The sequence below is a fragment of the Electrophorus electricus genome, chromosome 14, assembly GCF_013358815.1.
Source record: "Electrophorus electricus isolate fEleEle1 chromosome 14, fEleEle1.pri, whole genome shotgun sequence".
Lineage (NCBI taxonomy): Eukaryota > Metazoa > Chordata > Actinopteri > Gymnotiformes > Gymnotidae > Electrophorus > Electrophorus electricus.
Window position 1 is genome coordinate 7,704,018 of NC_049548.1, and position 52,825 is coordinate 7,756,842.

A 52,825-nucleotide genomic window follows, 5' to 3' on the forward strand; every position below is an offset into this window, starting at 1 on the left:
CCTGAAACAGTTTATTTACATTATATTTAGGTCATTGGTCCGTGACGATGCCTGTTGTTTTCTATAGTGCACAGGTTAGAAGAGAGAAGAATGAATTGAAATGGCTTGCTCTCCTCAGAGGCATACACTCTGCACCACCCACACTTCCACTAAAGCTCTGTAAGTCTTTGCTGATGGATGGCTGGTTTTGGCAGGCACAGTTCCTTGGTGCTACTTGGTGCCCACAGCAGTGAACCTGCTCTGTCCAGGAGAGCTGGAGAACATTACATCGCACATTAGTTCAGAACAATAGGTCATTTTTATGTGAACTCTCTTAAGTACACACAAACGCACATCTTCAGTTGCTACCTCCCTGGCCTTAGACTTGGTGTAGCTTCAAATTTCAGAAAATTCAGTTGCACCACTGTGAAGTCAATCCTCTTTTGTTGTGAATAATTGTTGTTGTTGTTGTTGTTTCTTTTCATAGACAAATGTCAGTTGCAGAGAGTGAGGTCAACATCTTTTAATACACCAAACTCTAGAGATTCTGAGGTGTGATGCATGCACATTTGACACTTGTAAGTAATTTTTGCCCATGCCATGCACTTCAACAGGACAGCACACATCTGCTAATTTGTGTGCATGCAGTAAACAATTTTAAAGGCTAGGCTACATTTTATGCTGCCTGATGGACAGGAAGGGCCATTGCAACCAATTAGATACCACTGCACCCCATTCCGAACAGTTCCAAATAGCATACAATTCTGGTTACCAGATGTTCTTTTGTTAAATGGAAGCCATCTGGTATGAGATTCCATGACCGTTGATCTGAGATGACAAGCCACCCATGAGTTTATCCATGATACACTCTGATTTAGTTCTTCTAATGTAAGTCAGCATCTGTATAGAAGTAGCAGGAGTTTCAGTTTAACACACTTAATGGTATTGAAACTGAAAATCACACCAATTTATATTGGGACAGGTCAGTTTTAAGTCTACTTCTTGAGATTGAAGGGATGCCATTGAATTATACTGATTAATAGTGTATTTCCCACACTGGCAACTGTTGAATTTTAGTTTTATTTTTGTTCAATTATTTATTTATTTTTTGTTCTCATGTTTATGATTTATATGTACTCAGCTGTTTTGACAAACTGAATTGTGTATTCACCTGCGAGCTTGACATCTTTTCTGCTAACACCTAAACTTGTTTTATTGTTTCTTCACTAGGCCTTGGGGGAGCTCTCTCAATAGTATCGAGTGCTTCAAAATTCCCTGATGGCCATGAGGGTGGACATGCTTGGATCAAGTCCGTTTTGCAGTAGTGCCTCTGGGAAGCGTTTTCAAAACATTTACTCCATCATACTGCATATTTCACTTTCAGACATTTTATATTGGGCTGGCAATCAAATGGCACTGCCATTATGATAATTTTTTTTTTTCCTTGCTCTGGTTAATCATGTCAGAAAATGCCAGACAGTATTACTAGCAGGTTGCCTCCATATTTTAAAATCAGTTAATTCCAACTGTGTGGTCATTTTTTGTTACTTCTGAGTCACATTAGAACAGATCTGACTCTTCTTCCAGTCTACTATGTGCCTTTCCTAACCCCCCCACCTGGGACAGAGCTTTAGTGATGCTCCCCTGCTCAGCTGTGCTCCCCCCACTCCCCATATATTATTAGTGCTGCCCACCCTCACACCCCCACACCTCTTCCCAATCTCCATTCATTTCCTCTTCATCAGCATGGATTTGTCACTTTTCCTGCCTCCCTCTACATGCAGTGCAAAGGAAGAGCATTTCTCCTAAAGCTTTGACGGGATGACTGGGGGAGATGCCAAGCCTGAAAAAAAGTGACTCATTGAAACGAGAGGAGAGAGAGAAATAAATGAGTGTAATTGATTCTGACTGCTGAAGTGGGATCTAGCTCTGCCTGAAGGAGCACTGTTGTCATGGCCTAGCTAGAGCACTCCTGTCTGCGGAAAGGGCTCAGGAGAGAGAGAGAGACGAGATGTATACAAGGGTGATCATGATGAAATGGCTCTTTTAATTCTCTTACCTGTAGACTCTCATTAGTCTTAGAGACTGGAGAAAACAGAGGTGAGGATAAATGGAATGCAGGATGGATGAATCCTAATTGCCACTGTTTGACCATAATCCATTCTTATTTCATATTGATGAAGAGCAATGGGGATAAAAGATTGGTAGGTGAGATGACTGAGGACCATTGTCAGGAGAACAACACTGGCTCCTTTCTGAGCTCCTCTCTCATGCAGTCACCATTTGATGCAAGTTTAATACCGTACCCACCAGTATTAGCAGAACCCATGTAAATATAAGCAAAAATGTTTATCTTGATATCAGACTGAAGATCCAACCATGACTCTAGCTGAACTGTTTGACAGAGGCAGGCAGATTTTTACACACACATCACACATATATCACCAATCATAGTTATCGTCAGGGTCACATTTAGCATATTCTTCATCCTTAACATCATGAACAGTTACTCAGTATGTGGATAATGTAGAATTAGGAGTGGAAGTTCTAGTTCTGGAAGCAGCTGAGAAACTTTTAAGGTCTCTTAAGTTAGGAGCCTTAAAAAAAAGACTTGAAAACACTTGGATTTTGGTTTAGCTATGCCTTGTACACACTTTGTATGTATCCCAATGAAAAGGGGAAAGTGAGAATACACTTTGGGTTTACAAGTGTAAACATGTCCTGTCTCACTCAGTATACACATCTACACACTGGCAAGTCAGGTTACCAACTCCTACAGGTTTCTCTATACCCAGCCATCGGTAGAACTGAAGGGTTGGGCGTTTACAGAGTTCTCTATGCCCAGCTATAGGTGAAACCAATGAGGTAAAATATTTAAACCTGCTTCTGGTCTTCACTACCAAAAAGCTCTATTTTTGTTTCAGTGGTGCTTATGTTTGTGGTTTGATGGCAGCCTAGACTTTCTACTTGCAAGCATTCCAATTAGTTTGCTTCAAACTAATAATAGGATAGATGAAACAGCCAACTCCCAGACTTTCCTTCATTTATATATTTACATTTATGGCAATTAGCTGATGCACTCAGTAATAATTGTAAAAAAAGCAACTTGAGCAATTGAGGGTTAAGAGCCTTGTTCAGGGGCCCAACAGTGGCAGCCGTGGGGCTTGAACCAGCAAACTTCCAATTATAAGTCAAGTACCTTAACCACAGAGCTACCACTGTTGTAGGGGAAAAATGCTTCTTTCTTGTGTCCTCTTCAATGCTGGTTCACCAGTTCGAGAAATTTACACTTGATTGTTGCTCTAATATTGGATAGAGGCAGTACGACTCGTTTTGCTGGATTTATGGAGATAAATTTGTTTGATCCTTCTCATGAAGGATAATGAGTAAGTTAATGAGTAAGTGTTTCACCTGCATACTATTGAATCTCGTCATGGACTAGGAGGTGTTCCCAAGGCTTCAGGTGTGCTTGAAAACATAAAATGGGAATACACAATGATTTGTTGATGAGGATTTCTAGGGTACTAACTGTGATGGGTTTTTGAGAATTTTTCTTCAGTGATTTTGTCTTTCACATAATTTCACATAATTTTACTCACTTAGATGTCTTATAATTTCAGTGAATGATGAACCTTAAACACCAAAGCCATTTTCCCCTTTTTGCTCCTCACCAAGAATGGTAATAATTCCAGAGAGCACTGTGCTATTACTGGAGCTTTAGAAAATTTAAATGCATATTCGGTAATTAACATATTTGTGTGTGTGTGTGTGTGTGTGTGTGCGCGCACGCTTGCATGGACTAACAGAATAAAAAGTGCCAGTTCTAGGCCCCATGACTAATCATAATTTTAAATATTAAAATAAATGAATAAATAAAGATTAAATTGCTTAAACAAACAATAAGTGAATAATTTTCAAAATGAACTTTCCCTATGCTTCCCTATGTCAGCATGCCTGTATAAGTGCATATAATCAGAAATCATTAGCTCTTTGCTGGAGTTAATGGAGTGCTGTGTTCTGTGCTCTTTTTTTGTGGCTTAATACTTGTGCTGCTGTGTGCATGCAGGAACACAAGCGTATGTATGGATGTAGACAGTACATACTACACATAATAAGAGAATCATCAGTTCTCCTGAAGGCCTGAAGAATGTCACAAGCTTTATTTGTGAGAAGACAGAGGAGATGATTGGCTGGAGAATGCAAGTTGCCACTAAGGCAAGTCTAATTCTCCAGAGACCCATGTTAGCACACTAAGGTCCAGTGCTTGCCCAGAACAGAGGCTCCGAGGATGGTAGGCAGTTGCCCAGGGTGGAAACGATGTTCCAGATCCCTGTCCCACTCAGTGAAGAGGCCCTTCAGTGCTTCTGGGTAATACTGAAACACTCACTGCTGTCCAGACTAGGTTTGTACACTAAACACACTCTTTCAAATAAAGCAAGACATCATGGTAAAACACAGTGGGTTGTTCTTCATAGGCTACAGGCTTTAGTCCAGGTTTGTCTAACTCCAGCTAAAGACATCTACAGTTTAGCACTAACACACATGGTTCTAATATTTAGATGTTATTGAACACCTTGAGTTAGAGCTGATGTGTGAACATTTGCGTTGGAACTAAACCCTGCTGAACCAGAGTAGAGCATCACCCTGTGAGCTGTTGGGTAAGAAGAGTCTCCTTGTGGGTTATTTTCTGCACTGGTGTCATTTGGTGTATCTCACTGTTACACCACTCCTAACCCAAACAAAATGAACCTACAAAAAATGTTTTTGATGACCTTTAGGATGCAGAAATGACCATTTTTATTTTATTTATTTTATCTTTGCATGTCAATTCAACATAAAGGTACAGATAATACCCACTGTTGCTAATCATGCAGGTAGCACATTGGCCTGCCTGTTAGCTTGAGTTAGCTAATCCTGACTACACTGAATACCCAGTGAAACTGTAATTCTTAGAACAGTGGAGCTGCAGAGGATGTTCTAGGTCAGTGGTCTCTGCTGTCTGCAGCTTGTTTCAAGTCAGAGGTGTGTGTGTGTTGAAGTTGTACTGGGCAGATGGTTGCTGACCCTTTGGGCTCTCTATAGAAGACCCAGAGGAGCACAGTGAGTCTATGCCATCTGGACCACTGAGCTCACAGGAAAAGGCAGAAAGAGGCAAAGGCAGTGACATTGAAGCTCAAAGTGCACGCACACACACACACACACACACATTTACAGGTCATATTCTAAAGAGGCACATGAGTTCCTCATGACTCTCCCTCCAAGTCTGAATAAGCATTGTTGAACCTGATTGTATAAGAGAAGAAACAAAACAGATGACTGAGATCACACTGAGCTGCACTGTCTCGACAGGCAGGATGCATAAATGGACCAAATCATACCAACATCGTTTGTGAGAGCGTAAATGGTACACTGACTGGCCAAAAAAAAAAGGTCTTTCACACTAATATTTCGTTGGACCGCCTTTAGCTTTGATTACAATATCATTTTGATTGTGGCATTGTTTCCACAAGCTTCTGCAATGTCACAACATTTATTTCTGTCCAGAGCTGCATTAATTCCCCCCCCCAAGATCTTATATTGATGATGGGAGATTTGGACCACTTTGCAAAGTCTTCTCCAGCACATCCCAAAGATTTTCAATGGAGTTCAGGTCTGGAGTCTGTGGTGACCAATCCATGTGTGAAAATGATGTCTCATGCTCCCTGAACCACTCTTTCACAATTTGAGCCTGATCAATCCTAGCATTGTTGTCTTGGAATATGCCCGTGCCATCAGGGAAGAAAAAATACATTGATGGAATAACCTGGTCGTTCAGTATATTCAGGTGGTCAGCTGAACTCATTCTTTGGGCACATAACGTTGCTGAACCTAGACCTGACCAACTACAGCAACCCCAGATCATAGCACTGCCCCCACAGGCTTGTACGGTAGGCACTAGGCATGATGAGTGCATCACTTCAGCCGCTTCTCTTCTTACCCTGATGTGCCCATCACTCTGGAACAGTGTAAATCTGGACTCATCAGACCACATGACCTTCTTCCATTGCTCCAGAGTCCAATCTTTATGCTTCCTAGCAAATTGAAGCCGTTTTTGTCAGTTAGCCTCACTGACAAGTGGTTTTCTTAAGGCTACACTGCTGTTTAGTCCCAATGCCTTGAGTTCCCTTCGCATTGTTTGTGTGGCAATGCTCTTACTTTCACTATTAAACATATCCCTGAGTTCTACTGTTGTTTTTCTACGATTTGATTTGACCACACGTTTAAGTGCTCTCCGATCACAATCATTCAAGATTTTTTCTGACCACATTCCTTCCTCGAAGATGATGTTTCCCCACTGTCCTTCCACTTTTTAATAATGTGTTGGACAGTTCTTAACCCGATTTTAGTAGTTTCAGTAATCTCCTTAGATGCATGCCAATAATTTGACCCTTCTGAAACAGATTAACATATTTTCCACGACCACAGGATGTCTCTTTCAACGGTTGTTTAACAAATGAGAAGCTACTCACTGCATCAGTTAGGGTTAAATCACTTGTTGCCAGCTGAAACATAATCACCCATGCAGTAATTATCCAATGGGAGGCTCTTACCTATTTGCTTAGTTAAATCCAGGTGGTGACCTTTTTTTTTGGCCAGGCAGTGTATATACAGAGCACACCTCTAAAAACACTTTTAGTTTGGCATACCTCATCTTTCATCATTTCTCCACTCTTCTGTGCAGAATCCTTCTAGATCAGCTCCTGTGCATCACCCACTTCAGGTTAACTCACCAATTTTTAGTTGGATTCAGGCCTGTGCTCCGACTACGACATTCCAAAACTGATCTTTTGTTGAGGACATTCCTTTGTTTATTTGAATTTAAGATTTGGGACTTTATCATGCTATTCCTTAGGGTACTCTATAGAAGACCCAGTGGAGCACAGTGACTTTCTAGCAGACACATTAAAATCGACTGCTCTTTGGAGTACTCCATATTTCCCTCCACCTTCATTAAAACGCCAGAAAAGCAGCTCGAGAACAGTATTCTGTCACTATCATGCTGCATTGTGAGGGTGATGTGCTGTGTTTATCTTTTTATTTTACTTTTTTGTGCCAAACAAAACATTTGGGAATTGTGATCTAGAAATTCAGCCTTAGTCTCATCACACATTGTTCTGCTTGGTTTTGGAATACATCTTTGAGCAAATTTAGCCAGCCTTGGATTTTTATTTATATATTTGTCATCAGGAAAAGCATTTATCTTGCCACCCTACCTCATAGTGCAGACATATGAAAAATACAGGAGATAGTTGTCATCAGTCTTCTCCTTGTCTTATCATTTTTTGAGGGATGTCCTGTTCATTAGGTATGCCACTGTTCTACCGTATTTGCTTCACTTGTTTATGGTGGTCTTCACTGTGTTCAATGGTATATCTTATGCCTTGGAAATTCTATTTTAATCAAGACCTTTCAACAGTGAAATTCCAGTCATGCTTGATGAGCACATTGTAGACCATAGGATTGCAGTAGTATGCAACCAAGTAGTTGGCAAGAAAATCTTACAGGAACAGTTGAACTTTATTTGGGGTTAATCAGTCATTTAAATTGTTGGAAGTGTGCTAATTGCTATTTAGCATGAGTTTGGATGTACTTGGTTGATTCTAAACAGCCACATTTGCCAATAATAAAAACATGTGTTATGCACTTATACAAACAGGTTAATTGTGGGAGTTTTTTTGTTTGCTTTTTAAATTTTTTTTAAATACAATAAAATGTTCTGCCATGATTTTTTTTTTTTTACATAAAAACTGCTATTTTCACAAGGCTGTGAATTACTTTTTCTATTTAAAAAATACCTGTCATGAAGTAATGCTAGTGTTTAAAATGAGTTTTCACTGAGGTTTCTAGCTCTCTGCTCTATCTTTTCATAAATTAAATTTCAAATCACACTTTCAGTTTGTGTATATAAAATAACCTTTTTACATTTCCTTAATTTCTAGATGTTGTTCGCTTGACCCTAGGAATCAGGGGTGTTCCACTCACTATGCTGTTTTATCCATAATATTTAATCATTTCTGGCACTTCTATGTTATCAATGTCCATAATCTTGTGTTTTCTGACCACGTTAATTAGAGGCATGAACTAAGAAAACTTTGTCTTAGAAGCAATACTCTGTTATCTGCCAGCTGTGGAACACAGTGTAGCCAGCTTCAACCCCATGATGAGCAAAGTCAGGCCACTGAGCATGATGAAGCAACCTTATACTTCAGCAAGGCCAAGCTTCGGCTTATGGTATAGTCCTGGTCCACATTACCCTGTCGGTGTTTTGAGTAGGTGTATTTTAAAAGGTCAGGACTCTGATCTTATGTACAGTGAAATACCACATCAAAAGCCAGACACATGCCATCAAGTTGTGCAAGTATGAGGGTATGTGTGGAGGAGTTCAGAACTGTCTAAACTCAGGAGTACTATTTGACTGGCCACCACTCAAACAGCATTCATGAAGAGATCAGTGTCTGTCATCGTTCCCTCTTCTCTTTCTTTGGGCAGTTCTTAGTTGTGAGAGTTTGAAGTTGAAGTTGAATGTGTATCTGCTCATGATGACATGCATTCTGTACCCTCTTTTCTTCCCACCCTCATGTTGATGGCTTTGCTTCATTCTCCTTACCTACTTGTTTTCATTTCTGCATCACCCCCTCTGCCCTCCCGATTGTCTCTCTGCCCTTCGGCATCTCATGCACACTCCTCTAAAACAGGTACTCTCCTCCTTCTCCTCCTTCTCTCCTGCCATCCTCTAATCCTGTTAGAGAGGTGGGCTTTGATCTCCTGTGAGTGATCATGTATCTGGTGTGAAGAGAAAGGGCGAGCACGAGAATGAAAGAACGAGTGTCTCGATGATTAAAGAGAAATATGCATCGGCCTTCACCTCGGATCGCACACTGCCTTTGTGCGTGCGCTCTCTCTGGGGTGTCCGCACCATGTACAGAAAGGCTGCAAAACTGTACATGGCCTTTAAAACTAAAGCCTGCCTGATAGGTTAGGCACTGTGAAATTCAATAAAAAGAGAATTTGTGGGAGAATGGGTGACTATTACACCAGTGTGGCTATCAAAATGAATACTTCGGTAATATTATTTTATTATCTCCATAAACTGAAACAATTTTTTAAAATTAATGTTTAGATTTTATTGCGTTATTTGGTTCTTCCTATCTGTTCAAGGGAGGACTGGGATTAACACATAGATATCAAAACTTTGTATCAGTGGTCTCAACAGTATATAAGATATAAAATATATTTGGAGTGCACAGTGAAGTCTAATTAGTATGCATGAACACATACATTAGCCATTTGCCAAAATAGGCAGTTTATTACTTATTTAAATTCCTCATTTTCTTACTATGTAATGTAGGTCTCATCTGTTTCTCCATGGTAGAAACTTCAAAAAAAAAAAAAAAAAGGAGGCTAATGAATGACTAATAAAATTACTGTAATGTTAATTTTGGTCTCATTCTAATGTCTTAATGCAAGACATACTTATAACATACTGTAGTTTTTTTTTTTTTTCATGAATGTCAGTTGCAACTCATTAGATATATTGTGTAAAAACCAACTTATTCCCCATGTGTTAGCATATTAAATTGAACTGTGGAAATTTACATGCATTATTTAACTAATTAGGAGTAAGAATATTGTATAAAATGGAATAACAGTTGAATATGAATTTGTATCTTATTTGGTGTTCATTTATCCACATTAAAAATAAGATTGGTATACAAACACACACACACACACACACACACACACACACACACACACACACAGACACTCTCACAAAATGCCAGCCACTTATGACTAAGGCTATTCTTTTGTTATATGACTTGTGTTGAAACAATTTGGGACCAAAATTAAAGCCTTCCAAGCTTTCAGAAGCCCCCGCACCTCTAGAATTCCCTGGCACCAGTTCTATCTGGAGGGACAGTCCTATCAGGTAACATGGAGAGGATCCACATCCAATCCACTGGTGTCCCCCAGGGCTCAGTATTAGGTCCTCTTCTCTTTGTATACTCGTTCTCTTGGTGATGTAATATTCTCATCACTTCTTCTACTAATGCTATGCTGATGACGCCCAATTAATTTTTTCTTTCCCACCCTTGGACATGCAGGTTTCCAGACATATCTTGGCATGCTTGATTGACATTGCATCATGGATTACAGTGCACCACTTGAAGCTCAACCCCAGTAAAACCGAGCTTCTGTACATCGCAGGAACTCCCAGCCTTTACCATGACCCCACTGCTCATAGTCTGGGCATAACTTTGGACAACAAGTCTTAAATCTGATCCTGTCTTGCAGATTTCTCCTTTGTGACAATCAAAGGAATTGGCCCTTTCTTTCGCAGGAAGCTGCCCAGGTGCTTGTGCAGTCTCTTGTAATCTCAAACATAGACTTGCTACTTGCTGGTCTTCTTCTAATAGCCATCAGACCTCTACACTTGTCCAGAATGCAACAGCACAACTAGTCTTCAATCTTCCAAAGTTCACACGTCTCTCCGCTTCTGCCTTCCCTTCATTGGCTTCCAGTAACTGCAAGCATCAGATTTAAAACGTTGATGCTTGCCTAGAAAGCCAAAAATGGACCAACCCCTCCATTCATGGTGTCAGTGGTCAAAGCCTGATCTGTACCTCAAGTACTTCATAGGACTCAACTTGAAACACCATGCTAGCTGTCCAGACAGCAGCGACCCTTGCAGTTTTTAAACAGATTGAAGACCCACCTATTTGTGGAATATTTAAATGACCTCTGATCCTACACTTATGTTGAGTAACTGAAACTCTAGTAATTAGAGTATTGTTTCTTGCACTTATCATCTGTTATAGAGCTAATGTGTTTTGTGCTTTTAGGTGTCAGTACTGATCCCTGTACTTCAACAGTGTTCTAATATCAATGTTAACTCTAACCTACTGTACTGGCTAGGATACAGTCTATGAGTAAAAGACAAAGCACTTTTGTAAGTCGCTCTGGATAAGAGCATCTGCCAAATGATGTAAATGTAAAATCTACACAAGTTGCTTAAGCTTGACTGCATTACCCTTACTTTGTGAAAAAGATGCTGCCTGTCCCTGCCTCTCTTGGGCGATCTCAAGTTTGCTATTCATATCTCTCCTGGGCCTATTCGACCGCAGCAATTCAATTCTCGTGATATAACAGAGCCACTTCTTTATACCTCAGTACTGTCTCTCTTGGCTCATGGATCTTCATTTTTGGCTCATTTTCCAGGACTGAACTGTCATCTTGGTTTTTCCTGTCAAGATACTGTGCCTGCTGAAGAGTTACAGTCCAGATATTGCCTTTCTCATTGCCTGTGGAGCCCTTCCCACAAAACTATGGCTGGTCCCCCTCTACTTGGCCTGCTGAAGCTGCTTTCCTGCCCCCGAGTGCATCAACTCCTGTGGGAGCCATATTTATTGTAGTTGCTTTCCTCCTCTGGGGACACGAATAGAACGTAAACCTTCTTATTTGGAGATCTTAGAAAGAGTGGGCACCAATGCACAATGCACAATGCACATTCGACTCCCTCCATGAATAAATGCACTGCTTCCCCCTCTGCCTGTCTTTCCTAAACTCACTTCATTTGATCTTCTATTTTGAGGGATTGTCTAACCAGGTGTAACTTCTTTACTAATCTCAACATTGGCCGAAGCAACATTTGGCAAATTGATCCAATCATTCTTGCGTGATTCTCATCCTAAAAGAAATGCAGAAAAACATTTTCTACCTTATTGACATCCCATAACCTACGACCCTGCTGCCAACAAACATTCTCTTCCAGTTCTATCTCATCAGAATTTTTCATAACTCTTTATGCCACCCTGTTTAGTTTGCATTCATGAGATGTTTGATGTTTTTTTAAAAATCATTAATTGCAAAAGACATACCAACTTAGGAAGACTGTACCTGTCCTCTCAGCCCATGAGAAGCCTTAATGTACCAGCTCAGACACTAGCAAAACCTGTAAATGTCCCCCCTTACCAGTTTCATTATCTACACTGAGGTTTTCTTAAGTTCTCATCAAATTCCTTTAGAATGCTGCAAAGCCTTCTCAATCTTAGCAAAGACTGATCAACTGCTCAACTTTCTGGCTGTTGGTCATCACTGACACACCACTATTGTATCTCGACTCAAATTCAAGACATCAGCAACAGTTCCACAGCAGTTTTTATGTTTAAACATTTCTGAGTTTGCCTCCAAGTGCAAAGCAGGAACCATCAAGGAATGCAGTCAGAGTTCTTTCTCCCTTCTACAGTCTTTCACTCATTATTTGCTGATATTTTCTGCACTCACAAATGGAGTAATGCAAAAATCTAAGGTTGGGAAAACACCATGGCTGTAACCCCTCCCTAGATTCATCCTCTTGTACATTCCCCCGAATTTGTACAGAACAGTATAGAAATTAACTTAGGAGAAGCCTAATTAGATTTAGACACTGCTTTTTTATTGAGGCACTAGTTATGTGGATTTCCCTTTACAAAATAAAACAAAAAAAAAGGAGCAAGTCCAATGAGGCCAAAGCCACATACAACAGGCTTAAATCTTTATCACAGTGGAAAAATGAACACGATCTTTAGTAATGGACAAGCAAATTATAATGTGAGACCTCACTTTTAGAGACACTCAACAGTTTTTATATATAATATTCACACAATTCTAACACAGTGAGTCATTTAAAAATAGCAATTCTAAACATAAAAGGGTAAAATGTTGATTTTAGTGTAGCTTGGTTGTGTGTGGGGAAATCCACCACAGATGAGAACCATTGGACAAAGGAGTGCTAATTAAGATGAACATTACATCTTAATAGTCTTTGCTAACTGCAGTCAGGATTCTCTTGCTCCAACACTTTCACTAAACTCCAGATTGTCAGACAAACAGTCTGCAAGGCAGCATTCATGCATTTGTTCCACCCATTCAAAAATGAAAATGCTGGTGAAAGATCTAGAAGTTTTTGGTGCCTTGGTGAACACCACAGGTCAGTTTCTAGATATAGTTAATAAGCCTGGACAACAACATCGTTGGTGGGTTTGACTTAATAATAATAATAATAATAATAGAAGTAAAATGTGCCCCACAGTTTTCTCAAGAAGCGAACAGGTGTTTTCAGTACACTGCAAAAGCTGGAACTTATGCTAATGACATTTAAAATGCCACATATTAGATTTCAAATCTTTAACATTTTCTGTAATGAGATACAACAGCAGCATGATCACTATGTTGTCTTATATGTAAATATATATATAAAAAGTGTGTGTTTGTGTGTCTGTGTGTATATATGTGTATGCATATGTTTAATGTACTTAAATTTGTACATTACAGATATATAATCTATTTCACATATATAACATTTGGTAGGGTTTTGAAACATTCAAGATACATTCTTTTACCCTGTGGAACTTTAAGAAGTGAAAAAACAAATTACTAAATAAATATATTTTTTAAATTGGGAAAGGTTTTCTAATCTAACACAACAATGAATAACGACATGTTTGCACACTTGCAAAGAGAATGTTGTGTTGCCTTAGATTGTAAAATTTATATAAAATTCTTTTTTTTTTTTTTTAAGATCTCAGTATGGAATTCTTAACTGAGATAAGCACCTCAGAATTAGCTGCAATGCATTAACGTGTAGAATCAGGACAAGGACCACAGGTATACCAAGCTGTGGGTAGTGGCAAATAAGTCTTATATCAGCACCATTTTACAGTCACTACTGTGCAACATAAAGGAAAATTCCAACTTCTAAAACATTCTCTGCATGTTTCATGGAGTTTTACACAATCTGGTTGGGATTTTTGAATAAGAGCTATGTGTAATAGGTGTGTCAGTGGAAAATATGATCTTCCATAGGCTACTGCAGGACACAGGATGAGAGAGTACATTTGCTTTTACTTTTGTCGTACCACAAATGAAGCAATGTCAACTTCTCCAACACTTGCCTTGTTACTTTGGTTTAACAATAAGACCTGATAAAGAACAGGAGGCATTTAAACAATTTCCAATTTAAACATGATTAAAAGTGATTTTCTCCATGTCACTTCTTACTGCTTTTGTTTATAAACAAGTCTATAATGAAGTTCAGTCATAAGGTTCAGAATTTCTGAATTATAAATCATGTCAACGGGCACTGCATTTATAATTTGTAAATTGCTAAATATGCAGTGCATCAAGGCACGTGGACTGTGGAGGAGCCCGCCTACCTCAAACTTCCGCCTCTCTTACAGTAACTGAAGTTACAGCTGGCACACTACTACTCAAGCTAATGTAGGCTTATCTTATTTTACTAATATGTTTGTGACTGTACAAGAGCATTTTAAAATAATCATTCCCCTTTTTGGGGGCTAGTTTTTGTGGCTCTTCCACACAACCAAAGAAGGCTTGCACCATCATGAAACATGCAAATTGACTGATAGAAGCGGGAGTTTTCATTTTGAGACTAATTTATGTAAGTGGGATCCTATTCCTGGATTAAAGTAGTTGAAGAAACAGTTCAGTTAATAGCTGCCAATTAGTAGTATCATGCAAATGAGACCATGCTGGAACAGGAATTTGCTCCCTGGTGGCCACGTTAGCAGGTTTGGCTGAGCTGTTCCTTTAATGTTGATGCATTGCTGAAAATACAACACAGACCAGAAAAGTGACTCCTCTATGTATGCTACATAGCACCATGCAATGACTTGGCATAGCAATGATGATTCACATTTGGTGCATTTTCTATTAATAAAGCATTTGTCAGACATGCCTGAGCCATTCAAAAAGTGGTTTAGCTACCATTCAATGCATATGACCATATGACTCACAAAAACAATTGTTTTAACACATGTGCTCACTGGCATTCATAAGGACATTGAATATTAATTGTGATTGAATTACTTGAAAATTGTTGCTAACAATGCTCAGTAACTAAAGAACTAATACTTAAAACACTGTAAATACTGTTCAAACTGCCCAATCAGAATCTTCAAACTGCCCAAAAAGAATTAAACTTGACAAAAAAAAGTCAATGTATAAAAAAAGTTATAAATTAAACCAATATAAAAAAACTGTCAAAACAATATTAAAACAGTGCAAAACAATATGAAAGTAAAGGGGGTGGTGTCTACTGATGGTTTTTTCTGTGTGTTTTTTTGTGCTTTAACTTATATAAATGGTATATTTGTCAAACTACCTAGCATAAGATGCTATTTTGGGCTAGGAGCAGGTGTGTCATCTTCTCTGGAATCCAGGAACTTCCACAGCACGGCTGGTTTCTCACAGTTGTGACGCCCCCTCCAGTGCTCCAGAACGTCCTGCTTCCTATCCAAAACCTCACTGCACAGGATGCAATTAAAGTGCACCCCTGCCCTAAGGCTCACAGCCTTAGCCGACTGCCCAGAGATGTGCTCTCTCTCTCCTTTCTCTTCTTCCTCCTGTTCCTCTCGACTCTCCGTGGCCCCCTGGTGGTGTGCGTGCAGGTGGCGCTTGAGCTTGGAGAAGGAGAAGAACTCCTCGTCGCAGCTGCCGCAGCGCACCAGGTTGCGCCGCTCATTGAGCTGCCTCCAGTAGTGGGCGGCATGCTTCACCAGCTCGTCCTCGGCTTCACGGCCGCCGTGTACAGCCCCTTCCCGCAGACGCACCTGCACCTCCTCCCCGTGCACGTACAGCAGGTGCAGCTTCATGTCGGCGAACGTGGGCGTGATGGCCTGGCAGCGGCCGCACTTGATCTGCAGCTCTACGGGGTCCACGCGTTGCTCCGGAGCCTGGTCCTCCGCGTCTGCACACCTGAACACCAGAAGAGGGAAATGTCCACATATTCTGCCACCCATTATGCTTTTTCTAAAACTAAAACACAGGTAGCTGCTCACATTCACTTGAAATGTGAGAATGGTCTGAAAATAATTATTAGCCTTATTAGTAAAATCTCATCTATCCTAAGAAATAAGCAAGGTATTTATCTTCTCCTTTCCAATAGGTGTGCGTCCTATACCCTTCTATAGGTGTGTTCTCCTCGTGCTGGCTGATTGATGGTTCTACGGTGAGTATGACTCTGTGCACTTCTCTCAGGTGACTGAAGTAGACCCCGACGTAGCCGAACGCCTTCTCACAGAACTCGCAGCGCAGGCTCTTGCGAGGCCTCCCCTCGGCATGGTGCAGCTTCATGTGTGTGCTCAGGCTGCCTGAGTGAGCGTAGGCCTTCCTGCACACGGGGCAACCGTACGGCCTCAGGTTACTGTGGCTGTTCATGTGGCTCTGCAGGTGATGTTTGAACTGGAAGCACCTGCTACAGGTGGGGCAGCGGTGCAGCTGGCGACTGCCCACGTACAAGAACCCGCCTCTGCCGTCAGCCACAGGCTGTTGGCCGGGGGCTTGGATGGACACTATGCCAGGTCGGGTGGTGGACAAGGATTTCCCCGTCATCGGCTGCCCCAGGATGAGCTCCTGGTCGAGGTTCTCCGAGGCTGAGATTGAAGGTAGAGGTATGAGTTGGGGAACAGTGGTTTCCATCACTAAAATAGGCTTTGGGCGAATACTCCGATACTTCTTTGAAATGTCCACCACAGAAGATTGGGTACCGGAGGGAGGTTTCTCTGGGACTCTCCTGCGAAAGAATGACAGAGATCTCTTCTTTTTCGCCTCAAAGGCCAGTATGTCCTCCATGGTTTTCCTCTTCCTCCCCCGCCTCTTGCCAGGGGATTTCTTGGAGTGAGTGGCATCTCCAACTTGGACGAGGCAGTTGCTCCTGGCACTGTCATCTATGGTCTTGAGTTTGATGTCTGCAGGGCTTTTCAGGCTGGTTTTGGCCAGAATGGAGCCCCTCCCTGGTGACTGGCTGCTGTCAAGGCCAGAGGACGGCAGGAGGGAGTTCTTCACCTTGGCATAAGGAAGGATGGGGAGCTTGCCTTTGGGGGGAGTGGGAATGATCTGAACAGCTTTGCTGAAGATGGTGGGGGAGAGGACGGTAATAGCACTCCCTGTGGAGGTTGCTCCTTCTGCTGGGGCTTTGATGGGTGAGCTGTTACCGACAGGAGCAACAAGTGTGGCTGTAGAGGCTCCAGTGGGGTAGCTGAGGGTGTGGAGGGAATCCATGCTTTTTTCCAAGGCTGGCTCCGTCTCTGACCCTGGATACAAGGCAGCATTGTCGGGAAGCAAGACTTCAGATGAAGTAGCCGAGCCCGCCCTGACTGTCTGATCAGATGATGTTTCTTGACTCTCACCCAAACCAGACAGAGCAGAGTTCACTTGTACTTCAGCTGATTTTGTCTGTGAAGCTGGACCAGCCTTAGCTGGGCTCTGTGTCCTGATACTGGCTTTTTCTGGGCCTCTCTTGCTTCTCATTGGCTGGTACCTGGGAATCGGAAGCTTCAAGTTCTTTTGGATTTGATGATGTGGTGGCGTTTGAGGTAAGGCCACCAATGAGAAGGTACCCTCTTGTCCAGCCACCTGCATGAGGGCGTAGTTCTGTGCAGGTACTAGGATGGATTTAGGGCTCACAGCTGTAGAAGCCTCTGGGAGGACGGAGGAGGGCTGGCAGGAGGACAGCACTGCAGCGGATGAGCCCACTGCTGGCGCTTTAGGCGCAATGCTGCGGAACTGAAGAGCCTTCATCTGGGCCATGGGGCGGCCCTCACCTGTCAAAAGATCATCAGGAAACATGTCGATTGCTTAAGAATTGCAGAACAAAATAATAATAATAATAATAATAAAAAAGAGAAACTGTTAAATTTATTTAACCATTCTTTCTTTCTCTCACCCACGCACGCATGCACGCACGCACACACTCCTGGGCTACAGACTGAGACCTCTTTGATTTGAACTCAGTGTGGAGGTCTTGTTCATGCTGTTGCCCAGTAAGGGCAAACTTCCCTGTGTTCACAGTCACACATTTTCCATTAAAGGGCCATCAGAGCACGAAATCAGCCCAAAGGTAGAAGCTTTACAACATGAATAGTAGTCAGCCTAACAGGTTTGCAGATACACACACACACACACACACACACACACACACACACACACACACACACACAGGAAAAAAAAATCTGCCTAAAAATATGGCATAATGGGTGACAAAGTAGCAATCTGGGTCATCCTAACTGTCTAAAGAGAGAGAGAAAAAACAAAGTACAGGACCCATTTTTAGCAGGGGCCAAGCAAGCCTCTTTTGGAGAGTGTATGAAAGGCCACTTGATTTTCTTGCCTTTCTACGTGGTGAATCTCAGTTACACCAGCTGTGAAAGCATGACACTTTTCAAAATTTTTAAAAATTATTTCACTGTCCAAAAAACAGAAATTGAGGAACATGTGGGTGCACAACATTTGTGGCTGTTTCTAGATTAACACCTGGAAGAGCTTGGTTAGGAAGGCTTATTTTGAGAGTGCATGCCCTTGGATACCTTTCTTCTCACATATGCTATGAAATACTCGAACTCTATTTGGTCAGTTAAATCCAGCTCAGCTGTGACTTCGGTCAGAGCAGAGAAGAACTTAACAGTCAACGTGGAGGTGTGGTTTTGGCATAAACTGAAAAACCAGAGGCTTATGCCTGAGATCAATTCTAGGTTACTCCAAGAAGAAAGCATTGGCATAGATTAAAGTGGCATAGATTAAGGGGAACCAGTCATGCAGTCGATTTAGCCCTGTGTTCAATTGTTCACCAAAAAATTTTTTGTCTTTTGCCAATCATGCCAATTATGTGGTACACTAGAAATTTAAAATAAGTTTGAACGTCTAGGCACCAAATCTGGAATGGCATTATCTGCATGTTATGTTGCCACATTGATTCTTGGCAGTTGACTCCACCCTCTACACCAGACAGCCATCAAGTCCAATTTATTTATATAGTGCTTTTTACACCACAAATTGTCACAACACAGCTTTACAAATGTTTGGGTTCACATCCCTAATGATTAAGCCAGTGGTGGCGCATGCTTGTTTTTGATGGTAAACTCTGATGATGTTCATAGCTCTGGCATGATAAAATCCTTTCCCCTACTAAAATAACCTAACAACTATTCCTGTATAAGTTTCTAGAAGATGAGAACTAAAATGAGATGCAGGCATCAGAAGAGAGTAGCTTGGAATCGGCTCACTGTAGGATTTCACTGCTAGGTTGAAGGGAAAAAAACATAGCAGCAATAGATTTTTTTAAAGGGAAAGATATAAAGATTTATTTTTAGCCACAACCAGATACACAATGAGACAGAACAGCTAGACAGATTAGCAGGTGAGAGGTGAGAAGTTCAAAGGTGATAGTCTGGTGTTTATGTTAGTGGAGGATTTATGATCAGGCTACGCATGTGCATGAATGTGTGTGTTTTGTAAATTTGTGTGTGTGTGCCTCACCCATGCGTAAAAGAATGTGCTGAGATGGCCATTTGCTGGTCACTGGGTCAGGAGAGCTTCACCAATCTGAAAATCTGTCCACAACTCTGAGAAGAGCTCACTAACTCTTACTTTCTGCTTTATATAACTGTGACAAACTACATCATTTTGTCACATGATACTGAATTATGACCTGAACTGTGCAAGGGCAGTCTTAAGGCCACTGGAAACCTTTTTTAAACAGAAAAACCAAGTAATTTGTAATACATATGTAAGAACACATTTAATAGGACCTTGCTTTCCTTTAGTTAATTCAAATCTGTTTTCCATTTGCATTGCCTTAGAAAGCATATAGTTTTAGACATCAATAAGCGAATCACAGTTCATTTATGATAATCTTAATTTTCATATGTATATCCTGTTCTGTTATTGCATTCTAACTCAAACACAACGTACAATTAACAGTCCATTTAATAAGGCTGAGAGTGTGCAGATGTGCAATTCGACTCCTCTCAGCTATAATTTCCTGCTGCAGTAGAGAGTGCATACATAAGGGTTATAATCTTCATACTTACTTTGCATGTGTGATTTTAGTGGACTGACTCGCTGTTCGTGGGGTTTCATTGCTGTCGTCTCTGCAATTCAAAGCACAACAAAAGAACTTGGTGTCTAATGTATAATTAAAACACATACTTTGAATCACAATAGTTAGTTGCGCCTGTTTGTGTTACTAGTTTTTTGTCTTCCTTTTTGTCACACACACACACACACACACACACACACACACACACACACACACACACACACACAATCTCTGTTAAAATTAGAGGACATTCCAGATGCCATGGGGGTGAAGATTAGCATGGACTGAGAAGTAGAAAAACAACAGCAGGGGGAAGATTAGGATAAAAGGGAAAAAGAAGGGATGAGGCAAGATTGGGGATGGAGAAACAGACATTGTGTGTGTCTGTGTGTGTGTGTATGCGTGCACACTCAGTTCTATGAGATCTCTGGCCTGTAGGTGAGGGCCCTCATCTGTGGCTGTGTGATAGCAGATTTGGAGTGTGTGTGTGTATGTGCTTGTGCATGGGGCAGTGTTTTGGTGCAGGCTACTCCAGTGCCCCTGCAGGTCTGGGGGTGGGGTGGGGTGGGATGGGGGAGATGAAAGGAGTGGATCTGTTGGAGATAAGAGAGGTGGACACATAGGGAGTCTGGCAAGAGAGTCTGTTTCCACTGATCCTGCCAAAGCCCATCTTCCTCCTCAAGCTCTGAATCTTTTAACGAGCTTATTTCTGCTATTCTTAAGTCACATTCACCATTGGCAAAAAGAAAAAGCAATCAAGTCAATACAAGATGAGATTTATACCTTGGTCACCAGTGGGAGAAGGAATATTAGTTTGGTTGGTTCCTCCTGTGTCTTTCCCCTCAAAAATATATTTTGCACTTCTAGATGGTCAATCTATTGTACCTGAGGTTCTCTGAGTAGAATAGCATTCTGTAGTGTGTGTGTGAGAGAGAGAGAGAGAGAGAGAGAGTGTGTGTGTGTGTGTGTGTGTGTGTGTGTGTGTGTATGTGCGTGTGTGTGTGTGTGTGTGTGTGTGTGTGTGTGTGTGTGTGTGTGTGTGTGTGTGTGTGTGTGTGTGAGCGAGCGAGCAAGAGAGCACTCTGTTGCCTCTCTTGGAAGCAAGGAGAAAGAAAGAAAACATTATTAATTGCTTTGCTGAGAGAGATGGGTGGTGGCAGCATGTGAACTTAAACCAGTGAAGTGGAACCAGTGACACATCACACCCTACAACTGCACACTCATAGACCAACAGTGGACCACATACAAATTGTCCCAGTGGACTGCTGAAATATGGTCAGATACTAAAGCACTCAACCTGACAGGTCTTTCAGTTCAACTACTGTAACACAATGGGAGCAAACACTACCCAATCTCCACCTCAGTCGCCATCCTCACTGCTAAGTACTCACATGCGCATGCACATCCACACAGACGGACTCTGGCCATTAGCTGTCACCTGAGCTAATCAATGTAAAAAGGGAAAATCTATTCCAATTTCAAAACTACAGGCTTGCCTGGGCATGCAGGATGTGAACTAATCAATAAGTAAATCTCGGTACATCTGAACACGGAGAGAAACGGAGCAAAAATATCAGCATTGACTGCCTCAATCAAGTTTGATTTAATGTACTTCAGTGTAGATGTGATTGATTTGAATACTGTATTCAGTTGGGCTGGAACTGCAAAGTGTCTATTTTTTTCATTATAATTTCCCAGTCTGTTCAAACTGCATTACATTTTGTTTGTATATTTATTTATTTTTTGGATGGTAAGATATTTGCATGACTGCTGAGTATAAGAGATAATGTTCAAAAACTCCTCAAGGCGGTGATTTTTAATTTTTTTTTCCCCCAGGAGGATTATTTTGTGAGGAGCTTAATTTCCACACTGCAGCCCAACAGGATGCTATAAATCTAAGTGTTAAACTTTGACCCCTTGAATGCGGTCACTGGGAGCGACCTGGTGTGTGCCACCTATAAGCAGTGAAGGCCAAGAGTTCCAGTGCGTCAGCCTGATGCACCAAGAGCACAAATACTTCTGGGTCAGCAGTAGGCCTGGCCATTCTCACACTACTTATCCAATTCTCCATCCCAGACCAATTCTCTATACGGTTGCATCCAAAACAAGAAGTATATTCACCCTTTTAAATGGAGGTCAATGGGAAAAGACTAATGGGTCTAGTGGTTTTACTCTACAGCTTGTTATCCATGTATGGTGGGGGGAAAACAATGTCTGAAAGCTAACCGTCTTTACACTGGAACATGCTGAGTGAAGGAAAAACAAAATAAAACAAAAACAATCCTGACAAGCAAAACGTTCTATTGATATTCTGGTGATTAAATACAAGTGACGACAGTTAGTTAGATGTGCCCTTCACTGTAAAGAAACACACTTTTTTTTTTTTTTTTTTTTACATAGTACAGTCCTCTCATGTTTCAACTAATGTAAATATAGCTGTAAATTTAAATTACAAGTGAATAAACACAAGAGCAAGTCAATATCTAATAAACAAGTCCACTTTCAGACCATATTAGCCAAGGATTCCATCTGTCTTTTGTAAACTGAATTTTTTATTATTTTCAAAACATTTTTTTACTAACAAGTAGAGGTGTACTTGTTAAACCAGTTTCATCTCACCATTCTTTATAGTGGAACTACATTTCATGTTTTCCTGGTCAAAAATTATTTGGTAGAGTAATTCTGTTTGTAAATGAAATTTCTATTGCAAATTGTATTACCAAAATCTAGTCAGGAAATCTAGACAGTATGCTATTAATTCTGATTTAAGAAATTAAGTAATTCTATATTTTCTGCTCTTTGCAGGCTAAACACGTGTGTTTTGGTTTGAGGCAAGGAGGTAGGTGTGACTGTGAGTCACCTTCCTGAACCTTTAGGTGACCTTTTTCAGTACTGTGTGACATTTAGTATTCATTAAGTGGGTCACGCGACGGTGGGTACAAGTATGGTAGGACACCCTCTTTGTCTTTTCTGTTTCTTTCTCCATCTTGACTTGCTTTTTCATCTCTGTGCCTTCTTTCATCTACCTATGCCTAGTGTCGCAGAGCCAGAGATGACATCATCATGAGGAACTTAAATGTTGGTAATTGATACAGGAAGTTGGTGAATTTGCCAGGTTGTATGTAGCGGGTTGGTAAACTAAATTCACATCTTGCTGACAAACAACTCAAAACATGTCTTTACTCACTCACTCACTGAGCACCTCAGTATTTGAGGAGATTTCGTAGACTCGATTTTGTATATCAAACTCACCTCTCACAGAACTAAATCAAATGTTTTTCATGAAATATCAGTTTTGAAGAATTTATACCTTTACAGGTTTTTAAAGTATCACATAAGCTCCAGGGTTCAAGAAATTTGGAGGTTTTAGAAAGAAAGCCTGTACCTTCGCTTATGACCATTTTAACATGCATGTCTCCACACATCTACTCTCATTACAAGGTCACGTATGTATGCACATGACTAGCCTATGCTATGTTTTAGCCCATGTCCCCATTGCTCAGACTTCCACTGCCTGCATGTTTTATGGACCAAATGCTGATTGGACCTGATTGGGCAACAAACAAAAAACAAAGAAAATGATTGATAAATTCAGACATCCATTCAAGCTCCTTCATGTTTCCTTGCAAAGGTATCTTAAATGATAGGATTATCGATACGAAGCGGCCTAATCACAAGAAAGAAGGTCTCATTCCTCTTGCCAAAACACTGGGCCTCCATTCCACATATCGGAACAACAAGGCACAAGAAAAACAGCCTGCTATCATATGCACATTCTTAATGTTGGAGAGACTACTAGAACCAACATCAAAGTATCTGCCTCTGTCCTTATTCAGGATTGGGGACTTCGGGGATTTAAGAGGGAATTCGCATACCAGTATCTGTAGAGCATCTTTTAAAACAACCTGAGACAATCTTGAGGAAAGAGTCTATGCTTACACATTTTGAGCAGTGCAGCCTTTTGTGTCTGTCTGTGTACCACATGAGCTCAGCAGCACACATTCCTCTGCACACACTGCCAGAAGCAAAGTTACCCTTTTTGCAGAGGTAGTACATGTTAGATTGAGACTAGTAGATGAGCAACACAGATTAATCGATGCAGTGGGCCAAAACTTAGACTTCAAATGAGATGTCAGAGGCAGGAAGTCAAGGCTTTACCTCATACGTTCTACTAACAGTAACAATCCTGCAAATTAAAGAGCAAATTGAGCTGGGTTTATTATACTGATGGAGAGGTGGCTGGGACCTCAGTAAAATAATCCAACATCAAGAGTGTCCAACCAAACATCCATTTCCCAAGTAATCTCTCAACATTTTCCAACAGTCTTGCCTTTGAAGAAAGAAAAAGAGAGAAAGAAGAGAGGGACGGGAGGAGAGAGAGAAGGGGTTAGGAAAAAAGTGAGTGAGTGAGAAGTCCCTCTCTAATTTGGCAGCTGTTCTTCCATTTCTGAGGAGTTGGAGAATCTGGGAAACATTGTCTGGAAAGATCAAAGGGAAACCATGCTGTAATTGCTCTGGTAACCAACAGTAAAGTTGTTAAATGAGCCAGACTCAGCCCTGGGTCTTTAATGAGGATGTTCTCAGCATCTTTCGCTTTACGAGCTATTTAAAAGACTAGTACGATCCACAGTTTGGGCTTTCAGATGGCAAGTATCGATTGAGAGCACTTATTATGTTCTACTGCTGTTTTGATCATTCTCAAATTATCACTAAATGAACAGGTTGCAAGAACAAAAACACATCTGACCTGAACAAATTCTGATCCCATCACACAACATTCGTGTTCATGCTTGGTTCCTGCCTCAAGGCACTGTACAGCATTTTCCTCCTTAAACAAAAAGTTATATTAGCATGAGGTATGTGATTATCTTCATACTTCTGTTTCAGTTAAACATTTATGGGCACTGCAGAGTGCATAAAATAATCTTTTAAATGTTTTAAAGTTTTGTATACTGCCCCCTAGCTTCCGTTTAAGAATTACACTGTATTTGGTGTTATCTTTGATGTCATAGATAACACTAATTGACAATAGTGAATCATAAGGTACCTTATATAGCGTATTCATGAACTGGGAAATCAACTGACCCTCCCACGCTTCACTTATTCCCATCGCTCTCCTCACAAGAGATGGCACATGCATACCAATGCTAAGTTTTTGAATGCAAGTGGGAGAAACATTTTATTCCAGAATATGAGACCAAATCAAAAGGAATGACATTTCTTTCTGGGGTTGAACTGACACCAACACAAGAGTTTCTAGCAGGAATTTCAATGCGAATTCATTTGAAAATTGGTCTCAACGCAACTCTGGTTTTGCTAGCTGACTAAAGCTTAAAGCAACAGCTTTACCAAAAGCTTTCCCTTACTGGAGGCAGTATGGATGACAAGTCTCTATTTTTACTTGTCATTGTTTTCATTTGACACTTCATTTAATAAAGTACCAAACAATGAGAAAATAAAATGTGCAGGCTAACATTCGCTAAATTTATGTAATTTAGCTCTTGCTAAAAATGTATTTTTATAACGATGCATGACAATACGTTTTTGATATTTTTGAAATTGCCAAAAGTCAGTCTTTACCCACGTTTAGCTCCTGCCACGTATAGTTAAAGCCTGTTAGCTAGTCCTGGTTAACAAGCCGAATATAAGCTAGCTAGCTAACGCTACCTACCCTTAGAAAACGCGAGCTAATAGCTTTAACGTGTACATGTTCAATATGTACGAAATGCACAGATGATGCCACTCTAAATACGCTCTTAAAATATAAACTGTGACAAGTAAAGCTGCGTTGATGGGATCCTATTTCCAGCCTGCATAATACTGAATAACTGGGCAGATATGTTTGATTCTGAGCCTGTCAATCAATCCCCTGGGGTGGTAAAAGGCGATAGACAAAAAGGAAAACTCAAAACGTTCCTTCTGATGTCGTTTTAAGGGGAAACAAATTGGAAGGAAACTGGAATAATGTTCTTTGTGGAAATATTTATTGGTCACATGTTTTAAAAAAAACATGTGCAGGGCCTATAAAGGGTAAAAACACTGTTGTGCTTTTTATTAGTTTACTTTCCAATTTAAATTATTGAATGATCATTTAAAAAGTTTATTCAAGAAAATCTCAATTGCCCTTATAGCTACCAGATGACATATAATTTCATAGGAATCACATTTTGAGTAGAGTATATCATCCCATTGGTACACATCAAACTAAAAGGAGCATGGTTACACTTAACTAGACATCACCGTTAGCTAACATTACCAGTTCTTTCAATAATACATTCCTAACAGATTTTCAATTATATTCACAAGGATACCAACCAATTTTTGGAACAGAAGTGGACAGCGAGGCTATGGGACGGAGCATGACACAGGGCGAAGGCCAGACTGAAACTGTTGCAGCTGTCTGTATTTATAGGGAAGCCCATGGCAAAACAGCGACTTTGCATTTCTCGTGGGACTCCGCTGTTGAAAGATGCATCAACCTATCAGTGTCCTAGAAACAAACGGGAGAAAATACAGCTGCATGCCATACTGCATGCTCCATGCTCCACAGAGGCCTTATAGTTGCCAGGCCATGGTCCAGTTAACATCAGGATTACTAATGAGCCACCTTCCATTTACTGGGCCAAACTGCTAAAGGAATACAGTTTTCCTCACTTCATTAAACTTGTGTACTCAGTGTCTACTCCATAAGATATCTGATCTTGTCACTTGACGTATCAATATCAGTAATATTCTGTATAACCAGATGTTTTCCATTTTGACAAGGACTGTATTCTCATGCAAATGCAGCCATTCACTGAGTGGCCACATACTGATGCTTCATCTAAACCCACAAAATCAATCAACTCTCTATCAACAAGAAAATCCAATGTGATTTAAGCCTTCCAATTAACCATGTAACGGTAACCTTTCCTATCAATGCTGAAGAGCTCCTCCACCCCTACAGTCCACTGTATACAATCAAGCTCAGATTGAATGTGCTAAGTTTGAGGAGTTGGTTGTCTGCATCCTCTTCAAGTAATGGTGAAGATGCCCCTAATGAGCGCAGTTCACACACATTTGATATGGAATGGAGTGAATAAAAGGAGCATTATATTCATGTTTAAATAAAGGTCTAAACCAGGGATTGGTACTCCTTCATATATCTGAGTGAATAAATGATCTGACGTGTGATCGGCAGAGCAGCCTTCATAGAGCTTGTGGGACAGAGAGGCAGTTGTTCATATGCTCACTTGGCAGAACTAAAAGGTGCATGTACAGCCACTGTGAGCATTATCTTAAAACAGCAGGAGTAATGCGTACACACTTAATTAATTAATTCATTCATTCATTCATTACAAGGCAGAACACACACATAATACACTTACACACTTTCACTGACATCTGCAAACATCTACAGGCACTTTTAACACCCGTGAGCAAACCTAACATACATAAACACAAACAGAGACACGTGCACAGACCTCCCTCAAAAAAAACAAAAAACAAACAAAAAGCCACCACCACAGACACAGACACACACACAGACACACACACAGACACACACACACAAAGCTTTCATTGTCCAAACACAAATGGTCTCTATTTAAGTCTTTGAATATGAATAAATAATGACTTGGGTAAAAGGGTGATATAATAAGAAAAGGCTTTTTGCTTTTACATGTTGTAGAACACCCTGGAGTCCTATCACCAACTCCCAGCTGATGTGTGTCTGTATTAGAGTGAGTGAGTGTGTGTGCGCGTGCATTCATCAAAGGACATAATTCACAAACACACAACAATCAGTTGCTCTTAGACAGCTGACCCCACTAGCAGTTCATATAAGGAACTGTATTAGCCAGAGTCCCAGGCAACACAAGAGAAGGAATTAGCCCTTCAGAAAAATACAGCCTATTATTAAGGCCTGCTTATAGATTATTCATAAAGCATTGCAGAGTGGTTCTTTTTTATGAATAATGCAAAAGGAACTCAAAAACTATATTAAAGTGAATAAATATTTAGCCTTTGAATCACTGTTTTTACTGGCTAAATTTTAGGATCTATCAATTAGATTACCTATCATTACAATGCATACAGTCGTGCATAATGGGGTAAAAGTATAAATGTGACTAATTATTTAAGTCCAACAATAAATGGCTAACAGAAATAACCAAAAGCAACAAATGATGATGTTCTTGACATCAGATTGAAAGAAATGGGTTTGAATGTAAGACAATCCTCACTTAAACATCTCATTTGGAAAGGAGCATTACATTTGCCAGTAACTCGAGTTCTTTCTTAAAGACATGAAATTAGGAATGGGTACTAGCTACATTCAGATTTACCTTTAAACCACATGCCCTGTTTAGCTGCAAGTCCTGAAGCTCTTGTCCAATCACATCATAGTTCAAAAGCAGGGAGAAAAATAACATATTTTGCCATCCAAAGAATGATTGATTTGAAGGCTGCCATTAGTATGGTCTTACCTAGGCCTGCATGAAACTAAGAAAGTATGCAATTTGCACCAACATTGTTCAACACTACGATGACTTGTGATGAACAAATATACAAGTGTGCATATTAGTTATACAGTTCCTTTGTCTAACATTCTCACTGAATAAAATGAATAAAGAAATAAATTATTTCAAACACAGTTTTATTGAGCAAATTGCACACAAATACCCAACCAATTAAAAAAAACCATTTATTTAAATAAGATAAACTTTATTTTTATAGTTAAATTATTTTTCTTCTGCTCCCTTTAAGCCATTTTTCTTCTAAATTCCAAGTCATGAGCGTAGAACATGCAGGAAAAGAGGAAGCAAACTTGAGTCTCCAACTAAAAGAGTTTAATTAAGCAAATGAAAATGAAACAACATAAAAGGGCAAAACGAGAATGGTGCAGCAAATGAGAACATACAACACATGAATGGAGCGTGGTGGCAAATCATAACAAAGAATAAGGCTCTGTTCAAAATAGCATACTACATACTGAATACTGCACACTGCTCTCCGTATATACTGCATACTGGTTCCCATAGTAGTATGCAGCATAGTATACACTATGCTACAAATGCAAAGCATACTATGAGGTCATGTGAATGTTTGAAGGTTCTGTCCACTTGCATGACAGGAGGGAATAAACCACAGATAGCTCTGGCTGTCTACTGGAATATTTGGTGGAAGTAGTACGTCATCCGAGTATCTTTCACATAGTGGTAAAATGTACTTTGATCGCATACTGCATATGACATACTGATTTGGGGCCCAATCAGTACGCAAGTAGTATGTAGTATTACTGTAATACAGTCTACTATAGCCATGCACAAAGCATGGAAATAAAATATCTGGGGTGGAAAACAACTTAGTTAATAAATACAAATTAAACATGGAAGTTTAAAATAACTCCCTTTAAAATCATGAAGGTCATCAACTTCACACAGGGTGTTTTTCACCACAGGGTCTTCATCAACCATTTCCTCACTCTTCCTCATCCATCATGCTAACTAGCTAGCTATCCTTGTAGTCGCCACTAAATTGACACCAATCTGAGGGTAGCTAACCGGGCTTGATATGATTGGCCAAATGCAGAGAATGCATAGGTCAAATGAGAAAAATCGTTTTATATAAAACTCACCATGCACATGAATTTTTCTTATTCATCACATATTTTGTGTTTATTGCACATGTTCATATCACAATGACGATAAAAATTCATTGACCATATAAAAACATCTACTGGCTTAGCTTCTTTTTGTCTCATTTGTAAAATCATGGTTTAAGTTAGCAGAAGTGCAGTGGGGCTATGAGGATAGTTCTTTGATTCAGGCTTGCACTTGTTAATCAAATACCCAGACATCAGGGCAGACACTAAGAGAATCCGGCCCAGTTGAGTCTCTTGATAAAATAACCACCAGGTGTCTTTGTTGCTTTTTTCAAATGCTCGTTTAGTGACAGCCACAAACAAAGCTGACAGGGCTTGGTTAAAATCACACACAGCTGTGCGCTGGCCTAAATTAGCTGCAAGCGGCCCTGCGTCAGGGGAGGAGAGCGAAATTACACCCTTCGGCTCTGCACTCTGCCATTAAACCTCAATTAGAGACCTACACTGATGTCATCATTATGAGACATATGAGCGAGAGGCCCAGTGTACTGATGTAGGTTGCTCTCAGAAAACAGGCTGCTCCTACTAGAGGTCATCAAATTAAACTTAAACATGAAACCTAACCTATTAAATATAACAAAACTTGTTAAGTGTAATGATGTAATGCATATTGTGTGATAGCAGGAAAGTGTTGTAGGTAAAAGTGAACACCTAAAGCATTGAACATTTTACAGTTTCAGCAAGCAAAACAAGAAGGGACAATGGGAGTTTGTGTCTAATGCTAAATGCTTCACTGTCTGATTTGGCTTTGCCAGTTTTACACAGGCTCACACGTACAGGGCAGAATATCCGGTAGTTCTTATGACTGTCACATGCTCTTAGCCTGTCATTCTCTTCTTAACCTAGCAATATCTGTCCCACGCCTGAACTGGAGAAAATGCATTTTCAGTGCTTTACCTACATATCAAAGCATGCTTCTGTACATTTTCATAGTGATACAACTGGCAAACTTAGAAAAGGTTTAATATGCCAACCTTTAAATGTAAAAATTAGCACAACTTGTACATTTTAATTTGGGGGGGGGGGGGGGGATGAGTTGAGCTAGACTTCTTCTTGTGGATGTTATAAGTAAGTCATAGCTGAACCTTAACTGAGTATAGGAACAGAACATTCAGTAAAGCTCTCATTTGATCTCTACTTGAATCTTAATTTGCTGTATTTTGCAACCAGATGCTTTTGGCATCCAGAAGACCCAGTATAACTGAAACTCCCTCAGTGAAATGTAGTTCTTCTAAATTCATCTAAGTTTACCTCTCTTCTGGCTCTTATTTTCCTGTCCACAGTTAGTGCTGATCTTAATAAGCGCTGTTTCTGTGAAAGCAAGATGGAAATCTCTATTCAAAAATCCACATTTTCGGTGCCACATCTGAAAATTAGACATACCGTGTACTTTTGACAGAACTTTTGTAAAACAGGGAAACACAACATTAGTACTGATCTAGGATCAGAATCACAATTTAAATATTCCTTCCACAGCAGATTTTCCCTGATCCCAAGTTAGAGTGAAGAGTACACCAAGAACTGTTAAACAGTCAGCACCTTGAATTGATCCTATTCACCTCTGCATGAATACAGTAACCAGACCTCTCTCACTCAAACAATGTTTCAGCTAGTAGCCTTTTGTGTGGTGGCTGGTGATTCATGTCTTAACAAAAGGGCTTTGCTCTGTCCATTTGCTCCCAGTGTGCTAACAGCGTACTGCTTTCATTTCTACACCTCTGTGCGTGTGTGCAAGTGAGAGAGAAAAGGATCTACAGCACTCTATGTGAATAATACATTCAGGCCTAAGGGCTCCCTATAGCATGGAAAGGCATGTCAAAAAGAACAACCTAAAGAGGAATCAATTCATTCATTCTCTCTCCAACATTAAAAACATTGACATGTGAAGTGAATAACACTGAATATCTGATTACAGTGGTGCATGCCAAGGAGTGGTATATATGACAGAAAATGAACGGTGAGTTCTTGAAGTTGATGTGTTGGAAGCTTAAGGATCTGAGTGCCTTTGACATGGGCCAAATTATGGCCAGGTCACAGTATCTCAAAAATGGCTGGTCTGATTGGGTGTATGGAGTGGTTACTACCTACCAAAGAAAGAGAACCGATGAACTGCTGACAAGGTCATGGACGCTCAAGGCTCACCTAGGCGCGTGTGAGCAAAGGCAAGCCCTGTCTAGTCTGATCCCACAGAAAAGCAACTGTAACACACATTGGTGAAAATGTTAATGCTGGTTATGGTGTCAGAACACTCAGTGTATCACAGCTTGTTGCATATGGAGCTGCGTAGCCATGGACCAATCAAAGTGCCCATGATGAAGCTTATCCACCGGCAAAAATCTCTATAATGGGCATGTGAGCATCTGAACCATGGACTATAATTACAGGTGGTTTTAATGTCATGGCTGATCAGTGTGTGTTGTGGATTTGATATTGAATGGATAGAGGCTAATTGCCATGTTTTTAGAAACTTTTGAAAGTTAATTAAAAATCAAAAACTAAATCTCATTCACAAAAGTGTACAGTATTCTCAATAGTTTGTAGAAGCCCCTTTGGCAACAACTGCAACAACAAATATTCTTGGACACATCTCTCCAAGCTTTGCATATCTGGATTTGGGCCGTTCATCCCATTCAAACTCCATCACATTGGATGGCAAGTGCCTTTGAACTGCCATCTTCTGGTTTCTCCATAGATGTTTTATGCAGTTTATGTGTGGGTTTTGACTGAGCTACACATGGACCGAGATTTGCCCTGAAGCCACTCCAGTGTTGTTCTGGCCGTATGCTTCGGGTCATCATATTGAAAGGTGAACTGTCACTCCGAGTTTGGGTGTGCCTTTCACTCAACAGTGTCTTTCGTCTTGCCACTCTATCATAAAGGCCTAAGTTATGGAGTGCTGGAGAGATGGTTGTCCATCCAACAACTTCTCACATGTCTGCACAGGACTTTTGGAGCTCTTTAAGGGTAACAATCTTTACCTCCCTGACCAAGGCCCTTTCCCCCCTGAATTCCCAATCTGGCCAGACGCCAAATTCTAGGAAGTTACAAGGTTGTGCCAAGCTTCTTCCATTTTAACATGATTGAGGCCACTGTGATCCTGGGAATACTCAAAGCCTTAGATGTTGTTTTATATCCTTGTCCTGATCTATGGCTTGACAAATTTGATTGCAGATATCTAGACAGTTCCTTGGACTTCATTGCTCTTTGTCTTTGTTCTGAATCTATGTACATGTACACCTGCCTGCCTGTGGACCTCCATCCAAAATGTCTCTGGAAGCCTTGTGTATTTCACTGCAGTTTTGACTCTACAGCTTTTTAACTACTCTACACTGCAGTTATTCTCTGAATTGTTCTTCAGATATTAATTGCTAAAATTAGTTACCAAATAAATTATTTACCACTTTTGGTTCCCATTATTTTATTATTTCTTTGACCTTATTAAAGAAGTGGAGAATCCAAAAAGCACTAATGTGCTACAATGCTTACTACAGGAGCAGAATGGTACAACATAGTACAAAAATATTACACCACTGTCTAAAATGCAGCTACAGCATTTCTGAGGCAACTGCATGTCTTAAGCACTTGGCTCCTGAAGAAGCCACAAAATTTCTCACCAGCTCAACTGAGCGGATACAGCCAGATTATCTACATTAGATTTCAAGGTAAAACACTTAATAAATTGCATAAACATAAAGATTGAGTCCGAAAAGTGCTGGTAAAAAACATCTGAAGTTTGAGTGGATTAATACATCTTTAAAAATATGCAATTTCTTCCCCACTTTCCCTTTTGCCTCCTCCCAGGTGGCAGAAAGAGGCAGAGTGGGCCAGCACATGAATAGATACCCTAACAGAAAAGCCAGCCAGAGCCAGGAGCCATCAGCCAACCAACACACACACACAGAGAGAGAGAGAGAGAGAGAGAGAGAGAGAGAGAATATCGGTGACGGATCAAACCTGTCTGAGACTGGTTGGCTTCAAGCACACCACATTGTGCCAGTGGGCCAAAAGACAAGAGAACATTATAAGAGAGCCCAGATGCAAGCACAGTAGAGGGAGTTTGCTTTTTAACTGGTCCCTGGCCACAGAAACCATTGAACTAACTTTTCTGATAATAGCAAGTTTACTACTTAAACAGTGTTGAAAACTGAGAAATTAAAGCAATTTTCTTTAATATGTCCAACAACGCTGACATGGCAGAATTCTGTATCAAAAGAAAGAATAAAGCTATGCAGGAGGTACTACTTAGATATATTATTAGCTTATCCACTCCCTTCGTATTGGTTACGCCAATTGATCTAGCCTCATATTCAAACACATTAACTAAGAACGAACTAAGATCATACAAGGAGTTTAAATGTGTAAAAAAAAAAAATCAAAGAATGAGTGTGTGGTTTTCCTCTGTGTTTAACTTATAGACAGACCTCCTGTAGGAGGAGCATTTCCTTCTGCTGAAAAATGTGCTCCATCCCTGCAAAACACTGAGGGGTGTGTGTGTGTGAATGTGTTTGTTTTATTCAGAGATACACAAAAGATTAGTAGCTCTAATATCCTTCACATCATTCACCTATGATCTTCCCTCCCCCTCAGATTCTGTTACACTCATTGGCATTCTAAAATGCCAAGCACCTTGCCTTCTTACTCAGCAGTAGGTGATGGAAGTTTCCGGAGGCTGGCAGTGAACTGCTTCTGTTAAGACTTTCTGCTGCACACCTGTGACGGATGACCTACACTGGGCATGAACAACCAAACAACCTGATAAATTACCCAATCACCGCTAATGTCATTAAAACATCCAGCCCACTCTTTTCAATAACATACCCACTTATCCTGTGTGCCAAGGCTTTTCTGCTGACTCCTTCCTTGTGCTTATAAAGAACTGCGTACCTCCACCTCACTGTGTAACTATTTAATGCTTCTGACATTTCATTCAGCTCGCCCTCTCCTGATCCCACTTATTAAATTAGCTGTATGCAAATACGGTGGCGAAAAGAAATCTGGGGGCATGTCTCCTGTTAGCGATTAGCTGCAGGTGACCTTACAGCCCAGCTGAGGGACTTAGCATACTTAGCGTAGCCAATTGATTGCTGCCAAAGCCTCCTCAGCATAATGGCTAATTTTCAGCTCAAGAAAAGATGAAGGAGGACAGCAGAAAGAAGGAGGCCACTGGGACAGGGCAGCAGCCAATGAACACAGGCAGAGAATGAGGAGAAGCCAATGAACACAGGCAGAGAGTGAGGAGGAGTGGGAGGAAGATATACACAGACAAAAATCAATCGCTGCTTCAAAAAACAAAACAAAAAAAACTATAGCCTTCCATTCATTGACAAGAACATTTAATCCAATGACAAAAGACAATAATGTGTGTTTATCCTTCTTTCAGGGAAACAGACTGACCAGAGGGAGGACAAACACAGATACTAGACTACTGCACACAGGACAAACACTCAGGTAGCATGTGGCGGGTGCAGAGACAAAATGCTGACTCATCACTTCCCGCTTCACATTTATTTCCTTGCTTTTGACACTGTGAGGTGAATTACAGCAATTTCCCGACTCAGCTTAGCTATGCATGTAGACTTACCCAATGAGTACGCAATTCAGTGACTGGTTAAGTCATGTATTATTCTCAAGTCATTAACAGTGGATAGCATTTGCAGTTAATTGCACCACAAATTTGTAGTATATATATACACTTTAGGTAGCATTTATAAAAAGGTTATTAGTGTTTCCTTTTTGTCCTCTGAGCTCTTGCATTACATATCATATTTTTGAAAACATTTAAATATGTTTAAAAACACAATGACAGATGCTTTCCCATGACATTCAGTTTGATCTTCAAGCACTCTCAGATATTCCATGTTTGCTCTCATCTAGTTGCAAGTACCAGGTAAAGCCAGTATCCGTCCCAGTTCCAGTCTAAAGTAATTCTGCAGATTATGATCCTGCAGACGTGTTAATTTAGCCTTGTTGTAGTGAGAGCTGGAGCAGAAAATATGAATCCTAGGTTGAACATTTCTATCTTTACTTGTACAGCTATATGAATTTTAGTGACAAGTACTATAGGTCCAGTAAATGTTACAACTATGAATGTCTGTCTCACTGAGTACCATTTAGCCTCGTGAAAGAGTGAAACTTTTCAAGGTAGACGCCCTAAAATAAATAAAAGACAAAGTAATCTTGCTTCTCCTTTGGAGAGCACCTGGTAGACATCAAAGAAGGAGAGAAACAAAAAAAGAGAAGGACCACGACCGGTACACATTTTCTATCGTCTGTCCGACGACACGTCCGCTCCCTCTAGGGTGAGAGAGGGGACAGGAACTAGACAGGAAGCAGCAGAGAGGGAGATCACTATAATAACAAGAGAACAAAACAAGGGCTCTAAAACAGCCTCCATTAAGACATGCATTAAGCAGCAGAATCTCTCACACACTCACACTCACTCACTCACACTCACTCTCTCACTCACACTCACACTCACTCACACGCACGCACTCACACGCACGCACTCACATGCACGCACTCACATCAAGCTCTATTTAGCCATGGGAGGTGGAAGGATTTCCGCTGGGTGGCAGCCGCTTCCTGTGTGAGACCGCAGGTTTGGTCACGGGTTTGTGTCGCAGTGATCAGAGACAGGTAGCGTGCTTTTAAACACAATGTTACTCTAAAGATCACCTTTAGAAAGACCTTTGGAATCCAGCTATACTTGACTGCCATCTAATTATTTTTTATATAATAACTGATTCTTGTCAGAAAGCATAAAAGTTAAATTGCATACTAAAAAAAATATATATATATTAATAAAAAAAATAAATAAAGGGATTACAAAATTAAACAAGCCCAGTTTCACTGGCCCACCATCTAGTTCAGAAGTCAACACAGAATGTTAGTGCTAGTGTTAGGTTAGACCTGTGGCTTACTACTAAGCATTTGTATTTTCAATTGTTGGCTGCGGCAACACTAACACTAGCACTAACATGTTAAATATGAAGACACTTGGATCTCTTGTTTATATGCATTTCAGCAATGGGAAGGCATTCAATCATATTTAAAAAAAGACTCAACATTAAACTTGGTTAAAAAAAAAAAGATAAATATTCCACAGATCTTTTTGTTCCTGAAGTGCTTCACAGCAGAATCTGAGAAATCACTGACATGTTAAAATGCAACTGACATACTGCATATCTAGATAGCTAGCTAATAAATCTATTGTCTCATTTTTCCAAGTCCTAAGCAGCAAAAGTCTATTTTTCCCCCACAGTGGACAGAGCAAAGCATGCTAGATTAATAAAAATCATAGTAATTCTCATCACCTCAACATTGTCCTGAAGATCCCATATTAAAAGCTAGCAAGTTAACTAGAAGGTTAACTCCAACAAAACCACTAGTGAAAATCATTCTTGGATGTAATCCACCTGAATAACCATCTACCATATTACATAATATAATAACAGGAGAATGGCAGTTGCTCTTCAGCAAGGTGTTTACGGCAGTCTTCGCTGCTAACCACTTTGTGTGTGTTTGCCAATATAGCTATAAATGCCTAGAAAAGCTTAGCCAGCCACTGCACAGATGGGCAGTTCCCCTGGCAAAGGCACACCTCTCCAATGGGTTTGATGGACAGTCCATCAGTCAGTGAAAATGTTTATTCTAAACTGACCTGCTAGGTGGTCCAGCAGGGGTGGGGGGGGGGTGGGGGTGGGGGGGGTTTTCACAGTACAGAAGCAGTTCGGAGCAATCTCCATATGTGCAGTGCAGGCAGACACCTGCCTGCACAACAAAACCTCTCCACGTGGCTCTGGTTAGCATGTACTGTTGGTTTGCGAGGCTCTGATATCTGGCATGGCCACAGCGCGAGGGCAGCACCATCTCAGCTCTCTCAGCTGGTTAAGAAGCTGCGGGGCCTGGAAGCGATTAGTGCTCATGGGACAATTAGTCAGCACAGGCTGGCTGAATGTAGCAGGCCTCAGGAGATCTACTTTCTGGGTCAGGAGCAGACAACATCGGCACCACTTGTTCCGCTCCATTCCAAGCGTCCGCTTACAAAAGCAGCAGAGTGCTCATGCCAGAATGGGTGACCGTCCGGTCAGGTGCTCACCTCTGAGGTGAGAAATACGGAGTATGAACACATGGGAAGAAAAACACAGTGAGTAAGAAGGAATAAACAGTAAGATTATGAAAGTGCTCTTCCTAAGGGTGAGGGTGTACCATAAACTTGAGGGTGTACCATAAACTTAATTATTCATACTAATGAAATTGTTCTTGATTGTCATGAGACATTTCAACCTGTGCAGTTTTACCTGGAAACTGTTACGCCCCCATTACTCCTAAAGCATGTATTTAAGCTTCTGCATTCTTCAGGTCTGGAAAGCTGAGAGACCACAGGTCATTTGTGTAGACCCTGCAATATGATGTATTTGGTGTCATGTGTCCATGTTACACCACTCAAATTGATCACAAACTTCCTCTGCTGTATCAAACCTTTTCAAATGTTGTCATGGGAACAGATCCCTTGCACTGAGCAATGACTGCAAGAGCCAGTGAATGTTTCTCAAATGCATCATGCTTTTATGGGCTTTCGCAGGAGGGAGGTGCCATTTTACTGCCCCTTTGGTCAAGTACAGAGATCGAACCCCTTTCTGTGACCGTTCCAAGGTCTCAGTACCTGAACACAAGACTTCCTGGCTGGTTTTCAGTGCTCACAGCCCTGTAGGAGATCTTAGGCCTGCTTTCATGGGTACTAAAAAAAAAAAATCAAGGTTCACCTATCATTATTTTTGGCCCTTTATCTCTGACATCATTCATGAAAAAAAAAATCCCATGTCTGTGATCACGGGGTATACTTGTGAAAACACATTTCACAGCTACTATGGCTAAGAGAAGGGGGTGGGGAGAGAAAAATGAGAGATTTTAATCCTTAAAAACAGGAGGTTCGCCCACGCTCTCACCTGGGACTGCTCTTGGCCGGTGTGAGGAAGCCAGGAGGTTATGGGAGCCTGGGAATGTTTAGCATGAAGAAAGCGATCTGAAAGGAGCTGAAGCTGTGGGAATTGGACAGGAAACATGGAAAGTAACCCTTTCCTGGCTGAGCGAGGGAGAATAAAAGGGGAAACAGTGCATTAAGCATCTGACTTATTTTCACACTGATGCCAAGTTGGAGACCTGTCAGAGTAAAGACAGCTGTCTGAGGGAGGACGTAAATTGCCTCTCTGCTTATGCAAATTAGGAGAGAGAAAAAGGTTGAGTAGAAGTCATCAGATCTAAATCGGACAATTTTATCCAAAGGACAGCTTTGAACACAGCTGCATGGAAACTTTAGTTATTTCAGCAGTGGGGATGATGGTGCATTCTGATAATACACTGTAAAACTAACTTCACAAAAAAAACTTTTGGTCAAACATTTTGGCACACAGGGCATCTGTGCTGCCAACAAGGTTTTAATAGGTGGTTTTCATCAATTTTCAGTATAACTGCCTTCTATAATTCTACTAAATTAAAAAGGGCCACATTTACAAAGACATTTAAGAAAATCCACATTCACTTCAACCAATTAGATATATAGGCACTACTTTTCATCATTGTCCCATGCTGAGTACACTGACTGTACCACTCCAATCAGTGATCCTGCCTGAGACCTATTAAACATACAAGTATTTGACAAAGAATTGGCCAGACTGCCACAGATTGCTAGAGAGTCAGAGAGATAGAGAAGTTAAATGCTGCAGTGGGTTCCAATCAATTGTTATAAATATTTCAAACTGGTTTTCTCCAAGCAGCAATGCTGAACACATCCCCCTTAGTGTGGGCTTTAAGAGCTCTGAACCAAGAGAGGGTGACCCTACCCTAGTTCAGAAAACAGAAGTCTTTTAAAAACACAGCAATGAACAAATCATTACAAACTGCTGACCTATGTAATGCTACACAAGAAAGAAAAAAAGAAAAAAAAAGATTTTAAAAAGGCCACAAGAACATAACATTTATGTTTATTATCAAAAAAGGGCAAAAGTTTTTCCTTCATCCTTTGTGGAAAGAAATCACAACTAAATATGATATCAAAAACTATGCAGTCTCTTTTCCTGGTAGCAAGGTCATCTGACAATTTGGAGAGGAAAACAAAATTCAGCAATCACAAGAAAATAAAGCTGGTACATTGCAAAAATGTTTTCACTAGGAAATCCCCATCAAAAGCAAAGAGAAGTAAAAAAAATAAATAAATACAGGGGAAAAGAGACTCACTGAGAGGAAACGTACTGAGAAGGAAAGAAATATAATGAAATGTAAAAGAGGGTTACTTTGGCAGGCCGACCAGGTGATAAAACACTGCACATGCTCAGTGGACAGCATATAAAAATGTTTGTTAATCTATCAGTCACTCAGAAGAGAACAGTCTGGTTTAGTGATGCTTCACGTATCCAGAATGGGTTCCAGCACATCCTTGGAGTGACATAATTTATGGAAATAAAACTTGGATGACTTCAAATATGAGCAAAGCCAAGAGAGAGTACATTGTGGGTTCTATGTAGCATGACGCTGGTGCATTCTTTTCAACAGATGTGATGGTCGAAAAGAAGTAGGATGCATCAAAAGGTAATTTATTTAGTGTAATATCTGAACATACTCTTCTCTAATTGAACATGAAACAATTTGAGTTTCAGCTGTCACTGCATATTTAAGTCTTATTACAAGAACTTGAAATCTGACCAAGAGTAAGTACGCAGTTTGCTTGTCTCTGTGGTGAAGTGTCACGGCCTTTTTGCTGAGGAGGACTCCAAGATCCATTTGTGACCCTGGATCCCTCAATGCCTCTTGAAAAGGCAAATGCTCCTCAGCGGGGTTCTTTAAATGCGTTTCCATGGAGCATGTGTTTTACTGAGAACTTTAAACACTCTTCCCCTGTTCAAAACACAGGGAGATATTCATAAGATTTATGTTTTATCGTTTTTCAATGTGTTCAGTCAGGTGTGTGCTGACCTAACCATGGTTAGCAGCATTCGTATAAGCACTACTGTATTTACTGTACTTACTCAAGACATTTCACTCCATGCACTTCAGTGCAAAAGCATTTAGGAGAGGATGGTTGCAGAATATGGAATTACCGTGATGACTAGCTGATATCATACCAATGATGGATGTGATGTGATACACACCACTGGTTTAGCTGGCTGCAGTTGTTTGCAATGTAAGTGACCATTTTCGATTGGCTATACTCCAGTGGCCCTGCCAGTGGAATGTTGACGACAGCTGGTCATTGTTGAAAGTTCCATTCTAGGTCATGTGATCTGGTTTGGATTCAGAATGGAATCTGGAACTGAACTGTCCCTTAACTGATCGCTCTCCTCTAGATGCACACATGCACACACAATAACATTAGCACAAACACATAAACAGATTGAAAAACATAGAAGAAAAGAAGAAGAAAAAAAAAACTAAGTTACAACCTGTCTCTGTGTTTTCCTTTACTAAAACTGGACACAGACCAAAAACTTCAACGAGAGAGCAAAAGAAAACAGCTGCACTCCCGAGAGCAGGCCAGAGAACATGCGCAGTAAGGGGAGGTCAAGGAAAGAGCAGAGGAGCGCGCAGGACCCGGCCAGCCAGCCAGGGCCCAGAGCGGGCAGGTGAGAACACTCTAACACGCTGAGAAGACTGGAGGGGGATAGAGAAAGAGAAAGAGAGAGAATGCTTAGAGCAAGGGAGTGAAAAGCAAGGTAAGGTCCAGATGAGGCAGCTGGACTCTATTACTCCACACTGACCCTCCTCCTCCATGCAGGAAATGAGCAATCATTTAGCAGTGACAGGTACATGCTGAACCTCACTATCCACCCCCCACCCAGCCCACACTGCAGCAACCTCACAGCCTACCACCCTCTCCCATAGGCCAGCTCTCGGAAAAAGTGGTTGAGCACAGAGGGTGTGCATGTGTTACATATGTGTACATGTGTGTATGAAAACGTAAAAGTGACCAACAGAAAAGAAGCACCTCCGAGTTGGGAGAATGCTGAAGCATGCTTTCTGGTTGGGAGGAGTCTGGTCAGTGCTGTGCATGACTGATTTTAACTGGCTCTGACTGCCGAGGCTGACTAAATGCACTATGAAATCCAGGATGAGCAGACCTTACTGAACAGACATTACCACCCCGTGCACTATGGAAAGAAATGCCTTCCTCCCTCTGCTCTTATCTACCAAGTACACTTCCATGCTAGCCAGGTTTGAGAAGGCTATAAAGCACGACAGCTGACATTACAGAAGGTTTGGCTGGTATAACGGGAATATGATTTAGAGTTCCTACAGTGCATAATAGGAACCACATAATAGCTTCCATCTTTTGTTATCTGAATAAAAAGAGCTATTAGGCTGAAAATTGACTTTATTCAATTTTTTAAAACCCAAACTTACTGTATTAATAAATATTAAATTCACTGAAGAACATTAACCATATTTCAGTTAATGGTATATTTTATTTTTTGTTTTCTTTTTAAAATTACATCACAAAACCAATTAAATTTAGTAGACATCTGAGTAATCGAAATGTTTAGTCTCATTTACTACACTGTAATGCATACCCCGTCCAGCCTAACCTATACTATAATTCCGGGTTACAAACTGGAAATAGCCACTTTTACCAACCGAAAAGAACATCCAAATTAACCAGACAAGAAATAAAAGCCAAAGCAACCACATGGATGCTCTTCAATTCCATGGTGAAAAGAAGAATGCATTCAGAACCAAGAGCAGCCTGCCAATTCCACATCCACCTCATTCACAGTGACGCAAACTTCCTGGTTATCAGGGTTAGACTGGGTTCTGGAGGAGGAGGCAACCCCACTGTAGAGACAGCCTCACATGCTCTGCTCCTTAAAGTTATAATAACACTGTCCCACATATCACAGTCCATTCTTTATGGGTACTTTTTCAGTACTTGGTGTCAGTTCAGTTAAATTTTCCAAAATAATTTTACAATATATGATCAAAGAAGTATGAGGATGAAATTCCCAATGAGCAAGTTGCAGGTGACCGTGGTAATGAAATACTGCCAGGGAACTTTGAGAGGAGCTCAGCAGCTAGCCAGCACCTAGTCAGCACTGGACAGAACCCCTCATTTACTGTCTTCTCTCCATATCCCTTCAGTGTACATCCCTGACCTCCATTCACCTGAATAATCTGGCCCTCACTCCGCGAAAAGTAAAGAAACCGCAAAGGAGAGCTAGTTGTCTTCTAGAACTCTCTTTCTGGGTCTTTGCAGCACAGGGCTACATTATTCTTAGGCCTTACTAATGTTACAACACTGCATCTACCTTACTCTATTTAGAGAGTAAACAGATTTGTTTAGTATACAATGTTTAGTATTTAAAAATATTTTAAAAGACTTGACCAGTCTCAAGTAATACAGTGGATTTAGGTAGAGCTGTAGGCAGAGCTGTAAAGCGCATTTTAGCACACAGCGCTGCTAGACTTAATTCAACATGAGCTTATATCCTTTGCAATTAGTGGGTGATTTTTACCATGAAAGGGTCTGTTGGAGAATATTAGGAGATACAGTTCTACTCATTAGTAATATTATCTCAAAAGGAGTATTTGTTATTGATGTTACCTAATAGGGAAATACAATAATAGAGAAATACAAAAAAAAAAAACAAAAAAAAAAAACAACAACAACAACAACAACAACCAACCATCTCTAGGTCTAGAATGGGCCAAAAAGAGATAATAACCAGTGAGCAGCAGTTCTCTGGATGAAATGCCTTGTTGATGCCAGAGGTCAGAGGAGAATGGCTAGATTGGTTCAAACTCATAGAAAGACAACAGTAACTTAACCTCTCAAATAAGAGGCTCTCTGAATGAACATGTCAAACTTTAAAGCAGATGGACTACAGTAGTCGAAGACCACACCGGGTGCCACTTCTGTCATCTAAGAACAGGTAACTGAGGCTACAATTCACACAGACTCACCAAAATTGAACAAAAAATGTGAAAAAACGTTGCCTAGACTGAGGAGCTACCATTTTGAATCTCCATCTCTCTCACTGTGTAATTTAAAAAAAAAAAATTTTTTTGATAAAGAAAAGCTTTTTTACTCTGACCATTTACTCAGGAGCTACTGGAATGAAGTGTCAGGGCCTGCCAGTCTGCATGTATGGGAAGCGTGAAGCACAGAGCACATTAGCTGCTCAGGAGCTGGGTGCTTGCACTGGCTGGGGGTTTTAGCAAGGCCAGCTTATCTGCATGGATCCACTGCAGCACAGCTGAACATGGACATGCTTTTTTCATCCATGATATGAATATGGTCATTGGACCTCATGTAGCATACTAAGGCCCTAAACTTAGACCTAAAGAAACTTAAGACCATTTAGACAGCCTATTGAGGTGCAACTAATTTGTCCAGTATTAGGTAATTATCTGTTTTTACTATTATGTAACCACTATAATCTTGCTATAGTTATTAAAGCTATATGCTTATCAAGTTGTGAGTTTTGATGCCCCACAGGCTCCTAGCTCACGTGGTACAGCCCCACAACGTGCTTATGTTGCTGTGTCGGTGTATGTGTTCGATTTTGCCCTTGTTTGTAGCAACGTCTCCCTGTTATGTATCACACCTGGCTCTTGTTAGCCTCCTTGGTAATGTGTATTTAAACCACATGTTTAGCTCTCTTGGATGTGGGTCATTGTTCTGATTATGGTCAGGGATACTCCTGTGCTGAAATACTGTGCTGTGTCTGTGCCTTTGTGTTCATACTTGTCTTGTTCACCGTTATCGCTTGTTGTTCGTGTTTGTCTTTCAGTTTTGTTAAAAAATGTGCGTTCCCTGGTGACTCGCGTGTGAATCCTGCCTTCCCCGCATCTCCCCACCGTTACAGGAGGTAGTGCTTCACCTTTTCTGTCCAGGAAACTACCTCATATTTAGAAACTTACTTAAGTAACTGGTTACAAATACAGAAACTCATCATACATGATCGTTGTCTCTGTGTGATATTCTCTAATGTCTGACAGCTCCCAGCATCTGTTAAAAAACAAAATGGGCACATTTATACATGCACATTATCCTCTCAATCATTATATTACATTGTACCTGGAATAATGCACTGCACACACAAAGTACTAGCATCCTAGGGTCCTCTGAGGCTATAACATCATATGATTATCGGTCGATAAGGATCATCTTTGAGAAATGCAATCCTGACATGTCATATTCTCTCCAGTGTTCCCTGGCCACTGTCCTGACCACTCCCATCCTGCAGGCAGGCACAGTTTCTCTCTCACTGCCTCACCTATACACAAACACACACACAAGGTCAGGTGGAGCCAAAGCACACTGATAACTACCATCACTCATTTTAATGCTTAGAAGGTCTGAAATTCAAAAGAACGTTTCATCTATTGGGAAAGGTGACATTCTATTTCTGCTAAATGACAAAGGCCACAAATCTAAGTGCAAGCTGACTGGCTATGAAAACAGTTAGCTACAAAGTTGCCACAGTGAAGAATTACATGAAGGGTAGATAAATGGCACACCACAGACAAATTGGAGCCACCTTCAAATTTTAAACAGTGAAAAGTTGAGATGTAAAGTTAGGGTTTGGGGAACTATTAAGCTTGTTTTGTCAATGTGTGCAATTAAACTGTCATGTCTTCCTGGCCTTTAGAAGGCAATGAAACCTGACTTAAACCTGTGCCATCTATGGTCACATATGAAGCGCATCTGGACCTAGGATGTGTTAAACTCTCCTCTCTTTCACGGTTTTGTTCTCACACACTTCTCTCATCCACCAAAACGTAATGCTGGAAATTACACACAAGCCATTGCGGAGCCTGAGAGAGTGAGTGAGTGCACGTGCGAGCAGATGCGTGATTGTGCGTGCATGTGGACGTGTGTGCGTTTCTACATTTCTAAGAGTGTGGTGTGGCAGTAAGAGCTTGCGGTGCATGGCTGTGGGCGTCTACGAGCTGAGCAGAGGGCTAAGAGCAGGCTCCCACTGCCAAGCTTCCCACTACTGCACAAGCACACAAAGAACAACTGACTCATAGAGGAGTCACCTCACCTCACCACAGTGATGGAGGCAAGCAATGGAGAGTGGGAAACGCTGGCGAGACAGACGAGGCATGGCGAGGAAAAGGAAGACGGTAGAAGACAGACAATGCAGAAAGGAAAGTGCACATGGTGAGGGTGAGAACAAGACGAGAGACTGAGAGCCAAGGTTACAGAATAAGAACAAAAGAGTAAAAGGCAGCCCGAGAGCCATTTTGTGCTCTGCACACCTACTATCCTGCACAGGACGTGTGAGCCTTGCTTAATCATTTTGCACCCAACGGCTCTGAGGTCACATAAGATCTGATCCTGATTCAGGGAAAGCGGATGGCAGATGGAGCAGTCACTGGTCTGGTATTTAGCTGTTTCCTCTCTCAGTCACAAGTGTTTTGCTCCTTCCTGTCTGAAACCAATTAGTCATTCTGCATCAGGTGTACCATTTTCCAGAAGAAATGTCACCATTTCACAGCAGTTACAGGACACGTATCAAACTAATTTCATCTATGCCCCTTGACCATCTGTTGCGCATCAGCTCTCTGCTCTATCAATAAAGGAGCCGGCTTTATTTATTTGAATGCCGTCACATCTGTAACTAATCACTCATTTTAAAAGCGAGAGAGGTCATGTGACTAATAGAAAGGAACACAACACGAGTCGATGAGAACCATGTCAGGGCTGCTATTTTTACCCCCACATATAAACATCAGCTGTGTTGTTGGAGAGGTCTCAGGCTGCGTTCGCATCTCACCGCTGTTTGGATATGGCGGCATTTCCTGTGGCCCTGCTCTGTGCCTCCGGTGGCTATGTGTTAAGGCCTTCCTTGCCTACAACAAATCATGGGAAAGAGTTCTTGGTTCTAGTCTGTAAGACCATTATTTCATTAGGCCACTCACCAGCCTGGTTTGTTGGAAGGTCACCCAAAAGTTCTGATCACAGTGCTAAGAAGTGCAATTTTGTGGTGAATGAAACATTCACCAGACCATTACCGGATAGGGTCTGCCTCCTGTCTCCACCAGCATGCATTATTTACCATTTTATGAGTTTTTCTTGTTGAAGTTGTATTTCTTTTTTCTTACTGTCTTTTTCAATGTGTTATTTCTTACATCTTAATGCCAATGAGGTGTGGTTTTGTCATGCAGAGTTGCTGGATCTCGTCTTCCTAAAGCGAAAGGTGGGTTACTCAGGTGGAACTGTTTTCAGAATGAACCATGCATAATAAATGGTGAGATTAATAGGTTCTGAATAGAGGAGCGCGTGGAGATATAATGCATATATACATAACTTTGGGCTGACAAACATGCAGATTATTTCTAGGTGTGTCCTTTACAAATATGTTTAAAAAAAAAACAAACAAAAAAAAACACCCATCTAAAGAATGCTTGTAACTCCAATGCATCTGTCACTGTGCATTTCTGGGAAGGAGGCTTGATGTGATAAAAGGTTTTGATATGATAGAAGCAATATTTTTGTGGATGTTCTCCCTGTGGACACAGACTATGGATTCTTTTCCTGTATACTTTGTGAAGGAAGAACACTCTAGTGATCCTGTTTCTAGAGAGGACTCTCGTATAATTGCTTAGTATAACAATGGAGGAAATTTGCATGAACCTAAACTTATAATTGACCATAAAATGCATGGGACCCTTTCAGATACAGCTATAGAGTGTATTTCCTTAAAATGGTCAGTGGGCTTACATTAATGCCAAATGGCTGCTATGATTATCGATGACAAGACAAGGAGAATAACCTTGCTGAGCTGCCCAAATTCTTCAATAAGAAAAACAAAACTGTTCCTAGTGAAGTCTGAATTGTGACAGCAACACTGGAGCAGCTCCACTATAGTTCAGCAGAGAGGCTGCTTTGCTCATAAAGCATACAAGGCTCCGAGCTCATATATTTACTTTGGCCAAGGTGGCGAACCTCACAGTGGAGCACTGAAGACTTAAAACAAAGGCATTTGTTCTGCATATGTTGAGCAAATCCCCCAGTAATTAAAGCACAGCTTCCTGAGCGGTTTTGATCTCTAATTGCAGCATGGATACACACTACACGACTGACCTCTAAGAAGCAAGCTGGTGCTCATTAGCACACCTAGGTCCAACAGCACTCTGTAAAAGAAAGAAGCAGCACTGGTAGGTCAGCAGAACAACTCAACCACTGAAGAAATGGAGAAAGTTATTTTTTCTGCCCCAGTGTACATGCTGATGTGCATGGGTGGGTGGGTGGGTGTGCGTGCACGCACATGTAGTGATGTTGACATGGTTCTGATTGACCGGAAATGTTAAATAAGCATCTGTGCTATGAAAGAGAGGCTCGCTGCCCTTCTCTCTCACCACATGTGAAACCACACAATGTCTTTACACCTGCCAAAACAAACCTCAATATCCTCCAAAAGGACTCTGTGCATATTCTTCCACAGCACAAAAACGCAAGCCATGCAGTATGGTATTTAATAATCTTTTGCAGTTGTACTCATTGACACCATGCATTCCAATTGCTGATATTCACACAGCAGCCAAAAGACTTACAGCTTAACCTAAACAGCTCTAGTGTATTTTTAAAAATTTACCCATAATTATTACAATGCAAAAAATCGATAAATGAGATTTCCTGACACATTTAAATTAAATTTTAAATGTACAGGTTGGTGAAATGACAAAAATGCAATATCGCAATATCCAGTCTGCTACATATTACCATGTTGTTTTAAACTGATAGTATGACACCACTTTTTTTTCCCCACAGGCACTTTATAGAATAACAGTTTTGGTCAGTGTTTCTCTAAGTACTAACCACATCATCAGTATGCTGAGAAAAGTTGCCTATATTGTAAAAATAAGATCATCATATTGCCCAGATCTATCTAACTAACTACCACAAGTAGTTAATTGAGTTATTATTATGTTACTCTACCCAATTTACACTGCTCTGACAATACAATTTAGTCACATTTACAAAAAGCAGGACTGGAGTCCTTGATTGATTTAGAAGCAGTAAAAGAGTTAGCCTACTGATGCAACTTTATTTCTCCTGTTTATGACTGGTCTTGAAATAGGGTAATTAAACCCATGTTTTAACAGCTTACACTGAGTAAATGCCTGTAACAGTAATGTTGTAAAAACTGAAAACTCTACACACGCAACCTAAAAACTGTGCCGCATACAAGAACATTTTCACATTTTCATCTTAAAGTGCTTGCACTTTGCCATAAAGTCAGTTGTGGCACATCTGATTCAGCAAATGCTTCTAGGTTTACCAATTTGTGGTAAATGACCCTCATAAATGAGTCAAATGAGGTCCATAGCACATAAATAAAGAAAATATGGATGGATATGAAATTAGATTCAAAATCGTCTCACCAAGACACGGCGGTACATGACTCAAAAGAAAGGGTTGCCAAGAGGAAGAATGATGAGAGAAAACGTGGACAACGTGTCCTCATAGGTAATGGTGCACTGTTAGGACGTGCAATAGAAGAGTTTTCTAGTGACCATCATTGTCAATATCACAAACAGTTCAATGACACACATGAATTTTAATTTAAGGCTAAACTAAAATATCTTCAAGCTGACGAAACATGGTATATATTTTTCCCTCTTTGGTTAGCTACACATGAAAGAATAATCTAAACACAAGAAAATGAGTGAATGTTGCAAATTTTCAAATTGATGGTATGAGCAATAAATCTGTTTAATCTGCCTGTCCAGCATCCACTGACAATTAATCAATGACATCAGTGCCAAAACATCACTAGTTCAGACCTTTCTTTTTATCTTACATGAGAACTCTATTTATTTGAGAGGTGTATTTATATTTTAATATACATTTGATTCGTATATTCTGATATCTAATCTTGGTCTTAGCTACTCTGGCATTGCACTGTTCATAACTCATTTGACTTTAAGAATTAAAGGTAATAGTATCAATAGTAACAGCAACAAGTGGTGATACTACTGACCGTCCATGTACTAGAAGAGAATCTATGTACAATTACTACATTTTCATGTTACACCGATGTATTTATTACGCTACTGATTGCTGTTAAGTAGACGTGGCTACTCAACGCGTGCATTAAGGGTAATTAACCCCATCTATTGTAACGGGGGACGGCAGAGACGAATCAAGAGTTGCGAGCTAACCCAACTAGCTGACCTTGGTCACTACACTTCATGTTAGCTAGACAGACAGCTTACAGGTTACATTCGTGTAGGAAGGGTTAATGTGTTTTCGTCTTTACTCAAGATGGTAAATCTATATATATATTTTTAGAGTAAATAATGCATGATCCACAACAAACTTATCAACTCTTCTATTGCAATACACATATGCAATGTTTGTTCCCTTTAATATACCTAGTACCACATAACATTGTAAACCTGACACTTGCCCGATTTTTGATTGGCATTCGGTAAACAGACAAGCCAGCTAGCCAGTTAGCTAACCATAGCTAGGTTAGCTCAATACGTGGCTTGCTAGACTGACATACACTAGTGTCTGTAGCTTGCTTGGGCGAAGAATATGAATAAATAGTTGCTCTACTTGTTGACACAACGTTGAAGCTAGTTTCCCGACTTTCCTCTACGACTGAACAGTTTGTTATTAAAGTATTAACGCAGTTCGCCATCTTGTTTTGTTCCCACTGTACATTCCCATTGGCTGAACATAGGGTCGTAATAAGACTGCACAGGAACCCCATTGGATTTTGTTTTATACACGAGAAGCGAAAGCCCATCACGGAATACAGTGAACATCTTTTGTCTCACCTTTCAAGAATACCCTCCTGTTCGCTCAGAAGATTCTTCATAAATTTGGAACATGCAACATATTCATATCTTTTGAAGAACGACAGCTCTTCATAACTGTTTCGGTACAGCCATTTTGAGCCAGACCTTGAATAGCAGGCTGTGGGGTACTGTGATGATTTCGTGACTAGTAAATTAACTCAACAATATAATATCATGAAGAGTATTTTGACACAGATAGAAAAAAATATTAAAATAACCTAAGGTATAACCCAGAACATCGATTTATGTATCTTATAATTGACTACACGCTTTTGCTGATATCTGTCTCTCACCCCTCTTTAAAAAATAGTACGGCTCTTCCAACACGGTTCATCGCGACAAATGTAACCAATCAGGGGATGTGAAAAGGCAGCTATCCAATGATATAATTTTCAAGTTTCACGTGTATACGCCCCTTCACAAAGTCTCATTGTACTATTGTCAATATAACATAATGAACCATAAAAATAAAAACTAAATAATCACATTGATATATGTGGAGTAAAGCTTTATCAGGGAAAACTTAGACGAGGACAATGAAGACAAAGAGATGATGTGAATAGACTAGTGACATTAACCCTCTGACACTTGTCAAGTCAGCCTGTGAAATAGGTGTGTGCAAGTTCTTTTAATTCACACACACACACACACACACACACACACACACACACACACACACACAAAGACAGAGACAAAGTGACTCCAAGAACTACATAAATGTGTGTGCTGTTACAAATAGATCAATGTGCATAATACACATCACCCTAGGCTGAATAGAAGAGGTTCCTAGATAATGACTATATTGATCACTTAAACACCTTTTCATCTGTCATTCTCAATCACAAAGGTAGTTTGTATGGTTTTCATGGATTTGTCTCTCTCTCTGTGTTTGTGTTTGTGTGTGTGTGTGTGTGTGTGTGTGTGTGTGTGTGTGTGTGTGTGTGTGTGTGTGTGTGTGTGTGTGTGTGTGTGTGTGTGTGTGTGTGTGTTAATGCCTTCACACAAGCACACAGAGTAGGTTTTCATGGGTTTGGTTCAATGTGGTTGCACAGATAGTTGCACAATCAATCTCACACTTTAAGAATTTGATCTCATATCATCATATCACAAACATTCGGCCAAGACCACCACCGAAAGAAGTACCTGGTATCAGATAGGTTCCAGGAAAAAATATCCATCTGCATGCATATGTATGTGTATATCTTATACACACAATCTTAGTCGCATGTCAACAACTGATATATAATGGCAAGATCATCATTTGACCATATTTAAATATGTTTTTCTCTTTAAAACTCTTGTAATGAGGGTTTGATTAATATAAATAGTTTTGTGTAAAAGTATGTTGTAGCTTCATGGTTAGAAGAATATGTTCTTCAGTGGGTTTCTGCATTCATGGAATATTTCATTATTAGACACATGGGCCTGTTATTGATCAGCACAAAATAGCAAGTGAATACTAGAAACATATTTTATTGCGATGATTATGTTCTCAAAGCAAATCAGTTGTCTATGTCTCTGGCTTCCAAGGTTGTAAACCTACAAAAGAAAACACTTTTCTCTCTGAGGCAGCACTCATCCAGATAGCAGCATAAGCCTAGAGACAGTTAAAAGAGCAAAAAACACAGTCACCAAACTCAGCTAAACAGGCTCTCCTCTAAAGCTTGTTCATATTCACAGGTATTGCTCTCTCTGTCTCTCTCTCTCTCTCTCTCTCTCTCTCTCTCTCTCTCTCTCTCTCTCTCTCTCTCTCTCTCTGTGTGTGTGTGTGTGTGTGTGTGTGTGTGTGTGGCAGTGGGCTTTATGGCTGTTAGTTCAGCAAGGGGAGCCATTTAGATTGCTTGTCTTTGAAATCTGTCATCATCAGCAGGGACAGTTGAAGAAAAGGTGAGTCAGTGTGGTGTGTGGTGCTCTGTAGGCCCGATAGTTGAAACAGGACGGTTATCAGCTGTGTCACATCAACACCAAAAGACACGTTTGCATAAGATGAAGGTCATGCAGCACTGCAACTCATTACACTCAAAGGAAAAACTTATTGGTAGTCTTATTGGTTTCTATGTTGTATGTGACAATTCCTATCCATTTGTCCATATGAAGCTGCTCTGGTTGTTAAACTGCTCCGAGGTACTTGGTACATTGGTTGAAGTATGTGTCAGCTACTGATACACCCCTATTACATCAGTATCCACTGTGGATGCCATTCACTGCTAATGGCTTCAAATGTGAGTGTTGCCCAACTGCCATTGATATTGTGAATATATTGTGATATTGTGATATCTTTTGGAATGTAGTTGCACAGCTGTCTTTCTTCATGGGAGAAGGTTCTAGTTGGAATTCCACTGTATTTTGTTCCATTGCTGGGACCCAAAGCATCCAAGACCAAAACGGCAACTGATCAAGACGGCCTTGCTCTCTGCATGGGAAGGATGAATTCGTTGTCTTTGCTGAAGATCTCCAGCAGTGCTGGCTAATCCTGGCTCCCT

The 52,825-nt window shown here is 40.6% G+C and overlaps 1 protein-coding gene and 1 long non-coding RNA gene across 6 annotated transcripts in view; one reads left to right on the plus strand and one right to left on the minus strand.

Moving 5' to 3' along the window:
- LOC113576441 overlaps nt 1-1,270 on the plus strand; it is a 12,064-nt gene extending 10,794 nt beyond the window's left edge. The window contains exons 2-3 of the long non-coding RNA XR_003410511.2: nt 467-557; nt 1,210-1,270. This is a non-coding gene — a long non-coding RNA (uncharacterized LOC113576441). The remainder of the gene's footprint in view (nt 1-466; nt 558-1,209) is intronic.
- An 11,159-nt stretch (nt 1,271-12,429) lies between these two features.
- znf438 (zinc finger protein 438) lies at nt 12,430-50,431 on the minus strand. 5 transcript variants are annotated; one of them, XM_027008515.2, is made up of 5 exons: nt 50,322-50,431; nt 19,884-19,943; nt 19,330-19,403; nt 15,977-17,618; nt 12,430-15,771 (listed from the first exon to the last, which is right to left on the minus strand). In XM_027008515.2, the coding sequence occupies exons 3-5, from the start codon at nt 19,331-19,333 to the stop codon at nt 15,192-15,194; spliced, it is 2,226 nt and encodes a 741-aa protein (XP_026864316.2). In that variant the 5' UTR covers nt 19,334-19,403; nt 19,884-19,943; nt 50,322-50,431; the 3' UTR covers nt 12,430-15,191. The 5 variants fall into 5 exon arrangements, with proteins under 5 accessions (XP_026864316.2, XP_026864313.2, XP_026864314.2 ...); XM_027008512.2 differs by lacking the exon at nt 19,330-19,403 and adding an exon at nt 31,623-31,732; XM_027008513.2 differs by lacking the exon at nt 19,330-19,403.
- Nucleotides 50,432-52,825: the final 2,394 nt, after the last annotated feature.

Coding starts and splice junctions, on each gene's coding strand:
- znf438 (XM_027008512.2), bottom strand. CDS start 31,659: ATGACCTTGTCAGCAGTTCATCGGTTCTCTTTCTTTG. Junction 19,944..31,622: donor TCATCGGTTCTCTTTCTTTG/GTAGGTAGTAAC, acceptor TTTGAATTGCAG/AGACGACAGCAATGAAACCC. Junction 17,619..19,883: donor ACTAAAATCACACATGCAAA/GTAAGTATGAAG, acceptor ATCTTTTGACAG/GTGAGGGCCGCCCCATGGCC.